This window comes from Panthera onca, chromosome A2 (assembly GCF_046562875.1).
Source record: "Panthera onca isolate mPanOnc1 chromosome A2, mPanOnc1 haplotype 2, whole genome shotgun sequence".
In the NCBI taxonomy this organism is placed as follows: Eukaryota; Metazoa; Chordata; class Mammalia; order Carnivora; family Felidae; genus Panthera; species Panthera onca.
The window spans coordinates 6,959,025-7,030,962 of record NC_138340.1 but is presented as its reverse complement, the minus strand read 5'-3'; the positions used below and the strand labels follow the sequence as shown (position 1 = coordinate 7,030,962).

The 71,938-nt window shown below is 42.4% G+C and overlaps 4 protein-coding genes across 4 annotated transcripts; 1 reads left to right on the top strand and 3 right to left on the bottom strand.

Moving 5' to 3' along the window:
• Nucleotides 1–3,332: 3,332 nt before the first annotated feature.
• LOC132678153 (olfactory receptor 7D2) lies at nt 3,333–4,575 on the bottom strand. Its single transcript, XM_060630143.1, has one exon. It carries the CDS (start codon nt 4,546–4,548, stop codon nt 3,610–3,612), a length of 939 nt encoding a protein of 312 aa, XP_060486126.1. The 5' UTR covers nt 4,549–4,575; the 3' UTR covers nt 3,333–3,609.
• A 19,153-nt stretch (nt 4,576–23,728) lies between these two features.
• On the top strand, nt 23,729–25,221 carry LOC132678150 (olfactory receptor 7D4-like). Its single transcript, XM_060630141.3, has one exon. It carries the CDS (start codon nt 23,729–23,731, stop codon nt 24,755–24,757), a length of 1,029 nt encoding a protein of 342 aa, XP_060486124.1. The 3' UTR covers nt 24,758–25,221.
• Nucleotides 25,222–39,594: 14,373 nt separating this feature from the next.
• Nucleotides 39,595–55,066, bottom strand: ZNF317 (zinc finger protein 317). The gene is made up of 7 exons (XM_060630140.3): nt 54,871–55,066; nt 44,962–45,081; nt 44,113–44,249; nt 43,561–43,687; nt 43,013–43,108; nt 41,459–41,541; nt 39,595–41,023 (listed from the first exon to the last, which is right to left on the bottom strand). Exons 2-7 carry the CDS (start codon nt 44,990–44,992, stop codon nt 39,704–39,706), a joined length of 1,794 nt encoding a protein of 597 aa, XP_060486123.1. The 5' UTR covers nt 44,993–45,081; nt 54,871–55,066; the 3' UTR covers nt 39,595–39,703.
• An 8,632-nt stretch (nt 55,067–63,698) lies between these two features.
• Nucleotides 63,699–64,637, bottom strand: LOC132678154 (olfactory receptor 7G3-like). Its single transcript, XM_060630144.3, has one exon. The coding sequence runs from the start codon at nt 64,635–64,637 to the stop codon at nt 63,699–63,701; it is 939 nt and encodes a 312-aa protein (XP_060486127.3).
• Between the last annotated feature and the right edge of the window lie 7,301 nt (nt 64,638–71,938).

The following is a 71,938-nucleotide window of genomic DNA, read 5'->3' as shown; positions in this document are numbered from 1 at the left end:
CTCTTGGCCATTACTGTCCTTGTTCCTGGAGTTACTGCTAGCAAAAACTCTCTATGCACATGTTAGACACTCCTCTTTCCAAAAGCATTTACTAAGTCCAAATGGATCACCCAGACTATAGTGGGAAACAAGAACATGGTTGTACTGATGGATGGTACACTCCAAAAATAGGGTTTATTATGGAATCCAAGCCAACCTGGAGTCAGCAGGACAACAATATTATTCTTATTGTCCTGGTCAGTGAGTTGAAAGCAAAGGGGCAGACAAACAACATTTACCCTCTCAGGGACATCCAAGGTTGAAATCTTAAAACTCCTAATTAAATAAATGTTCCTTTTCTTTTTTTTCTTCTCTTTTTCTTTTCCCTTCCTTCCTTCCTTCCTCCCTCCCTCTCTCTCTCTCTCTCTCTCTTTCTTTCTTTCTTTCTTTCTTTCTTTCTTTCTTGATTTTATTTTTAAACTATCTCTAGACCCAATGTGGGGCAGGAACACATAACTCCAAGACCAAGAGTCTCACACTCCAGCAACTGAGCCAGCCAGGCTCCCCTTATTAATTTATTTCTAAACAGTTTAGCTAGTTGGGAGAGAGAATGATAATATAATGGAAAATGTGCTTGACAATTCTATTCCAATGTGGAGAATTTGAAGGTGATCATGTTTTTCTTCACAGTGGAAACTCTTGTCTTCTTAGGTAAGATCTCAGAGTTCAGGATTCCTTCTAAAAAATATCTCATTGGAGTCTGAGCTACATGTTCCTTGCCAATCAGAATACTTAAATAGCAATTGTAAAAGGCCTGCTAAGTGTCTGGTGGCTCCCTAAGTCAAAGACGTGGCCTATCAGTATGAATATAAAAACATGTAACAGTATCAATAAAGCTTACTAACAAAGCCAACAGTAAACACCATAGTCTTTATAATTATTAGCTCCTTTAATATGTACAGCACCCCTGACGTCTGTTATTGTTATTTTAGAGATGACTGACAGAAGTACAGAGAAGCTGACCAGCCTGATGTAGATGGCATGGGCTGGGATTAGACCAGATACTTGACCTCAGAATAGGGGGAAAACTGTGGTTTGAGAATTTTAGAAAGTGCCTTTATAAGTCAGTGGGAAAGGAAAGACTAGTATAAACTGTTAGAACAAATTTGTTTTTCATAGGGAAAGAAGAGATCTCTATATCCTACCGAACAGAAATACATCATAGGTGGAGTAAATTTTAAATTTTTAAAATGAAAATATATATTTGAGGGGTGCCTGGGTGGTTTGGTCAGTTGAGCATCTGACTCTTGATTTCAGTTCAGATCATGATCACGAGGTTCATGGGATTGAGCCCCCTGTTGGGCTCCATGCTGACAGCATGGAGACAGCTTGGGATTCTCTCTCTCCCTCTCTCTCTCTGTGTCCCTCCTCTGTTCATACTCTCTCACAAAACAAATAAACATTTTTAAAAAGAAAACACATATTTGAACTATTATAAAGAACTGTTGAAAAATATATTTGTTACAATACATAGACAAAAATTTTAACAACATGATGCAAAATCACAACCCATATCATGCCATATCAGAGATATCACATATCAAACTGGAAGGAGATTATGAATTATGACACTAACAGAATGGAATTTTATGTTAAAAACCCTATTCTAATTACCATTTTTAAATGTGTATTCATCTGAGAGAGAGAGAAAGAGAGAGTGCACACAAGTGTAGGAGGCGGGGTGGGGGGGCAGAGGATCCAAAGAGGGTTCTGCGCTGACAGCCAAGAGCCCAATGTGGGGCTTGAACTCAATGACTGCAAGATCATGACCTGAGTCGAAGTCGGTCACTTAATCAACTGAGCCATTTAGGTGCCCCTCAAATTACTATTTTGGGAACTAGACTCAATATTCTTAAGTGGTCCAGTTAGACAATGTGATACCTCCACAGTCCTACCAGTGGACAGTGCTAGTCTTATTTTAAGATATACAGGATTTCTACTTCAGAGGAACTTATCTCCCATTGAAAGAGCATTTCTGGCACAATAATAAATGAATTCTCCTCTTTCAACGATGCAGGCCATGTATAGATTAACATATGTTTCTGTATGTGTATATACGTGTGTGTGTGTGTATAAGTATTAATGTAAAATTGAATTAAAGCTCTCAAAAGAAAGTGGAAAGATTGCAAAGGAATGAAAAAGGAGATCTCAGACTTACTCTTAGCATAACAGTAAAAATCATCAGAGTAGGTAAACTCTCAAATTTGGATTTCCAGCCTTGGGATACATAATAGTCAGAGTAGGTTAGGCTATGCTGATGTTGACACAGCAACAGTGTATGTAATAGAACTAAAATGTTACTGATTTAATCAAACAAAAGCTTATTTCCTGTTCATGAAAAGTATCTACCAACTTGGGCAACAATCCAGGGGAGTCCTCTGCCTATTGGCCAGCTTTCTAGACTCTTTGGATGATCACTTCACTCCACAACAGCCATATCAAGGGAAGAGGGAGTGCAAAGAATAATGTGCCAGCTCTTATTTTGTTTTAACGGAGAAGGGACACATCACACTTCCACTCACATTTTATTAGACACATGAAAACATATTACCAGCTTTAATTTCAAGGGAGAAAGAAAATGCTATTCTCTTAGATATCCAAAAGGAGAGAATAACCAGAAATATTGTCCACCAAGCAATAAAATCCACCATTCAGATGTACACATTGAAATCCATGTGAAAAGCTGTGCAGCCTGTTAGGTAAGAATATGGGTTCAGGGTCTGAGTTCTGGATTTGAATCCTGGTTTTGCCACTTTGTCCCTCTGTTGCTTTGGGCTCTTTAGAGTCTCAAATTTCCTTACCTCTAAAATGGAGACAGTGGGGTGCCTGGGTGGCTCAGTCAGTTGAGCATCCGACTTCAGCTCAGGTCCTGATCTCGCCATTCATGAGTTTGAGCCCCAGGCTGGGTTCAGTGCTGACAGCTCAGAGCCTGGAGCCTACTTCAGATTCTGTGTCTCCCTCTCTCTCTGCCCCTGACCTACTCGCATTCTGTCTTCATCTCTCTCAAAAATAAACACTAAAAAAAAATTTTTTTTAATGGAGACAGTAATCATTTCCATTGAGGAAGATACTTAAGAAAATAGAGAGCAGCTAACATAGGTTTACCATATAATAAGCACTAAAACATTGACTTTATTTTATTATGTTTTAAAATCATATTTTATCCAGTTTAAAAAAACTTCAAAACACTGTTGGTAATACATGCACATGAACAACACAAACCCACAATAAAACACATAGAAATAAGTTAATATGAACAACTGCACTCTCCATCAACATTTCAGACAACAAGGCTGAAGTTAACGCTCCAAATCCAGGTTAGAACTCACCAGTGAGGAAGTAAGAAAGAAAGTGGAGGACATAACTTTGGGACAACAGATGGGGCGGAAATATCATCACATAAATTATGAGGAAATTGGTTGTTTAAAAATTTGTAAAAACTAGGAGAGAGAAGTCATTGATCCTTCAGGATTGGGTGAAAGGTGTGTAAGATTCAAGAGTAAACTCCAGAATCAAAGTTTTTGCTCTTAGGATCCATAAAATTTCATAGTCTTGGGGCCAGCAGATCCATCACAGACAAGAAGCCACTCTACTGAGAAGCCTTCCCAGCGCCCCCTTCACATCCTTGTTCCTCAGGCTGTAGATGAAGGGGTTCAGCATAGGAGTGACCACAGTGTACATCACCGAGGCCACTGAGACTTTCTTGGGGGAGTGAGTCACTGCAGAAGTGAAGTAAACTCCAACACCTGTCCCATAAAATAAAGAAACCACTGAGAGGTGAGACCCACAGGTGGAAAATGCTTTTTGCCTTCCCCCAGCTGAAGACATCTTCCTTATGGATGAAGCAATTCGTGAGTAGGAGAAAAGGATCCCGACAAGGGGGAAAACGCCTAGCACACCAGTCATAAAGTATATCAATGTGCGGTTCAGGAAGGTGTCAGAGCAGGCCAACTTGAGAATCTGTGTCAGTTCACAGAAGAAATGTGGAATTTTGAGATCTCCACAGAATCTCAGATGCATCATCAGAAAGATATGAAGAAGGGAGGTCATGACACCAATAAACCAGGTAACAAAAACCAGCAGGCCACAGAGGGGTGGGTTCATGATGACCATGTAGTGCAGGGGGTGGCAGATGGCCACAAACCGGTCATAGGCCATCACAGTCAGGAGGAGAGTGTCCAGGATAGGAAAAAACATGGAAAAATAGACCTGAGTGAGGCAGTCCATATAAGAGATGGCTTTGTTCTCTGTGTGGATGCTCACCAGCATCCTGGGCACGATGGTGGAGCTGAAACTGATGTCGACCAAGGACAAGTTGGAGAGGAAGAAGTACATGGGTGTGTGGAGGTGGGGGTCAGAGCAGATGGCCAGGATGATGAGCAGGTTCCCGAGCACAGTGATCAGAAACATGGACAGGAACAGCCCAGATATGAAGGGCTGCAGTTCTGGATCCTCAGAGAACCCAAGGAGGATGAACTCTAAAATTCCTGTTTGGTTTCCTGCTTCCATGTACCTGATATATCTATGAAGGAAGACACAAGAGCAACGTCGATTAGTAGGAAACCAGCACCCTCCATGTAATGAAAATGTTGACCATGGCTTTCGCTCAAGTCATTTATGAAGTCAGTCATTCTGTCTAAATGGGTCTCCATTCACTTATAAGTGAAACCCAAAAACATGGAGTTTCTTATGGCAACCACCCTTCTTAAGCGACATAAGTCAGTCAGAGAAAGACAAATACCATATGATTTCACTCATATGTGGAATTTAAGAAACAAAACAAATGAGCAAAGGGAAAAAAAAGAGAGAGAGAGACAAACCAAGAAACAGACTCTTAACTATAGAGAACAAACTGAGGGTTGCCAGAAGGGAGGTGAGGGGCGGGAATGGGTGAACTAGATGATGGGGATTAAGGCACCCACTTGTGATGAGCACCAGGTATTGTATGTAAGTGTTAAATTAGTAAATTCTTTAACTGAAACTAATATTACACTGTATGTTAACTAACTGGAATTTAAATAAAAACCTTTAAAAAAAGCCTTTAAAAATCCATATTATGTGTGTCAACTATATTAAAAAAAAAATCCATTTTATAACACAACCAAAATGGAATCCTACAGAATAGGGTCTAGAATTCCCAATCACCTATCTTGAGCATCCATTCTTTTTTTTTAAATTTTTAAAATGTTTATCTATTTTTGAGAGACAGAGAGAGATAGAACGTGAGTGGAGGAGTGGCAGAGAGAGAGGGAGACACAGAATCCAAAGCAGGCTCCAGGCTCTGAGCTGTCAGCACAGAGCCCGACGTGGGGCTCGAACTCAGGAACGGTGAGATCATGACCTGAGCTGAAGTCAGACACTCAACCGACTGAGCCACCCAGGCTCCTCAAACATCCAATCTATTTTATTTTTTAAAATGATTTCTTTTTAAATATTTTATTACTTTTTAAGTAATCTCTATACCTAACGTGAGGCTCAAATTTGCAACCCTGAGATCAAGACTCATGTGCTCTGCCAGCTGAGCCAGCCAGGCGCCCCATAAGCATCCATTTTATAATAGTCCTGTCATATGGTCACGGAGCTTCAAAATAGGACACAGCAACATCACATACCTCCTGGTAGGAGGTACCAGAAAGGACCCAACGTTACTTCTGTGGGATTCCTCCCAAAGATGTAGGACTTCAATCTAAAGACTAGGAAGCATCAGACAAACCCAAATTGAGAGACATTCTACACAGTTTCTGACCTGTGCCCTTCAAAAATGCCAGTGTCATCAAATACAAAGAGAGTCTAGGAACAGTTCCTGATTAAAGGAAGTTTAAGAGACATGTCAACCTGGGTGCCTGGGTGGCTCAGTAGGTTAAGCATCTGACTCTTGATTTCTGCTCAGGTCATGATCTCATGGTTTGTGAGTTCAAACCCCAAGTTGGGCTCCAGTGTGGGGCCTGCTTGGGATTCTCTCTCTCTCCCTCTCTCTCTGTCCCTCTCCTCTCTCGAAATAAATAAATAAACTTAAAAAGAAAGGGAGCGACATGACAACCGAATGAAATGCATGATCTTGGATTTTCTTTTGCTACAGATGACATTCTTAGGATAACCATCAAAAGTTGTAACTGTCAACATTCTGTAAATTTGAGAGTAGCATTAGATTAATGCAACTATCTTGATTTTGATCATTGTGCCATGGCTATGTGAAGAAAATATCTTTGATTTTAGGAAATAACCAAAGAGCTGGTGGTAAAGAGGTACCACACTTGTAGTGCACCTTACTCACAAATGGCTCTGAAGACACACGCACACACGAAGACAAAGGCAGAGAGAAAAGTGGACGAAGTAAAAAGTAAAGATAGCAAAATTTAACTTTGGGGGATCTGGTAAAGGATATATATAGGAGCTATTTATATTGTTCTGTCGACTTTTCTGTAAATCTGAAAGGAGGTCACAATTAAAAGTTAAAAAGTAGCATTTTCACACAATGCCGAGTGGGAAAAAAAAAAGGAAGAGAATCCATCCATAAGGTGCTGTCAGGAAAGAGTCAGACTTCTAACACTACACTTCACCCTCCCCTAGAAACCTCAGTCAGAGGGATCAGTCTGAAGTGGTCCTGAGTGAATTGTATTCTGGGTCTCAGGCGGAAGCAAACACAAATCTTCTCTGGAAGGTGCTTTCATCTGAGGATGTCTGCCTCTGTGCCCACAAGGGAGGCTGGTCTGAGATTTTCTTTCTTTTCCAGGCATGCCTGCATATGCTGGTTCCTTCCGAATTCCCAGTTTTATTAAGTACCACACTGGCCTTTCACTCCTGAAGAACCAACACTTTTGCCTTCTTGGGAATTCTAAAAATGCTGCGATTCTTCCCCCAGCCATGTAAGTACATGTAAGCCTGTGTAAGTACTGCCCTCTCTGCTGGGGCATTTGTCTTCCTGTGATCATTCCTATCCTTATTTCTCGGATGAATCATCACTTCCTCAGAGGAGCCTTCCCTGAACCCTCCCTGACCACCAGGCATAGTCCCCTATTCCACGCCTTTATAGCTTCCTGCATTTTTCTTCACTGCACAGATCATAGCTATAAATATTTGCATTTACTTATGGAACTATTTGATTAATATCTGTCCCTCTCACCACCGAATTTTAAATCACACAAGTTCAGATCACATGTTATAAAATTTGCTTTTCCTCATATCCCCAGTGCTTTGTACTCAAAGAGTATGGAGGTAGGATAAAAGTTGAAACAAAAAATGGTCATATGTAATACAAACAAGAAATCTATAGGCTAATCTCACACTGACTATAGAAGCAACAAACTGAAAAAGGAGTAAGACGAAGCATGAATTAGATAACTCAGAAAATAATTATAACTTCAAAACGAATCAAAATACATTTAGTAAAATCTAACCGTTACTGATGGGAAGGGAACAAAGTAAAATTTTAGTCACATGGCATAGAAGAATACTGCCGAAAGGTGAAAAAGAATAGCTATGTTAATTTTTTTTTAATTTATTTTGAGAGAGAGAGAGAGAGAGAGGGAGAGAGAGAGAGAATCACAAGAGATTTCCAAGTAGGCTCCTTGCTGTCAGTACAGCAACAGGGCTCCATCTCACAAACCATGAGATCATGACTTGAGCCGAAATCAAGAGCCACCCAGGAACCCCAAGAATAGCTGTTAAAGCAAGTGTTAATCCAAGATCCATTATTAAACCCCAAATAAGGAAACAAAAAAAAGGGGGAAATGAAATTATGCCTCCTGTTATAATGATTTAACATTGTTTAAATGTTCAAAAGAAATAATTCAATAATTTAATAATTATTCAATAATTCAATAATTCAAAAGAAATGCCATAAGACAGAAGAGTGAATAAAATATAATATTAGGAAATCAAAAGCAAATGTGGTTACTATCAGCTGCCGATGTGATTGTCTGCTTAGAACACCAAAGAAAGTCAACTTAAACACAATTAGAATTAATCAGTGTCATTAGCTTCTTATGTACCTGTAAACCATCATTAAGAAAAATAAGAGACAGATCTATTCACAGTCACAATGACGACACAGATAACACCTGGCCCAGAGTGGGCATTCAGTACCTACTCCATGAATCACAGAGTGTATACAACCTGGGAGAAACCCCATGATGGTGGTGGGGTGGAAAAGGAGATACCTTGCTGGAGTGGAGATTCTCCAATTACTGCATGCATTAGAATCACCTGGAGGGCTTACTAAAGCAGATTTCTGGGTCTCCCCCCAGAGTTTCTGTCAGCAGGTCTTGGGCAGGGCCTGGGAATATGCATTTCTAACAAGCTCCCAGAAGATACCACTGCTGTTCCAGGAACCCACTTTGAGAACTACTGCACTAGAGGAGAACAAGGAAGGTGCAAGCAGGTGCGTTAGAAACTGTTAAGAGTCCATTTGAGGGAGTGTCAACGCCAGTGACACTGAGAAAGTCACTAGTTTCCAGAATGAGGGCACCTTAGAGCTGGAGGTGATAGAAATAGCAGCAATGGAATCTAAAAAGACATAAATAATCAGAGATAAATTCCAGAAGGTAAAAATAAAAAGGGCCATGAGTCATCATCAACCCTGTTACCTCCTTCCCCTGTCCCATTTTTATCCTCCTTTCATACCTAGTACTCACTAGGACAGTGTGACTCAATTGGCTGGCATTGCATAAAGCAATACTTGTGCAACGTCTTTCTCCTCTGTTGGATGCTGAAGATAGACTCTACCAGAGAATGACGGGGAGATGGAACCTGTCACCAAATCATGTCTGTGAGAGAGGCAAGGTGTGGTCTCCTCCTGGTCAGGCGTCACTGCAGAGTGGGTGAGGGTGCTAGGGAAGTATTTATGGTTTCTCAAGTCCCTGGGGGATGATTTCTCATCACTCCTCATTAAATAAATTGTTCCTCTGATGTTCTGTTCTTCCACTCATTCCGCTCCCTTGGGGTAGGGAGAAAATGGCACAACGGAACCATGTGTGCTAATTCTGTTTCCAGGAAGGCAGTTTTGGAGCCAGATGGATCTCTCTGCCTCCATGGGCCTCCTCTTTCTTGGAGGATGTTTCATCACTATGGCTTTGGCTTTGAGGCAAAGCGTTCCCCCTCAGGAATGTGTCCCTGCTGCAAAGACCCATTCCCCCATAGCCACAGCACTTAGGGTCTCAAAGTAACACAGAAGGAAAGAGAGATGCATCTGTCTCAGTGAATCCCTTGTGACCACGTTGTGACTGTGTAGGCTACACGGTGTTGAACATGCTGTGTAGATAAACAAAGTCCTGTTTCAAGAGAGGGAGAGCGAACCGTGTAAAATGATGATACTAGGTCGAGTAATAAAGGCTGCACAATGTCCTTTGGACTTATTGACATGGAAATACAATAGAAAGTGATTTGGTGGGGTGGTGGAGATGAGTCTGCTTGTACTGGGGCTAGGGCAGTGAGAAAACTGACCTCTTGAGTGCAGAATGCTCCGTCAGGAATTGTAATTGCAAGTGAAATGTATCACTTTTAATTAGTTGGGTAAATTAAAACTGGAGTGGTGAAATCAAAGTCCGAAGTGTTATTAACACAACTTTAGTAAGCAAAAGCAATTGCCTGTCCCCAAGTATTAAAATCATAGCTTGCTACCATACACACACACACACACACACACACACACACACACATATATATATATATATATATATATATATATATATATATATATAATTTAACAAACGTGTAATCTCAGTGGTATAATCCAACAGCTGTTGGAACCATAAGTACAAGACTTCAAATACCATATAGGAAATATCTTCATCCCTTTTAGTAAATAGTCTTAGAGAGCAGTAACTTCACTATGGCAAGATTCAAAAAAACCTATGCCAGGAATTCATATATATTTTTTTAACATTTATTTATTTTTGAGACAGAGAGAGACAGAGCATGAACGGGGGAGGGGCAGAGAGAGAGGGAGACACAGAATCGGAAGCAGGCTCCAGGCTCTGAGCCATCAGCCCAGAGCCCGACGCGGGGCTCGAACTCATGGACCGTGAGATAGTGACCTGAGCTGAAGTCGGACGCTCAACCAACTGAGCCACCCAGGCGCCCCAGGAATTCATATTTTTAAAGCTATGAATTGAACACATTCCTTAATAAATTTAGAAATTCTTTGAGACAAAGTGTATCAAAACATTAATTGGACAGGGTCTCTTCTACTGCAAGTCTCAGTTAAAGAAAGATATTTGCAGTTTTTCAGATTTTGAAGAAATTTTCTCTGATACTCTAAGAAAGGTCTTTAGTCTGTGGGCAATTGTTTAGTGCCTTAGTTGAACCTTTCACGGTAAAAATATCCTTTTTGTCTTTTCCTGATAATTTCCTAGCAAAACTTTGATAACTGAAAAAATATGTTTTTTTCTGTTTTATTTGTCTAAAAGTCTTTCTCCTTATTTTGTGTGTAAGATTCTGAGCTATATATATAGCTGACCAAAGCTACAAGCTCAGATGGGGGGGAGGGGCGGGGAATGGCTTTAAAACTTCTGTTGGTTGTACACCCATGTTCATGGCAGCACTATTTGCATAGCCAAGAGGTGAAAGCCACCCAAGGGTCCATAGACCGATGAATGTGTATACATACAAGGAATATTACTCAGCCTAAAACAGGAAGGAAATCCTGACACATACTACAACATGGATGAACCTTGAAGACATTGTGCTGAGTGAAACAGACCACTCGAGAAAGGACAGATATTGTCAGCTTACACGAAGTAAGCTTACACTAAGTCCCCAGGGTAGTCATATTCAGAGAGACAGAAAGCAGATGGTGGGAGCCAGGGTTGGGACAGGGGTTGGGGGAGTTAGTGTTTAATGGAGACCGAGCTTTGGTTGGAGAAGATGAGAAAGTTCTGGAGGTGGATGGGGGGGATGGTTGCACAACAATGTCAATGTACTTAACGTCACTGAGCGGCACTAAAAGTGGTTAAAATGGTATCTTTTATGTCACATACATAATATATGTATATATTATATTTTACCACAATACCAACAAAACAAGTTAAAATAAGAACTTCTGCTAGACATTGGTCACCTGATTTCAGGTGACAAAATTAATCAACGTTTTGACCTTTGACAGGAAACTCATCGGATTCATTAATTATTTCCTAAGAACGTCTCTTAACTTTGTCCACCGTGTTGTTTCTGAAAAGTTTTTACAAAACACATCTTTTTTCATTTTGCTCCATCGCAGCAAATTGTAACTGCCATCCGTGCGGACACACCTTCTTCAGGCTCTGTTTCTTTACATTGTGCTCATTGTATACCTTCCTGCGTCTCCACTCAGCTCTGCACCATACTTCATTTGGAATTCAAAACACGTTCATACTTACTTTCTAAACTAGAAACAAGAATTGTACTGTAAGGGAAAGGAAATATTTCAATTTAATTCCCAATTACAATCTACATGGTATCCCTGTAACTTGTGCTTTAAATCTTATGAAGACATTATCATGTTACATTGGTGCATTAAGAAAATCACTCAAACTGAATGAATCTGTTGTAGTAATGAGATGGTCTGCAACATACACACAGGACGATACACTCAGTTATAAAAATGTTGAAATGTAACATCAACAAGGAAATAAAGGTTTGTGTATAAACAACGGATTTTTTTAACTTGTGGTAAAATACACATAAAATCTGCCATGTTAACCACTTAAAAAATTTTTAATGTTTATTTTTGAGAGAGAGAGAGAGAGAGGGAGAGAGAGCAGGGGAGGGGCAGAGAGAGAGGCAGAGAGAGAGAGACTGAACCCATGAAATGTGAGATCATGACCTGAGCTGAAGTCGCACACTTAACCGACTGAGCCACCCGGGCACCCCTCACACTATATTTAAATAAAAATGATTTACGTTTTTAAAAATGAAATTTCTCTGGCAATAGGACTTAACTGCTTCCTGATCTATAGGGTTTAGATGCCACCTGATTACTAATTCCCCAGTGCTCTTGAGGCACATGCCATACATGTTCTTCTCTGCTGGAGGTCCTTGTGGCAACCTCAGGGGCTTGATTCTTATCAAATGTTTAACCACTTTCAGTTTTGCATTCCCTGAAGGGATAGTGTTACGAACTTGAGGAGTATGTGCTTTTTCTAACCCAAGCACCTTTATTATATCTTTTTCCCAATATGGACATCTTTTTGTACTTTTTAGTCTGGTAACAATATGCAGTTTATGATGGTGCTAATGATTCCCACCATATTTTTCATGATCTGCAGGTGAAAGCTGAAACACTTTTCTTTTATTGTAGTTTATTTATTTTTTATATTAAACATAATTTAATTGTCAAATTGTTTTCCATACAACACCCAGTGCTCATCCCAACAGGTGCCCTCCTCAATGCCCATCACCCACTTTCCTCTCTCCCCCACCCCCCAAGTTCCTCCACATCTTTTCATTGCTTGATAGTTGATTTCTTTTTAGTGCTGAATGATAATCCACTGTCTGGACGCACCACACGTTATTTATCCATTCACCCATTGAAGGACATCTTGGTTGCTTCCAACTTTTGGCAATTATGAATAAAGAAACCACAAACATCCACGTGCAGGCTTTTGTGTGCATATAAGTTTTCCAGTCCTTTGGGTAAATTCCAAGGAGTGTAACTGCTGGATCATGTAAGAATACATTTAGTTTTGTAAGAAACCACCAAACTCTCTTCCAGAGCGGCTTACCATTTTGCATCCCCACCAGCAATGAATGAGAGGTCCCTTGTTCCATATCCTTGTCAGCATTTGGTGTGGTCAGTGTTCTGGATTTTCACCATTCTAATAGGTATGCAGTGATATGTCACTGTCATTTTAATTTGCATTTTCTTGATAACACATCATGTGGAGCATCTTTTCATATGCTCATATCTTCTTTGGTGAGATTTCTGTTCAGGTCTTTGGCCAAATTTTAAACCAGATTGTTCTCTTATTGTTGAGTTTTAAGAGTTCCTTGCATATTTGGGATGGCAGTCCTTTGTCAGTTGTGTTTTTTGCAATTTCCCCCTCCCCAGTCTGTGGCTTATTTTCTGATTCTCTCAGGATTCTCTTTCTCAGGGCAGAAGTTTTTAATCTCAATAAAATTCAACTTATCAATTATTTCTTTGATGAATTGTATCTTTGGTGTTGTATCTAAAAAGTCATTGTAGGGGTGCCTGACTGGTACCTGGTCCCAGTAGAGCATGCAACTCTTGATCTCAGGCTCCATGCTCAGTGCAGAGCCTGACTGGGGGCTCCAGTCTCACGACTGAGCGATCACAACCTGAGCCAAAATCAAGAGTCAGATGCTCAACTGACTGAGCCATCGAGGCACCCTACCTGTGGATATTGTAAAATATACTGCCACTGGCAGGGTGCCTGGCTGGCTCAGTCGGTTGAGCGCCAGACTTCAGCTCAGGTCGTGATCTCACAGTTTGTGGGTTCGAACCCCGCGTCGGGCTCTGGGCTGACAGCCCAGAGCCTGGAGCCTGCTTCAGATTCTGTGTCTCCCTCTCTCTCTGTGCCCCTTCGTGGCTCACACTCTGTCTTGTCTCTCTCTGTCTCTCTCTCAAAAATAAATAAACATTAGAAAAAAATTTAAAAATACATTTACTGCCACCAGCTTCAGCCTAGAACCAATTTAATCAGAATTTCTACATATGAAGTGTTTGAAGGTCCTAATATCCAGAGTTGAGAAACTGCCTGAGATAGTGCTTGGCACTTAGAAATTTTTCATTAATATTACCTATTATGACTCTCATTAGTATCTACTACCTATATTAAAAGTATTAACACTCAGGCTTATTAGCTTCAGGACTCATAGAGATTTAAATTATTACCAGTAAAGGGCTCCTGGGTGGCTCAGTCGGTTGAGCGTCCAACTTCGACTCAGGTCATGATCTCACGGTTCGTGGGTTCGAGCCCCGCGTCGGGCTCCGTGCTGACAGCTCGGAGCCTGGAGCCTGCCTCGGATTCTGTATCTCCCTCTCTCTCTGCCCCTCCCCTGGTCATGCTCTCTCTCTCTCTCTCTGCCAAAAATAAACATAAAACAAATTTAAATTATTACCAGTAAAATTTGAGTTTTCTTGGTATTCTTGCATGATACTATTCCTCTGTGGATCTTACTCCCAATAGCTACCATGCCAAGAGTTTGGTGGGTGTATTTTCCTGTCAATGTCTCCATAATGTCAGCATTTATTTATGTATCCATAAACAGGTTTCACAAAATCTTACCTAAAAAGCACCTAATGTTCACCTAAATAGTATATTACACATATTTCCCCGTAATCTTATTCATTTACCACAACCCTGTGTTTTACGTGTCTTTGTAAACTCCATTCATCTACTTCAAACACTTTAACTGACATATGGCATTACCTGAGGGAGAGAGATCATTTTATCAGTTTCTTATTACGACAATCCAATGGAAATCAGTGTTTTTGCTCCATACTGTACAAGTGTGAATATCTGTGTGGTATGTTAGTGGAGAGCAGTTGTCTGGCTTCTAAAATTGACGCATGTTCATTTTTACTACTTTTTAAAAATGTTTATTTATTTTGAGAGAAAGAGAGAGAGAAAGAGTGAGAGCATGAACGAGCAGGGGAAGGATAGAGAGAGAGAGGGAGAGAGAATCCCAAGCAGGCTCTGCACTCTTACCACAGGGAGGCTTGATCTCATGAACAGTGAGATCGTGACCTGAGCCGAAAACGAGCCAGACACTTAACTGACTGAGCCACCCAGGTGCCCCTGTTCATTTTTATTATTAATTGTCTACATGTGTTGTCCTGTTACAAAATCAGTTGCTATCCACTGGTGCAGCCACTCTGGAGAACAGTATGGAGGTTCCTCAAGAAACTAAAAATAGAACTACCCTTCAATCCATCAATTGCACTACTAGGTATTTACCCAAAGGATACAAAAAATACAGATTCGAAGGTGTACATGCACCTGAATGTTTATAGCAGCATTATCAACAATAGCCGTATCATGGAAAGAACCCAAATGTCCATTGACTAATGAATCAATAAAGAAGATGTGGTATACGTATACAATGGAATATTATTTATCCATGAAAAGAATGAAATCTTGCCATTTGCAACCACATGGGTAGAGCCAGAGTGTATTATACTACCTGAAATGAGTCAGTCAGAGAAAGAAAAATACCATATGATTTCACTCCTATGTGGAATTTAAGAAACAAAATACATGAAAATAAGCAAAGGGAAGGAAAAATAAGATAAAAACAGAGAGGAAGGCAAACCATAAGAGATTCCTTTTTTTTTTTTAATTTTTTTTAATGTTTATTTATTTTTGAGACAGAGAGAGACAGAGCATGAACGGGGGAGGGGCAGAGAGAGAGGGAGACACAGAATCTGAAACAGGCTCCAGGCTCTGAGCCATCAGCCCAGAGCCCGACGCGGGGCTCGAACTCACGGACCGCGAGATCATGACCTGAGCCGAAGTCGGCCGCTTAACCGACTGAGCCACCCAAGTGCCCCAAGAGGTTCTTAAATACAGAGAACATACTGAAGGTTGCTGGAGGGAAGGTGGGGTGGGGATGCGCTGAATGGGTGATGGGCATTAAAGAGGGCATTTGTTGGGATGAGTCCTGGGTGACACATGTAAGTGATGAATCACTAGGTTCTACTCCTGAAACCAATACTACACTGTATGTTAACTAACTTGAATTAAAGCAAAATAAAATTTATGGGGCACTTGAATAGCTCAGTTGGTTGAGTGTCTCACTTCAGCTCAGGTCATGATCTCATGGCTCATGGATTAGAGCCCTGCAATGGGCTCTGTGCTGACAGCTCAGAGCCTGGAACCTGCTTCAGATTCTGTGTCTCCCTCTCTCTCTATGCACCCGCCAATCATGCTTTGTCTGTCTCTCTCTCAAAAAAAAAAAAAATAACAAAATAACAAAGTAAAATTTTAAAAAGATGTGGTATATATAATGGAATATTACTCAGCCATCAAAAATAATGAAATATTGCCATATGCAATGATGTGGATGGAGCTAGAATGTATTATGCTAAGTGGAATAAGTCATTAGAGAAAGACAAATACCATATGCTTTCACTCAGATGTGGAATTTCAGAAACAAAACAGATGAACATATGGGAAGTGGGGGAGGAAGAGAAGAGAGGGAAACAAACCATAAGAGATTCTTAACGATAGAGAACAAACTATGGGTGATGGAGGGAGGTGGGGGATGGGCTAGATGGGTGATGGGTACCAAGGAGGGCACTTGTGATGAGGACTGGGCTCCTGAAACCAGTATTGCACTGTGTGGTAATTAAAATTTAAATTAAAAAATAGTTGCCGTCAACCACATCTTATTATTATCGAGGTATGCCATCAAAATTATCCTTAAAATCTGTGTAGGAAGAATGATTCTGTTGCTTACAAGGAGAGGTTCGAACTAAGGATGCGTCCTGGCAATTAAAAAAATTTTTTTAATGTTTTTATTTATTTTTGAGACAGAGACAGAGCATGAGCAGGGGAGGGGCAGAGATAGAGGGAGACACAGAATCCGAAGCAGGCTCCAGGCTCCGAGCTGTCAGCACAGAGCCCGACGCGGGGCTCAAACTCACGGAGTGTGAGATCATGACCTGAGCAGAAGCTGGACCCTTAACCGATGAGCCACCCAGGCGCCCCTGGCAATTTTTAAAGTAAGTGTTTTAATTGAAATATAACAGAAAAGGTAAACAAATCATATGTATATTCAGCTCAATAAAATGTTATGAAGTGGACATACTTGTGTAACCACCAACCAGATTAAGCTATAGAACATAACCAGCACCTCAGAAGTATCTTACATTACTCCTGAAAGATCACTGCTATTCTGACCTCCATCACCGAAATTTGATTTGTCCATTTTGGGACTTTATATAAATGAGATCATACTGGAAAAAACATTTAAAAGGATGATCCCATGATAGCCCCACATGAAAATTTCCATATCTCAGAATGCTTACTGGGCTGTAAAAGGCACTATACTACTTGTAGAAAATCCTATAATCTGAAATGTTAGTGCCATACTGGCCCCTGTGTTATGGACTGGCTCATGTCCATAAATAGCAGGTGAGCTCACTGACTCCAGAGAGAAGGAATCATTGGTTCTGCCTTTGCCCATCTGGGATGAAGCAAGTTTGAACGGATCACTCATTTAGCTCTGGTGGGGCAGGACAGAGCCCTGGGATGGGAATGAGGAGATGAACGTTTGAGTCTGAATCTTTCACCCCCTATATGCAGAGTGTGTGTAAATCTCTCAACCTCTCTCTGCTCATGTTTCTTTTTGGGAAAGAAGAACATAGCACCCATCTATCTCTAGGAAGCGTGTGGTACTAAAGGATGTTTGAAATTTAATAAATATTTGATCACTGTGTTTTGTTTTGTTTTGTTTTAAGAGAGAGAGAGAGAGAGAGAACGAACAGGGGAGGGGCAGAAGGATCAAGAATCCCAAGTAACCTCCACGCCCAGCATGAAGTCTGACTGGGGCTTGATCCCATGCCCTTGAGATCGTGACCTGAGCTGAAATCAAAAGTTGGTTGCAGGGCACCTGGGTGGCTCAGTCAGTTAAGTGTCCGACTTCGGCTCAGGTCATGATCTCACGGTTCACGAGTTCGAGCCCCGTGTTGGACTCTGTGCTGACAGCTCGGAGCCTGGAGCCTGCTTCAGATTCTGTGTCTCCCTCTCTCTCTGCCCCTCCCCCCCCCTTTCTCAAAAATAAATAAACATTTAAAAAAAAAAGTTGGTCGCTTAGCCAACTGAACCACCCCGGCACCCCTGGTCACTGTTTTTTACTAAAGAATATGAATTTTTATTCGATTGGCAAGTTTTTGATGAATACAATCCCAATCTTCTATCTAAGGACACTGGAGCATGGAATGAGTTGATATCCTGAAATCCTGAATTTTCTACATAGCAGCCAGAGAAAACTTAAAAAGCAAAAAAGAGTATCACATCACATCGTGTTGGCTATAAAGCCTTCCAGTGCTTTCCCATTTCTCTTATGTTAAAACCCTAACTCCTGACACGGGCCTTGATTTTTGACCACACAATCTCACACCATTTTCCACATTGGTCACTATTCTTTCACAACACAGACCTGTGACTCAATTATGGCAAATGAGTTCATGCCTCAGGATCTTTGCACATGTTCTTTCCTCTCCCACGAGTGCCAGATATGCTTTTCTCCCCCGAATCTTTTGCATGGTTGGCACTTCTCATCATTTGAATCTTAGCTCCAAATGTCACTTCCTCTGAGAAGCCCCCAGGCATCCTCCAGCACATAACCCTGTTTTATTTTAATTTTTTTTTCAACGTTTTTTATTTATTTTTTTGGGACAGAGAGAGACAGAGCATGAACGGGGGAGGGGCAGAGAGAGAGGGAGACACAGAATCGGAAACAGGCTCCAGGCTCTGAGCCATCAGCCCAGAGCCTGACGCGGGGCTCGAACTCACGGACCGCGAGATCGTGACCTGGCTGAAGTCGGACGCTTAACCGACTGCACCACCCACGCGCCCAACCCTGTTTTATTTTAATCAGATGAGTCATTATCTATTAAACTGTTAATTTGTGGGGCCCCTGGATGGCTCAGTCGGTTGTCTGATTCTTGGTTTTTGCTCAGATCATGATCTCAAGGTGCATGGGTTCAAGCTCCGCGTCAAGCTCTACAGTGACAGCATGGAGCCTGCTTTCGATTTTCTCTCTCTCCCGCTCTCTCTCTTTGCCCCTCCCTGCTTACTCTCTGTCTCTCAAAAAAAAAAAAAAAAAAAAGCAGTTAATTTGTTAATTTGTTTATCCTTTGTCTCCATGCATAACGTCATCTACAACTAGAAGGCAATTCCATAAGGACAGGGTCCTTGTCTTGTTTACTGCTCTATCACGTATGTGATCAATATCTATTGAAGGTGCTCAAAAAATATTTTTATGCTGAATTCCAAATGAACAAGAGGGCATCTGCAAGGCTGACTGCAAAGTAGGTCACAGGGTTCTGTGAAGGTCCTGACACACCAGTCATCCAGACACTCCTGACCTCAGGCTCGCTCTCTCAAGACACAATGGGGGTCATGTGCCCATTTAGGTCTGAGTGTGGTCAAGATCATTGCGCTGTCACTCTGGTGGCCTTTGGAAAGCTGGCCCCCCTCGCACCCTCTCTCCCCCTTCTCTCCACTGCTTTGATTTTTCTTCCAGAAAGTAGTCTGTAGGCATCCCTGGGAACCTTGGAGAACCTTGCTCTGGACAAGAAAGACTCGACCAAAGATGTTTCTTGATCCTTAGATTTGTACAGAACCAGAGATGGAGTGAGATGTTCCCTTAGGAAGAGAAAGACCCAGTGGGGACTGAGGACTGTGGCTGAAGGACGTGTATGCTAGGTGGGGTGGCATGGATCCTCTATGTGGCTCCAACTCTGCTCCCTGTGGGTAGACACAGCAGAAAAGATCACCTCTCTGACCCTTGAGAGGGGGTGGAGAGTCTCCAGAAACAGACAATCAAAACAGCCATTTATTTAATGAGAAGTGAGGGAATTCAGTCCCAAATGATTTCACCTCAGACTCACCACTCCCATACCAGAAGGAAAGGCCCTTGGGCCACGCCAGGTATCATTGTGGCCCTGAGTCCCCATGCTCAGCTCTTTGTCCCTACTTCTCTGTCTGTATTTGTCTTCCATTGGGAGAAGCTAATATAATAGAGCCCAAACCTTTAGCAATTCCATTGTGATGCCCCAGCACTGGCTCAGAAACTGCTGTGGTGAAGAGGTAAGAAGGGGGTCAGGCAAACCTTTTTGCCTGCATGCTTTCTTGGCACATACATAGGGATGCAGAGGGAGGAAATGCCCACCCAAATTGAGTAGACGTCCCTGGCTCTAGACAGGTGTCTCCAAGCCACACTGCACTGTATGTTCTTACCTTATCTCTAGCTCTGCTCTCCTTTCACTGCCTCTTGTTTCTGGGTCTCCCCCTCCATACTCCCTCTTCACCCACTTGAACATTTTAATCCCTTTTGTTTTCTAGAGGGAACTTCCCACATCTACACAGCATCTCCCTTGTGCCTAACACTGAGCTAGGTACTGAACAGAAGGAGTTAACTAAAATGTGTCACTCCCCTGGGAGGATGAGAGCCTTGGGAACAAACCCAGGAATGCAATGTGACAGCTTGCCCCATGTGTGGTCCAGTTTCTACAAGGTGCAGAGGAAGTGCAAAGAGAGAGTGGTCAGCACTGCTTGGGGGCTGTCAATGAAGACTTCAGGACAGAGAGTGGAAGGAGGGATAGGACTTTCCCAGGTGAATAGGGAGAAAGGGGACTCCAGTGGGAGGTAAAAGCAAAGGTCCAGAGCTACTAAACTGCTCTGGATGTACCCAGCGTTGTAAGAAACGTGGAGTATCTAATGGCAAAGCATTGTTTTCCGATAGATAAAAATGTGACTCTCATACAAATATATAGTGAGTATATGTCAAAGACTTAATTATTAATGAGGGAGTCAGGAGAGTAAAGCTAGTTTGCTGAGCATTTGGGGAACAGGGATTTATATAGATAGGGAAGGAATAATGACATTAATTTTCCAAGTTGGAAGCAAAAATACAGGAAAATAAAACCATAGCTTTTGGGGTTATCTTCTCTATCAGATGGAGATATCCCACAGGGCAATGAACAATAAACTTTGGGGTGATCTTCTTAGCTGAATGGAAACATTTGCATCTCTAGTGAACAAAAATCATGTGTCTTTTATTAATCAGTGTTAGCACTGATGTCACAGAGTCTAGGTCTCAAGCCAAAGAAGGAATATTCCCCCAGAAGATGGGACAATTAAGTTGACCTCTTAGGCAATACTTCATGTAATGTTAAAGGAAACACAGCTATCCTTTTGAGTAATTTAAAAGCTTTGGGTAATTTCCTCCTCAATACAAAAAGGATGGATCAGAAGACAGGAGGGGGTTGGTGGAATGGGTGAGAAAGCCAGAGCAAGAACACAGGGGCCAAACCATGGAGGGCAGTGGGGTTTGGAACCTTCCCCTGGAGGACTGCTGAGCCACTGAATGACTTTTAAAGATGTGGACAATGATGACTGCATCCTGACTCCCCTGCATAACAGGCTAGCAGGGTGCCAATGTATGTGAAGCCCAAATGAGAAGCTATGAGGACCTGAACTAAAGCCCCATTGGCGAGTGAAGGCATCCAGTGAAAGTTCTTGCTGCCATTTTGATATCAAAGACAGAGTCTCCCTAAATACCAACTTTCATGTACAAGGCTTACAGCACAGCCGTCCTCACCCATTCCTGACTCCCCATGTCCCATGCGTGGTGGGCCTCCCATGCTCTCGTTGATAGTTCCTTTTATCTGTCTTCCTGTGATCCATTGGAGTCCCGAAGCAATCAAATCAACCTTTGTCATCTAGGCTGACTATGCTCCTCTCATATCTGAAAAATCTGCCCTAAATCAGATCTTTCATTCTGTGTGCCACACACACACCACCACTGACAACATACTCAGAATCAAAGCAAGTATCTCCCATTCTTTGCTGGGGTCATCAGCTTGTCTGCCTCCCATCAGAGGCCTGCAGGCAGTGAATAAATTATATTTATAAATTATAAATTATAAATTTCCCTCCTTTCAGACTTTAATTTGCCTTTTCTTAAAAAAAATTTTTAATGGTTATTTATTTTTGACAGAGAGAGACAGAGCATGAGCAGGGGAGGGGCAGAGAGAGAGGGAGACACAGAATCCAAAGCAGGCTCCAGGCTCTGAGCTGTCAGCACAGAGCCCGACGTGGGGCTTGAACTCACAGACCGCGAGATCATGACCTGAGCCGAAGTCAGATGCTCAACCGACTGAGCCACCCAGGCGCCCCTAATTTGCCTTTAAATGTTGTTGGGTATTATTGATAAACACATAATTATTGCATGTACTTTATGTTCTAAAAGTTTTTTTTTAAGTTTATTTATTTTGAGAGAGAGGGTGTTGGGGGGGGGGGGGATGCAGAGAGAGGGGCAGAGAAAGGAGAGAGAGAATCCCAAGCAGGCTACGCACCGTCAGCACAGAGCCCGATGTGAGATCATGAACTGTGCCAAAGTCAAGAGCCGGATGCTTAACCGACTGAACCACCAGGTGCCCCTGTATGTACTTTAAACAATTGATCCAATTCTTTGTAAATTCATTGTTCTTCTGTTTAGGAATTTTGCATGCTTTTTCTTAAATGTATATAAAATTGAAGACAGCTGCCCCTGAGTTTAGAAATTACCTCCTGTTGCAGAGACATAATATGCAAACAGAAACCAGGCTTACTTCTTTTTTTTTTAACAGAGTGCAAAAAAAAGGGCTCTCATTCTCTTTATGTTCAGTTGAAAAGCCTTCAAGATAGATGGTTCTTGGTTAAAGGATTTTATGGTAGAGAAATTATACCTTACCAAATTTGTAGTACCCTACAAATTTCTTCTGTCACTCATCCAACCAATAGAGACAGAGCAGCAGGTACTGTGCTAAGTGTTTGGAGTATGAAATAAAAATGAAATAGAAGATGCAGAGTCGTCCTAACCTAAAGAAATAGAAAGAACTACAATACAAACATACAGGGTATAATTAGAATGTATGGTCTGATTTAGTCCTTGGGACTGAAGCATATTATGGTAACTTGATCATTATCATTGTGACAGAGGGACAGATTGGGACAGCAATGGAGACATTACTATAATTGTTGAAGAATTATCTATAAAAGTCTTTGCACAGCATCCTTCTCTGAGTCAGACTTCAGATGAGAATGTTCCGTTCCCAGATACTGGTAAGATACCGAACAGATACTGGTAAATGGCATGAGAGCAAAAAATATCATTAAATTCTGCAATTCCTCATGATTTCCCTCTTCTCTCCGTTTCCCTGGACTTGAAGACACCACAGCTAACAGGGCAGAAAGGAGATGCCCATGAGGCTGATGGTCCTTTCACAGGAACTACACAACAGAGGTAGAACAACCGAGTTGGGGATGATGCAGAGGAGACCTGCCCCCCCACCCTGCATGGTGTGGGACATTCATTTTAATGATGTGATCCTGGGGGCACCTTGATCTCAGGGTTGTGAGTTCGAGCCCCACATTGGGTGTAGAGATTACTTAAAAATAACTAAAAAATAAGTAAATAAAGAGATGGTCCCAGTAGCAGTGGTAGAAGCAGGGAAGGGAGGGTATTTACTGAGGAGACTTTGTTCAACGAAAGAAATCATGACTCTTAGGTAAGATAAGACTACATGAATGAACGAGTTTTTTTTTTTTTTTTTTTTTTTTTTATTTTTTAATATATGAAATTTACTGTCAAATTGGTTTCCATACAACACCCAGTGCTCATCCCAAAAAGTGCCCTCCTCAATACCCATCACCCACCCTGCCCTCCCTCCCACCCCCCATCAACCCTCAGTTTGTTCTCAGTTTTTAACAGTCTCTAATGCTTTGGCTCTCTCCCACTCTAACCTCTTTTTTTTTTTTTTTTTTTTTTCCTTCCCCTCCCCCATGGGTTTCTGTTATGTTTCTCAGGATCCACATAAGAGTGAAACCATATGGTATCTGTCTTTCTCTGTATGGCTTATTTCACTTAGCATCACACTCTCCAGTTCCATCCATGTTGCTACAAAAGGCCATATTTCATTTTTTCTCATTGCCACGTAGTATTCCATTGTGTATATAAACCACAATTTCTTTATCCATGAATGAACGAGTTTATTGCGTATGGCACAATCTTGTTTTGTCACTGTCTTAACGTTACTCTTGCCTCTTCCCAGGCAATTTCCATAAATCATATGGAAGCAGGGAACCAAACAGCTATTTCAAAATTCATCCTTCTGGGGCTTTCAGAAGATATAAACCTGCAGCCCCTCCTTTTCGGGCTGTTTCTCTATATGTACCTGGTCTGTGTTTTAGGGAACCTACTCATCGTTCTGGCCATCAGCTCTGACCCCCACCTCCACACCCCCATGTACTTCTTCCTCACCAACCTGTCCCTCACTGATATCTGTTTCACCTCCACCACTGTCCTCAAGATGTTAGTGAACATCCAGACACGGAGCAACGCCATCACGTATGAAGGCTGCCTTACCCAAATGTGTTTTTTCATGATTTTTGCTGGATTAGATAATTTGCTACTGACCGTGATGGCCTATGATCGGTTTGTGGCCGTCTGTCACCCCCTGCACTACCTGGTCATCATGAACCCTAGCCTCTGTGGTCTCCTGCTTCTGCTTTCTTGGTTAATCTGCCTGATGTATTCTTTGTTGCAAAGTCTGATGGTTTTGAGGGTGGCCTTCTGCAAAGAGACAGAAATCCCCCACTTCTTCTGTGAACTTGCTCAGATCCTCAAGCTTGCCTGTTCTGACACCCTTGTCAATGACATCCTACTGTATTTTGTAACCGGCCTGTTGGGTGTTATTCCCCTGACTGGGATCCTTTTCTCTTATTCTAGAATTATCTCCTGCATAATGGGCATTTCTTCTGCTGTGGGGAAGTACAAAGCCTTTTCCACCTGTGGGTCCCACCTCTTGGTGGTCTCCTTGTTCTATGGTGCAGGCCTTGGGGTCTACCTCACTTCTGGAACAGCCCATCCGTCCAGAAAGGGTTCAATAGCCTCAGTGATGTACACAGTGGTCACCCCCACGCTGAACCCCTTCATCTACAGCCTGAGGAACAGGGACTTGAAAGGGGCTCTGAGGAGACTTTTCAGGAGAGGAGCTTACTTCCAGTGATAACCAAAGTTAAAGACGGACAACAGAGATCAACAGTGCTGATAACTGGTGTCCTTGAATATGTAATCTGAAGAAAGGACATAAATACTATTAATGGTTTACTAGAAGAAAAACACTCCTGAACACAGATGTGAAGTAGCACACCAAAAGTCTTGTCATACACCCAAGAAAAAGAATGGTCAACCAATAACTACACTTCTCATGAAAGCACACTATTTCAAGGACACAGACTCCTGTAAGCATCAAGGTTTGAAGGCAAGGAGTGCACTGGGAAGATGGGGGAGAGGAGTGACAAGTGTTTCACATTACTGACTCATGTTTGCCCTTCTCAGTTATGTTCTAGCTTCTAGCACCACGAATGCTGGACCATGGCTTCCCTGGTCTCAGTGTGGAAACCACTATCTATCATATGGATCTCCCTCACCCCATTAAATTTTACTTACTGAATCTTGCTTGGGTGGTGCCCGTTGACCTATACTGAGGATGTTAATAAGAATCTTCTTCAAGAAACTCATTGTAGTGTCTATTTTAAGTGAAAGAAAGCCCTGGTCTACTTGCGGTCTTCCTTGCCTGGTGCACATTTTGCCAAATCTTCACACATCTGGCTCCCTCTCATAGTCAGGCTTCAAATCAAAACTCACAGCTCTTCAGAGACCTACCTTGACATCCTACCAAGTCCAGTTTTCATAGCACTTGCCATATTTTGAGGCACAGCAGAGCACAGTGGCTAAGAGGGCTCTGGGTTCAAATCTGCCATTATTCACTAATGGCATGCTCTTACACAAGTTACTTCTCTGTGTCTCTATGCCCTCATCTGTAATAATGACAATACATTTCCTGAAGAGTTCTGGTGGGGATTAAATGTTACACCTAAGAGTGCTCAGAGCAGTGTCTGGCATAAGGACTCAGTGTTAGCCACCATGATCCATGAGGGCCACCAGCATCTGTGTTGTCCCAGAAAAGGTGCAGAGACTGGGAACAGCCAGCCATTCCTTTGACCCTATTAACTACAGTAGCTTGCACTGCCATGGAGTGAGGAGGATGGCACAGAGGAGGGATTCATTACCAGCAGAACAGAGTTGGAAAACCTGACCAGAGAGGGTTGAACAGGATATGAGTCTAGATGGAGCTGAGTGCATCTCCAGAGCTGACTCAGGGCATCAAGGAAGCCACATAGGAGAGGCGCTCTGTTCAAAGCTTAGCCCTCTGGACAGCCCCAGGAACACCACATGCTGGAGGTCAGATCTGTACAGACCAGGAAATGGCCCCAGAGACCCCCCACAACAGGGAACCAAGAGGACAAAGCATCCTTTATACCGGTTGAGCTGGATTGGGTAGAATGGATAGATTCTCTTGAACTGAAAGCAAAAAAAATATTTTAGGTTGACTTGAGGACTACTGTACCCTCTTGATTATCACTACATTTGGACTTAGGCAGATTCCAATGTTTGAATCCTAACTTTACCATTTACTAGGATATTTACTCTGTCTCTAAGCAGCCTCACATTCTTCATTTGTAAATAACTGTTGGGGTGACTATAGACAGCTAGTGTTAAGCGTCTTATATAGAGATTCTCATAAAGTAGTGGGTATTATATGTATGAACACAGCATTAATGTGTCCCCATCTTGTGCCCCTTCTACTGGGTAGGATCCTGCACCCTGGAAGGCTCTGCCTAGCTGCATTCTTCCCCAGCAAGTGTCTGAGGGTGTGACACAAAGTGCCCCTCAAAAATAAAATGACTTTGTATTCAGTGCAGTAAGGTCCTAGCGTCCAACTACTCCATGAAACTCCTTCCCTGGAGACCTCGGCAGAATTAGATGAAGCCAAGACGATAGGACCATCCTAATGAGCCTTGAACAGTATCTGATTGCCCTTCACCTTCCCCTTAGTGCCTAGTATAGAAATTATTTTTCTATCACTGGGTTTTTCAACCTGGGTACTGTTGACATTTAGGACCAGATAATTCTTGCTGGTATTTCTGTCCTATGCATTATAGGATGTTTAGCTGCACCTGTGGCCTCTGCATACTAGGTACTAGTGGTGTCCGCCTTCACCCTGGTCATAAAAATAAAAAATGACTCCAGACGTTGCCAGATGTCCCCTAGATGCAAAATCACTCCCGGATGAGAACCACCTGGTCTGCCATGACACAAAGGACTCAAGGAAAGGAAAATGCAGGAAATATGAAGTGAGGGGCCACAACCCTAGTTTTCCTAAGGCCCAGAATGGAATGGACCCAAGATACTGGCCTCCAGCCAAGGGTCTTTGCGTGGAAGAGGCCACAAGTCAGGAATGGAAGCACCAGTGCACATTTGCTGAAAAACAGATACTTTAATGATCTCAAAACTCCAGAAGAATGTTGGCTGTTCTTATTATCTGCTTTTATTTCCAGTGCCTACCATGTGGAACATCCTAATAGATACTTGCTAAGTTGACTGTTTTGTGTTTACCGTATGCCAGGCCATTCCTCCAAGCACTTAGATGTATTAACTCAGTTCATTTTCACAACCACCTTAAGGAGGCAGATGCTCCTATTTTCTCCACTTTGCAAAATGGCTAACAGCAGCACAGAAATCACTGACCTATAACTACTATCTGAAAATGTCCTCTGATGATCTGAGGTGAGACATTCCTAGCATTGTGTCCAAGTGGACTGCTTTAGGAAATGGTATGTATCTCTCCTCCTACTGACCTCCCTTCTTGGAGGAGCTCTGTCCTCTTTAGGTCTGAGGCAGGCCTATAAGGTGCAATTTATCCCACCAGCTGAAGGACTAAGAGATTCTTTTGTACAAAGTTGGCTGAGTCTCTATGGCCTTGTCTCGTGGGTGTGGACCCCCACCCTCTCGTCCCATCTACTGGCCAAACCCAACTCCATCAAGGACTATTGCCTAACTTCAGCGTGAAGCCCATTGCAAACCACTGGAGATGCACCCAGGGAAAAAAAAAACAAAAACACAGGATCAAAGGCCACTGTCATCCAACTGAGTCATTCTTCTCTACTGAAAAGGGACTTCTATCAACCAACCAGATAGGTTGCCATCCATAGACAACTCTTATAATTTCCAATGCCCAAAAAAGAGAGCTATGATAAAGGCTCTAATGTCTCTAAAAACACAAGTGAATGGTAGGCCTCAGGTAGAACCTGGCTGGAAAGTGCTTTCACCTGCCTACATCAAGACTTGAAGGTACAGAAGCATGGAGCCAGTGACTAGAGCTGGTAGAGTTTACTCTGTCCCAGGAGTACACAGGAGCCAGGGAATTAGCCAGATTTATGGTTTTTGAGGCCCTTCAGATAGGAGCTACTTATTACCAAGGTCTTAGCAGCTTTACAAAAAATTTCAATCTCATACAAGAATGTGCTTTGGTCTCCTGTGATCAGCATCTCACTGGGAAACCGAGTTTTTTTTTTCCATTCCTGCACACTCATTTCCATGCCTGCACGCCATGTGCTGTTTCCACACATAAGGCACTCCAAACAAGTTGCCTGCTCAGATCTCTGCATCTTCCACCAGAGGGCATTAGAACCTCCACCCTGAGCTACTCTCCAGAGGCATGGCTCACACTGGCACCCTATCTTGCAGGTTTATGATGCCTTTCAATGTTGGTGAGATACCAGTTGGACAACAAATGATTGGAAGTTAGGTTTTGATTCACAAAAGGAAAACAAAGTTGGAATAAACCACTCAGAGAAGTGTGATGCATCACCACTCAAAATGCTTAGCCAGAGGCTGGAAGGCCTCACTAGTATAAAGGAAAATTTAATTTTAAAAAAATTTTTTTTTTCCAACGTTTTTTATTTATTTTTGGGACAGAGAGAGACAGAGCATGAACGGGGGAGGGGCAGAGAGAGAGAGGGAGACACAGAATCGGAAACAGGCTCCAGGCTCCGAGCCATCAGCCCAGAGCCTGACGCGGGGCTCGAACTCACAGACCGCGAGATCGTGACCTGGCTGAAGTCGGACACTTAACCGACTGCGCCACCCAGGCGCCCCAAGGAAAATTTAATTTTAAAAGCCTGTCTTTGGGGCGCCTGGGTGGCGCAGTCGGTTAAGCGTCCGACTTCAGCCAGGTCACGATCTCGCGGTCCGTGAGTTCGAGCCCCGCGTCAGGCTCTGGGCTGATGGCTCGGAGCCTGGAGCCTGTTTCCGATTCTGTGTCTCCCTCTCTCTCTCTGCCCCTCCCCCGTTCATGCTCTGTCTCTCTCTGTCCCAAAAATAAAAATTTAAAAAAAAAAAAAAAAAAAAAAAAAAAAAAGCCTGTCTTTTCCACAATGCAAGAACTCTGACCTTAATGTGACAAAACAGAAGAAACTCAAAATAACTGCTGGAAGAAGCCAGACAGAAGAGTATGTATGGTACCATTTCATTTACAGAAAGCTCCAGAAAATGCAAACTGACCTGTACTGACAAAAAGCCTACCAGTAATTGCCTGGGAAAGGCCCTGGAGGGTTCACAAAGGAATCTTTTGGGAGTTTACCGTCTTGAATGTGGTAATGATTTCACTGGTGGACACGTTGGCCCAAACCTACCAAATTGTTTAAGCATGTGCAGTTACTATCTGTCAATTCTATCGATCTAAAACTATTTTCTCCCATTTGGAGTCTTCCAATAGAAACAGTGGCCCTATGGTGATTCCAGAAATGGCCACCATTTCTTCCCTTTCCTGTACCCAACAACCCTTCTATGTGACTCTGATTACCCTTCCACTCTGGGCTCAGCCATGTGATTGCACTGGTCAACTGGGTGCCGGCAAAGGTGACATCAACATGGACTTGAAGAACATGCTCTGCCGGTGCAGGTACTAGTCTTGTCTGGACTGTTGGGGGCTGACGTCTTGAGTGAAGGTACTGGGCCAGCCTACTGGCAGCCCCGGGTAGACACGAGGGAGCCTGGCCAAGCATAGCCCAGACTGTCAACCAACAATAAGCCAAACGGTGGTGGTTTCAAACCACTGTGTTTTGGGTAGTTTATTATGCAGCAAATATAAATAGCCCCCTTCGTTACATTCTACTAAATAAACTGCAAATCTCATCAAACGTCAGTGAATTTCCATCAACTTCCAATTAATACTTGAGACTGACACATAAAAATGTTGATGCAGATGCTGTGTATTATATAATCTATCCCATGTCACCCCTCCTGCTTTATCTACTACTTGAAAGATTTGGTTACCTGTCAGAGAATGTGATTTTCTTTCTGTGCCTTTGCACTCAGGATTGGCATGCTTAACTCACTCATGATCTGGAACACTATACATAAAAGCTGTCTACATTTCTACACTTAGCACCCATTATCTCTCTGTGGCTTTCTTGGATTGTCAATATCGCCTCCTCGGAACCTCCTGAATGGACTAATTGGCCACACTAGCGATCTTGTTTGTTTACATGCCTCTCTTCCTAGCCCTTTAGTCCCTTAAAGGCAGTACTGTGTCTTATGGTCTCTCCTCTCAAAGTCTAATTCAGCGTAAGGCCCTTAACTGATACTCGATGGCTCCCTAGAGGGTAACCTGAGTGATTGTAGTTACCCAAACATTACATAAGATAGAGCTGGTTCCTGCCGGAAAGGCCCCGACAACCGAAAGCTACCATGAGACCTGAAGACCGGGTAGGAGTGGGATTACAAGGCCCCTCCAGAGAGATTGTGTAACCTGAGAATGGCAGGGAAATCCAACAAAACGCAAGAGTTCCGGTCCACCTGGGTGTAGGTGGGAATTCGGTTTGCTTCTGCTCTTGTAATTGATGTGATGGAGGGACTGCACAGAGAGTAGCTGCACTGGGTTCCCAAGGCTCCCAATTAAAGAAACGGTCCCATTGTAATAAATGCAGGGAAAGTGCTCTCCTCCTCCTGGGCCTGGCCTCTAGGGTACACGCATTTTTCTCACCCAAACTTGGCAAAAGCCAGCATGCGATTGCTCTTCACTAATGAGCCTAGGAAAACTTTCACCGAGGCCTGCGGCACACTGGGCTCCTTGGCTCACAGGTGTGCGAGTGCCACCACCACTCAATGACCTGCATGGAAGCCCTGCAGGTGCACAGGAAGGATACAGGAAGGCAAACAGAGACAGAAACCCGTGACCACACAGCCCTCTTGTCAGGCACCACCAGCCAAACTGACCCACTAGCGTGTAAGCACTTGAACAACGGTGTTTCTAGCAGGTAAACAGACTCCTCAGGTGAATGACAAGCTTACAGTGGTGTGGGGACGACGGCAGTTAATCTATGTAAAGTATTCCCATCTGCTGTCTTCTCGAATGAGGTAATGAAACTGGTTTTTAGAAAATCATGACAGGGGCACCTGGGTGGCTCAGTCGGTTAAGCATCCAACTATGGCTCAGGTCATGACCTTGTGGTTCATGAGGTCAAGCCCCGCCACATCAGGCTCTGCGACAGCTCAGAGCCTGGAGCCTGCTTTGGATTCTGTGTCTCCCTCTCTCTCTGCCCCTCCCCCTCTCGACTCTCTCTCTCAAAAATAAAACATGAAAAAAATTAAAAAAAAAAAAAAAAAGAAAATGATGACAAATATAAGTCAAAACAATTGTCAGAGATACATGGTTCCAACTTGCCTTTAAGAAGCAAACTTATTTGGGGCGCCTGGGTGGCTCAGCTGGTTAAGCAACCGACTTTGGCTTAGGTCATGATCTCATGGTTCGTGAGTTCGAGCCTCACATGGGGCTGGTGCCTGCTTCAGATTCTATGGCCCCCTCTCTGCCCCTCCGCCACTCACATTCTGTCTCTCTCTCTGTCTCAAAAATAAAATAAAACAATTTTTTTTAAAAAGCAGCCTATTTATTTACTGAGATTCTCAAAAAGCAATTGGGTAGGTTTTAAAAAAAAATCACATTTTATCCTGAATTCAGAAAAGAAGCAATGGGCTGAAGACAAACATAAAGGAACTCATGTTGCTTAAACTGAAGAAAGATAGGATTTTCTTGGGCTCCTGTACGGAGACTACAGTTAGAAGACTTACTAGTCTCAGCCCCTATTTAAGGATTCTCTAGAAGAACCCAAAGAAGTAGGGGAGACAAAAATAAGGACACCAAAGGAAACTCTGGCCTCTGACACAATACCTACAGGAACCACTAACCACAGGCTAACCTCTAGCCAGAGAAACGAAAACACACTGAGGGTCTCTTACTACTGATCCCTTCAATTAACGCATCCTGTCAAACTTAAAAAAAAAAAATGCAAGCCATGTTAAAAGGCAAGTAGAAACAATCTATAAATGAGAAAGCAAGCATCAGAACCTGACTCATTTGTGCCAGAGATTTTGGAATTGTCAGACCAGAAATCTAAAATAACTATGGCTAATATTCTAAGTGTTCTTTCTTTCTCTTTCCTTCCCCCCTCCCCTCCCCTCCCCTCTCCTTTCTTTTTTATAAGGAGGCTTCATGCCCAGCATGGAGCCCAACCCAGGGCTCTAACTCACAACCGTGAGATCAAGACCTGAGCCAAGACCAAGAGTCAGATACTTAACAGACTGAGCCACCCAGGCGCCCAATGCGCTAAGTGTTCTAATGGAAAAAGCAAACGTGCAAGAAGAAATGGGTAAGCTGAGAAATGAAAACTCTAAGAATCAAAAGGAAATGCCAGAAATCAAAAGCATGGCAACAGAAATGAAGACTGTCCTTGATGGGTGCAGGAGACTGGATCTGGCTGAAAAAAAAGACTCTGTGAACTTGAAGATACCTCAATAGAAACTTCTAAAACTGAAATGCAAAGAGGAAAAGAAAAGAATTAAGACAAACATAATACCCAAGAACTGTGGGACAATTTACAAAAGGCGTAACATATGTGTTATGGAATACCAAGGTGGGGGAGTGGGGGAGAATGAGAGAATGAAAACCCAGAATATTTTAAATAACAGATGAGAATTTTCCAAAATTAATGACAGACACCAAACCACAGATCCAGAAAACTAAGATATCATCAAGCAGGATTAATGCCCCACCCCCAGTCTACATCTAGGCCTGTTATATTCAAGTTGTAGAAATTCAGCATGCAATAAACCTAGAATTTATGAACAAAAATGAAAACGATTCTTGTACCTGGAAATTTAAAAACCTCTTTCTAACTCCTGAATGAAAGGGGAAATCCAGACTGAAATGACAAAACTTCAAAGAAATAATGATGACCAAAAATACATTTTAGAATCTATGAAATGTACTTTAAAGCAGTAATCAGAGGAAAACCCACTGGACAAAATATTTGTCAATAAAAGAGTAAGAATAAATTAATTGCCAAAGGAAAAAAAAAAAACTGGAAAAAGAAAAATAAGCCAAAACAAAGCATAAGGCAAGAGTGGAGAGAAAAGCAGAATAATGCGGAAATTATAAAAATAGCAGCTCTAATTAGTCAAAATTTCATTTTTAAACAAACAAACAAAACAAACCAGTAGCTCACTTGATCCAAGAAAAGAGAAAGCAAATATATAAAAAGAGTTGATGACCACGGAATCAAAAAACATTTTAAAAATCATAAGACTACTTGCTGATCTCCATGCTAATGAAATGGACAATTTCCTAGGAACATACAGATTACCAACTCTGATTCCATTCAGGTTAGAAAGCTCGAGAAAGACCAATTTCTATGAAAGAAAGATAATTCTTAAAGAAGTACGCCACTAATAAGAACTTGACTCAGATGGTTTTACAAGGAATTCTACCAAATCTTTCCTAACCACACAGTCCTAATGCCATATAAATTATTCTGGTGCACTGAGAAGGAAAAATTCCCAATTCTTTATGAAGCAAGTATAATACCAACACCTAATCATACACAGTACAAAACAAACAAACACAAAAAAACACTATAGACCAATTATCACACATGAATAGCACTAAAAAAATTCTAAACAAAATACTAGCAAAAAGGATCCAGCACCACATTAAGAAAATACACCATGACCAAGTGAAATTCACTCCAGGAATGCAAGATTTGTTGAATATTGAGATATTTATTAATATCATATAATTTATTAATAAATCAGAAGAATCATGACCCTCTTCATAGATGTTCAAAAAAACTAGCAAATGTTAACACCCATTCATGATAAAACATTCAAGAATATAGGACACCTTCTCAGTATGATAAAATAAATATAATACCTTAGTTCTAAAAGACATCATCTTAATTAATGGGAAAACAAGAGGGGCATCTCTTCTAGAACAGAGCCAGGATGCCCACGATATATCATTGTATTAGAGGTTATTAGCCAATGCAATTAGACAAGCAAAAACAATCAGAGGCCTAAGAACTGGTAAATAAGATATCTCAATTTGCAGGTAATATGGCAGTATACCTGGAAAACCCCAGAAAAGAATAAAGCTAACTCAAGAAATAATTCAGTGAAGTAACAAGTTACAAAATTAGCAGCTTTCATGTACAGAAACTGTGAACAGAAAACGTAATGGTAGGGAAAAGTCTCATTTATAATAAATGACTAAATACTTAGACAAAACTTAACAAGCAGAAAACTTGTACACGGAAAACTTTTAAACATTATTTAATGTTTAAAACTTTTAAACATTAAACACGAAAATAGACCTGAACAAATGGAAAGTCATTCTCTGTTCTTGAATGACTTTACATTATAGAAATGTCAGTTCTCCTCAAGTTAACTTATAAACTCAAGGCAATGACAATAAAAATACCCAAAAGCTAATTTTATGGAGTTGGACAAAATAATAGGAAAGTGCATATAAAAAGCAAAAAGGGGTGCCCAGCTGGCTCAGTCAGTAGAGCATATGACTCTTGATTTCGAGATTGTAAGTTCGAGACCCTAGTTGGGTATAGAGATTACTTATAAAAAAAAAAAAATCTTAAAAAAACCCCAAACAAGCAAGAAAACGTAGGAAAACACTGAAAAAGAAAAACCGTGAGGGGGAACTAGACATTCCAGACATTAAGACTTATTATAAAGCTTCTTATAATTTAAATACTGTGGCATGGTACATGAACAAATAAATCAGCAGAATAAAGTCCAGAATTAGACATCTGGAATTCAAGATATGACAAAGGTGGGATGCCCAGGTAGTTCAGTTGGTTGTGTCCAACTCTTGATGTCGGCTCAGGTCTTGATCTCACAGTCATGAGATCAAGCCCTGCATTGGGCTCCATGCTGGGCATGAAGCCTGCTTAAGATTCTCTCTCTCTCCCCGGGCACCTGGGTGGCTCAGTCAGTTGAGTATCCAACTTCAGCCCAGGTCATGGTCTCATGGTTCCAGGGTTCAAGTCTCATGTCAGGCTTTGTGCTGACAGTACAGAGCCTGCTTTGGATTCTCTATCTGCCCTCCTCCACTTGCACTGTCTCTCCCTCAAAAACAAACATGAAAAAAAGATCCTTAGAAAAAAAAAGATTCCCTCTTCCTCTACCCCTCCAAAAAATATGTGTGTGCGCGCGCGCGCGCACATGTGTGTACACACACATGACAAAGGTAACATCTCAAATTCCTAGGGCAAACACATACTTTTTTTTAATGTTTACTTATTTGAGAGAGGGCAAGCATGAGAGGGGGAGGGGCAGAGATAAAGGGAGAGAGAATCAGAAGCCGACTATGCACAGTGTCAGCAAGGAACCTGATGTGGGGCTCAATCCCATGAATTTCAAGATCATTACCTGCGCTGAAATCAAGAGTCCACTGCTTAACTGACTGGTCACTCAGGCATCTTATTCATTTATTGTGAGAGAGTGCACGAGCAGGGGAAAGGGGGTGGGGGGGGAGACAGAGAGAAAGCGAGTGAGCGAGCATGAGCAGGGAAAAGACAGAGAGAGAATCCCAAGCAGGCTCCACACTCAGCAGAGACTGATACAAAGCTCAAACTCACCAACCATGAGATCATGACTTGAGCTAAAATCAAGAGTCAGATGCTTAACTAACTAAGCCACCCAGGTGCCCCAAGATATACTTTTTATGTAAATAATGCTGGGTTAATATGGAAAAAATAAAACTTAATCTAACCTCACACAACACACACAAAAATCAATCTCACATGACTGCAGATCTAAAGGTATATATATTAAAGGAAAAAACAACTTGCAGAAGAAATTATAGAATGTCATCCTGCCTTCTGGGTAGGCAAATATTTCTTACACAGGTACAGAAGAGTGCTGTCCATAAAGATTCAAGGACATTAAAATTAACTCATCTCATGAAAATACACCTATTAGAACACTGGAGACATGCACCAGAGTGGGAGAAGGTATGTACAAAACTCATCCAGAGTTTTGTGGAATATATACGTGGAATATATAAATCACAGGAAGAAAAAGGCAGGCAACTTCAGCATCGTATCCAATGTCATAAAATAGCTTGTTGCAAAACAAAGTTGCACAACCACTTTGGAAAATTGGCATCATGTACAAAGAATAAACATATGCACCCCACTCGACCCATAAATTTCAGTCCAGGGCATAGACCCAAGAGAAATACATGCACCTGTGCACCATCAGAAACGTTAAAGTGTGTCCATAGCAGCATCATTCACAAGAGCCCCAAACTGAAACGTGGAATGTAAACCGACACAAAGTACTTAAATAACTGTGGAATATGCAAACAGAACACACACAAAAATGCACTTAGAGATACTCTAAATAATAAGGGTCAATTTAACAGAAATACTGGGCAAAATCAGATAGACACAAAAGAACACACCCTGTTCGGTTCCATTTGTAGAGTTTGAAAACAAAGAACCCAAGCCATGCCGTCAGTCAGAACACCGGTTACCTGTGGAGAGTAGGGACGGGTTTGCCACCTGCATATGCAAGAAAGGGTATCAGCTACCCTGGTCGTGTTTTTTCTTGTCTGGTGATTACATGGATTTGCTCGGTGTAATAACGTAGCTGTACATGTGTGGGTTAAGAACTTCTGTGCGCTTCAGTAGACCTTGTTTCAAGTGTTACCACATGCACACATCCCGGTCCTTACACAACCACTGCAGAAATGACTTTGGTGCTCATACCGGTAAGCTGAACACGCACAGACCTCACAACCCAGCAATTCACACTCCTGGAATAACTCACCGACGCTCCAGAAAGCGCGGACCCAACTTCTTAAAGCAGCATTGTTCACAACTGGGAAGAACGGGAATCACAAACTGTACACCAGCAACAGAAAAGGTACGCTGCAGGGGGATACAAAAGGCCACTATCTGGAAATGAAAATTGCCACTACGTTCATCAGTGGGATCCTCGAGCCTCCCCCGCTACTACTCAGCTGGCCACCACTGTATCTACCCTGAATTCTGCAAGAGCTTTCTAATGGCCCTGTTTGTGCCCTTGTCCTTCCTTAACCTGTCAACCCAGAAGCCAGCGATTCAGAAACTAGTTGCCAACCCCTCTGTTCAAAACCCTCCACTGACTTCCCACAACACGGGAGAATACAAGGCAAAGTCCTTCCAGGAAATCCACAGGGTGCCCCCGTGACTGGCACCCTGACCCAGCTCTAGCCTCATCGTCTTGGGACTCCCAGGCTTGCTCCACTGGCCCCTGTGCTACTGCATGTGTCCCAAGCAGTTGTTGTTTTTTTTTTCATGGCCTTTGAACTGCCAAGGGTGCTCCACCCCAGATTACAACATGGTGCTGTCAGTTTACATCTCTGCTCAAATGCCCCCTAAGGTGAAGGATTTCCACCCAACAGCTCTGAACCCCCACATTCTGTCTCATCATCACCATGCTTAGCTTTTCCTCCACTGCGTTAACCACCTTGCAGTATACAATGTATCTACAGACTCATTTGTTTACGGGGTGCCTTACCCTAAGCGGAAAGAAAGCACCGTGAAGGCAAAAATCCCAATTTGCTGCTACAGATGTGGGGCACAGACAGAACAGGGCTCGACACAGAAGCACTACTACCTGTTTGTGGGTTGAACTCAGACAAGCAACCTAATCTTGCTTGCCTTAGATTCTCCTTATGCAAAAGGGAGATCATGATGGTATCTGCTTCTTGGGGCTTCAGTAAAGACTGAGACACTTCAAATCAAGAAAATAAATACTTAAGCGTATCGGAGACTTGAAACACAATTTTAAAACATGGATTAAAGATGTAAAAAAAAAAAAAAAACAACCCATATTCAACAATTAAAAGTATAAGCAGATTATGTCCACACACAGCAGCTATAAAACCTTACCAATGACTCGATGCATGTATTACAGATCGCATCCACTTGGGAGTAACAGAACCCTCCCCCCACCAATAAAAAATTATTAAATTCATAAACAATGAAATATCCAAAGCAGCTTAAGCCAATAACCAGTTTTATTTTTTTCTCATGTAATAGGAAGTCTGGAAATAATATATCCACGGCTAGTGTAGACAAAGAAGTGACTGGAGGGGCCAGGATCATTGTGCCTTTTCTGCAGGATCATCTTTAGCCTGTGGCTTGCAGCCTCATGGTCAAAAGACGTATCTTTGAACACTAGGTACTTGGTCTCCTTGCAAGGTGAGAAGTAGGGAAAAGAGCAAAAACAAAATCTGTAGAAGAATGCAGGTAAGAAAAATCCCTTTTCAAGAGCTCTCTTGTCAACAGCCCATACAGTGACATCTGCTTATCGGTCAATGGCCAGGTTGTGACATAAAGACTGTAATAGTTGTGGAAAACTCATTAAGAGACTTCTAAAACTAGGGTATCTTAGTAATCTGACAAAACTTGGATTTTCTTGATGTGAAAGATGAGACACCGGGAGAGCAACGAGAAGTGTATGTCACTCCTGCAGGGACAGGAGGCCCAGAACATTCCAGAGGATCCATCTGATGAAGACATCATGCCCTGATAGCAACGCATCTGACTTAGACACTCGTAACAAACAGGTACTAAAAATACCCACATGTTACATAGCATTTAACACAATGCCAAACAGTCCACTGGTCAAGGGAGTTATCCAAAAGGAAATGAACACATATCAAGGATGGAATTATAATAATACTATATACAAACCTGTAATGAAGCCCAAGTGTTAGAGGAGCATGATCTTAAGAATAAAGACTACAAATTAATGAGTGAGGGTCTGTTTTCATGATGAAAGACTGACGAATGCAATTTCATGATTCACTAGAAAATTCCATCAGGGTATGAATTCTCATGAGCACAAGTGAGGGGGCTGCGGCTAAAATCATCTCCACACGCGGGCCGTCCGCGGTGTGGGTTCTCACGTTTCCTGAAAGAATTCCATTGGCTAGGCTTTTTGAAGTTTTAAACAGAAATGTCTCCTAGTGTGAGTACGTTTCATAAAAACTGAGCAATTGTTGTAGGCCATGGTTTCTCAACCTCAGTAATACTGACATTTGGGGCCACATAATTCTCTCCTGCAGGGGCTCCCGGGCATTATATGCCAGTAGCACCCCACCCCCCGCCCAGTTTTCACAATAAAAAATGTCTCCAGATAAGCAAAATCACCACCAGGTTAGAACTGTTCCTGTAGACCAAGGGCTGGCTGGGTTTTTCTGTAAAGGGCCAGAAAGTAGGTGTTTTAGGCTCTGTGAGTCACATGTGGTGTTTGCCACATGTTTTTCTTCTTTAAAAATGTTATCAACTATTCTTAGTTTGCAAGCCATACAAAAATAGACAGTCGGCCAGTTTGCTGACCTCTCTTATAGACTTTCCCACATTCCTATTTTATAGGTTTTTCTCTTTAGTATGATTTTGTTCATCAAGAATACGGTGTGAGACCAGTAAGTCCCTGGTGTGCTCGCTCGTATGCCCAGAAGGTGCTGGTGGTGCTAAGGTCATTCTGACATAAAATACCAAGCTACGGTCTCTCTCCCTAAGTTCTCATTTTTTATTTTTAAGAGCTGAATGCGCACCTGACTCCTGCATACCACAGGTATAGTTTTGTCCCCTAGCATGAGTTCTCGAGAATGCCCACAGTGATGAGGAAAAACAAGTCTTTCCCAGCCATGACACCAACTGGGCCCCGTCTGAGCTCTCGTGTTTCCCTGAAGGCAGACACATCACTGGAGCCTTTTCCACACAGAAGACACGAAGAGCTTCTCTCCCCGGTGAGTTTTCACATGACTGCGAAGCGATGAGTGGTCGCTGAAGGCCTTCCCGCAGGCCAGGCACTCGTAGGGCTTCTCCCCGGTGTGTATCCTCCTGTGCACGTTCAGGTTTGAGCCTATGCTGAAGGCTTTCCCACAGTGATCGCACTCGTACGGCTTCTCTCCTGTGTGACTTCTCATGTGTGTCTTGAGGGTGGACTGGTTTCTGAAGGCTTTCCCACACTGCCTGCACTCAACACGTTTCTTTACGAGATGAGTACTCATGTGCCTCCTCCGGGACAAGTAATCCCCAAACACTTTCCCGCACACGGCACACTCATAGCGTCTCTCCTGAGTGTGTATTTTCCTGTGTGTGGTCAGGTTTGAGCTCGCACTGAAGGCTTTCCCACACAGATCACACCCATACGGCTTCTCTCCGGTGTGGGAATTCATGTGCGTCTTCAGGATGGACTGGTTTCTGAACGCCTTCCCACACTGTCTACATTCGATGGGTTTCTTCACAATATGAATTCTCATGTGCTTCCTCCGTGACAGGAGATCGCCGAAGGATTTCCCACATTCTTTACACTCGTACGTTTTCTCCACCATGTGGTTCTTCTTGTGCAAGTTGAAGTTCGACTTCCATCGGAAGGCTTTCCCACACTGTGTGCATTCGTAGGGTTTCTCTCCAGTGTGATTTCGGACGTGCTCTTTGAGGTGTGAGGGATGCTGGAAGGCTTTCCCACAGTCGTGACATTCATACGGTCGCTCTCCAGTGTGTGTCCGTTTGTGTGCAATGAGGTGGCAGCTCCTGCCGTACGCCTTCCCACACTCATCACACTTGTAAGGTCTCTCCCCGGTGTGAACTCTCATGTGTATCTTCAGGGAGGAGAGGGTTCGGAAGGCGTTTCCACACTGACTGCAGTCAAAGGGCTTCTCCGTGAGGTGAGTTCGTGCATGACTCCGAAGGGCGGAGGGGTCATTGAAGGCTTTCCCGCAGGCGCTGCACTCGTAGGGCTTCTCCCCAGTGTGGATCCTCCTGTGCCGCGTGAGGGAAGCACTCGTCGTGAAGGCTTTTTGGCACTGGTGGCATTCGTGCATTTTTCTCCCGTTGTAAATGCTCACGTGTTGGGTTAGAGGTGACCTGTTCTTAAAGGCCGCCCCACAGTCCCGCCGGTGATAGGGCCTCTTGCCAGGGTGCCTTCCCATTTGCTGGGTAAGGTGGGTGCCCATGCTGAAGACTTCAAACAGGTGAGTGTACTCGGCGGGTTTCTCCCCAAGACGTGTTCTTTCCTGATGATTGAGAGAGGAGTGACTAGGGCGTTTCCCACAGCTCCCCACGCCCCTAAGAGCCATCCAGTCCTCCCCATGTACACTCACAGGAGTAGAAACAGGCCCTATGACCAATGACGCTGTGACTGGAGTGCAACAGTACTGTTCACGTCCCACTTGGGGTCTAGCAAATGAAACGGTGGAGGCTACGCCCTGAGGCCCCACATGAGTAACGTTCACAAAGCTTTTACTGTTTACTGTTTAAACCTGAATTGAACCCCAATGCTCATTATCTGAGGCTAGGTTTAGGGTTTTCCCCCAAAGCTGTGGGAAACAGTGTCTGAAACAGGTGCCTCTCAGGGAATACCACTCACTGGTTCCTGAGCTGCTTTTCTAACAGGCTGCCCCAGCCTTCTCCCGTCCGGAAAACCAGGGATCATCCCAAGAAAACCTTACCACTGTCACACCACGGGGTGTTTCCTTGCCAAAAATGTCTTCCATGAGAATGGACCATTTGCTTTTAGATGGAGTCTCCCAATCTGCAACAAATTGGAAAAATATTAACCTGAAGAAAGAAATGTTGGCTGGAGAAAGAAAACAGTGAGATGACAGCTGATGAAAACGGGATTTCTTTGCAAAACTAACCTTAAAGAAGGAAAAGCGATGTTGAAAGGAAGAACATACATGGGGATAAAAATGCCTGTGCAATGTGGCTCTGTGAGATACCTGGTGATGGCGGAGGAGACACTTAACTAGATTCACTAAGGAATAACTCTTCAAAGAGTAACACGGATAACAACAGAAGGGTACAATCAGGGGTGCAGAGTATGAAAGAATGGGACAAAGCTCACGTGGACAGGTCAAATTTACACACGAAGCCCAGCAATTCTGCTTCTGGGGATTTACCCAAAGAAAGCAAAAACACTACCTTGAAAAGATATCCACACCCCCATGTTCACAACAACACTATTTACAATAGCCGAGGTATGGAATCAATCTAAGTGTCCTTTGACAGATGAATAAATAAAATGTGGTGTATACACACAGTAGATTATTATTCAGCCGTAAAAGAATAAAAAGAAGGAACTCTTCCTACTCAACCACACAGATGGGTCTTGAGGGCATAATGCTAAGATAAGACAGAGACAGACTGCATGATCTCACTTCTGTGTAGAATCTAAAAAAACAAAACAAAACAAAACAACTACCACCCCCCAAAACAAAACACAAGAACTGAGCTCGTGGATACAGAGAACACTGTGATGGTTGTCAGAGGTGGTGGGTGGGCAAAATAGGTGTGAAGGGGGTCAAAAGGTACAAACTTCCAGTTGGGAAACAAGTAAGTCCTGGGCTGTAGGGTACAGCATGGTGACTATAATTAATAAGTCTGTATTATACTGAAAATTGCTAAGAGGGGAGTGGGGTGGCTTAGCTGGTTAAATGTCTGACTCTTGATTTCGGCTCAGGTCATGGTCTCATGGTTCACGGAATCGAGTCCCACGTCGGGCTCTGCGCTGAGGGTGCAGAGTCCGCTTGGGATTCTCTCTCCCTCACGCTTTCTCCACCCCTCCCCAACTCGTTCTCTCAAAATAAATTTAACAAAAAAGTTGTTAGGACAGTAAATCTTAAAAGTTCTCATCACAAGAAAAAAATTGTTCTGTACCTGTGTGGTGACGGATGTTAATCAGATTTACTGTGGTGATCCCTTTGCAATACATACAAAAATTGAGTCACTATGTTGTACACCTGAAACTAACAGTTAGTATCTCAGTGGAAAGTAAGTAAACCAATAAGTGAATAAGTCAGTCAGCAGATAGATAAAAGGAAGAGAAAAGGAAGAAACACAGACGTACATACATAAGAGAGGACAGTGAGACCAAAGGACTTGTGCGAAAATGGAGACGGGGCATTCTCAGATTTCCCTGGCTGACATTTCCTCATGGACCTCCCTGCCCGGCATCACTGAGTAAATCAGGTGCCCAGAAGCACCCATGTCTGCCTGGTGCTTACCGGGAGATGTGGCTCGGTGAAGTCCCCTCTCCTCTGTCCTCAGCTCCTCTTCTTGTTCCAAGTGGGAGATAAGGCTGGGTTTGCCCACCTGATACCCTACTCACGGGGAAAGACACATGTTGGGGGAGGATCGTGCAGAGGACAACCCCTTCCGTTAGGCTGGGGTCAATGTTTTGATCTTCAGTGCTCTGAAGGTGGACAAGTCTGACTTAGGAGCAGCGAAATGGTGGTGCCCAATTTCTAAGAAACACAGTGAAAGGCTTTCATAAAACACAAAGCCACAAACACCGACACGCTTTGCCCTTCAAAAGAATGAAGATTGCTCAACTCAGAAACCTATGCCCAGGCTCAGACACACTTGCTGACCTCCACGGTCAATGCAATGGGCAGGTCTCGGCAACCGCTGGGGGTCACCATGGGGGGCGGGGGGGGGGGTATCAGGACGGCTTGTTCACGTTGTGTTCCAAATCCCCACAGTCCCTGGGTCACAGCAAGTACTTAAAACAAAAACATCTGCCACACGAACAGAGAAATGAGTCCAGCCTTACCCACTGAAGCAAGGTTGCTATAGTTCTCCAACATCACATCTTTGTACAGTTTTCTCTGTGAAGAATCCAGCAAGGGCCATTCCTTTTCAGTAAAGTCCACAGCAACGTCCTGGAAAGTCACTGACTCCTGAATCACCACACATATTTGGGGTCAGTAAGAAACCGTCCCGTCTGTGTCCACAGAGATGGACTGAGGCTGGGCATGAGAGACTCTGAACACAGGACTTCCAGATGTGGTTCTGGGGACTCTTCACTAGGAGGTGATCTCATCGCATCACATGAAACACTGCTGACCTGGGACCAAATCTCTCCACTTCTAGCCTGGCCTGAGCATTCTGAGTTGTATTATGAGAGAAACACCTGCTACGTTAGTCATTTCCCCTTACGTCCCTGATACCAGGACGGCCTTGCACCTGTCTCTGGCTTTTTCTCCTGTGCCCTGATCAGGCAGTGATCAGCCTGGGTGAGGCTCTAAAAGAACTCTAACAGGTGGCACTGGGGGCATCCTAGGGAAGTGCCTCTCCCACCCCCAGGGGCCCAGAGATCTTCTACCTGAGAACCCACACTGGTTGGCGCAGGAGGCTCCAGGCCACTGCAAGCAAACAGGTCCACATCCTGGGGACAGGAATGGTCTCTGGAGGGATGAATCTCTGACTCCTGGATATAGGCAGGGTCCTGGATGGACGCAGCTGGAGAGGAGTGGATCCATGAGGATTAAAGCCTGCCCGACACTCACAGATCAGGAAGCTGCCCGTGCAACTGGAAGTATGCTAGGTGTGGTGTGCAGTGCCTATCCTCGTCTGTCTCACACACACCATGTCTTGTAACAGGCCAGAGGGGCCCTGCCCCACTCAGGGACAGGGGAAAGGACGGCAGGCTGACATACCCATAAAAAAGCAATACACGCTCTCAACCAATGAGTGAAGAAATTAAAGCTCTAGCAGGGAGAGCGTTTACTTGGCTCAGATTTTTCACAGTAATACGGCATAAATAACAAATATAACTAAAAAAAAAACCAAAACGGGTGTCTGACAGGCTCAGTCAGTGGAGCACACAACTCTTGATATCAGGGCTATGAGTCTGAGCTTCATGCTGGGAGTAGAGATCACTTACAGATAAAATATTTAATAATAATGAGAACAGTAATGATAAATAGGTAACAGGGTTACCCACGACCTGTCTTTCCTTACACACCAACCACACACAATCCCTACTTCACCCAAACCCACAAGTCAGACAGTCACGTGGGGGGCTCCCACGACTCTGCCCCCACCCCTTGTCAGTTCCTCCACCCTTCCTGGCAGACCTCCCCCTAGCCATGCACACCCCTGATCTCCGGGAAGTCCAGGGGCCACGTACACACGACTTCTGAGGGCGCTCATTACCACCCCAGGAACTTACCACACGTGGGAGACAGACCAGGAGCTGCCATCCTGTGAGAACGACAGTCAATCTGCCAGAATAGGGCACTGGCAGCAGGAGGCTTCCCTCTCGCCGTCACGGGACTCTTCGAGCAGGCATCTGTAGTAAATGAGAAAAAGACCAGTAGGACAAAGACTTCCCACCTCTCCGCTCACAGGACAATTCTGACTTTGGTTTTCCACCATCTCTTCTTTGGAGCAGCAAGTTCTGTCTGATCTTGGGCCTTTACCTTACTCAGGTGAGTCCTCTGGGCCAATGTGGAGAAGGTCCCTAATGTGCCTAATAAGATTCAGATCCACTCTCCCGTGTGATCTGTTGCCAAGCACAACTCCATCAGACTCCTTTACTTGTCAAACACTTGGGCTCCAGACTTGTCTTCCTTTCAACTTCAAGGCTTACCATGGTTTAGGATGGTTCTAGTAGCCGTGGGGTCGGTCCACCTATAGCCACGCGTTCCAACCTCCAGTGCCTTTTGGCCACTCACTCCACACCCACACACACACCCTGGCCACAGCCCAGGCCGTGTCATCACTGGAATCAGCTTCACCTCGCAGGCAATGATTCCAAAATCTCTCTGAACAAAAACCTCTTCTCCAACACTCTTCTCACACGACCTCTCTCACTTGAGAGAGGATTCCAGGCCACCCATGCTGCTTCCATCTTGCTCTCTAACAGCAAATTCCTCCTCTCACCACCCCGCCTACCCAGCGGGAAGTCATCATCAATATCCGTCACTTCTATGACTCTCTGCCCATATAATTCCTACCAGCCAAAGGACCAACCTTGGATGATTCATTCCAACCATTCACCTCCTCTCTGAAGGTAATTGGCAAGACCAGTCTGCACACAACTGGTAACCTCCCAAACTCAGCTGCAAAAGGAGTATTTATATTCAAGAAAAGCCTACCAGGCAACCTGACCTTCCAGTCGCCTAAAAACTGTGTAGAAATCTTGCCAGTTTTTCCCAAATCAAAAACTGTCTCATCATTACGCTTTCAACAAGTAATCTTATTTTCATTTCACAGTAATCCCCCCCAAAAAAAAAAAAAAAATGAGTTTACAGACCAAATCTAAAATGTGAACCAAAATGCAAAAGATCTAGAGGAGCAGGAACAATGTTAAGAAAGAAAAACAAACGTAGAGGATTTGTACTAACTTTATCACAGTAATGGATGGAATAAGTAACAGACAAACAGGTCATTAGAACAGAACAGAGTTAGAAACAAACCTACATATGTACAAACGATTTTCATTAAGAGAACAAAGCAATTCAGTAGGGAAAGCAGTCTTTTTAACAAATGGTACTGAGTGGTTAAGCGTCCCACTTCGGCTCAGGTCATGATCTCATGATTCATGAGTTTGAGCCCTATATCAGGCTCTGTCCTGACAGCTCAGAGACTGGATAGAGCCTGCTTCAGATCCTCTGTCCCCTCTCATTCTACCCCTCCTCAGCTCACATGTGTGCTCTCTCTCAAAAATAAACAAACATTAGGGGCGCCTGGGTGGCTCAGTCGGCTAAGCGTCCGACTTTGGCTCAGGTCATGATCTCCCAGTTCGTGAGTTCAAGCCCCGCGTCGGGCTCTGGGCTGACAGCTCAGAGCCTGGAGCCTGCTTTAAATTCTATGTCTCCCTCTCTCTCTGCTCCTCCCCTGCTCATGCTCGGTCTCTCTATCCTTCAAAAATAAATAAAAACATTAAAAAAATAAATAAATAAAATAAAATAAAATAAAATAAAATAAACAAACATTAAACAAACAAATGGTACCAAGGGCACCTGGCTGGTTCCAGTTGGGAGACCATGTAGCTCTTGATCTCAGGGTCCTGAGTTTGAGCTCCACGCTGGGTGTAGACATTATTTAAAAAAAAAAAAAAAAAAAAGCCACTGAAAGAACTCAATGGGTAACAGGAACTTTACATTCTTTTATCACTGCATAAGCAACAACTTGAATTAAAAACCTTTCTGAGATGAAACAGAAACCACAACATAAAAACCATAGAAAATATTTTAACAACCTTAAGTTACACAACAGTATTTTAGTCTAGACACAGAATATTAATAAATCATTAAATTGGCCTTTACCAAAAATACAAATTTTCAAACAAAATCATGAAGAAAATTAATAGTCTAGCATAAAACACACAAAGATCAATGAAACAGAAATGAGATCCCAGAAATAAAGGCACACATACACAGTCAATTACTTTATGACAAGGAACCAAGGATATACAAGGAAAGGACAGTCTCTTTAATAAATAATGTTGGGACAACTGGATGGCCACATGCAAAAGAATGAAACTGGACCACTATGTTACATCATACACAAAAATGAACTCAAAATGATTAAAGACATGAATGTAAGACCCAAAACCACAAAGCTGAAACAAAACATAGGCAGTAAGCTCCCTGACACTGGTCTTGCCAATTCTGATTTGACACGGAAAACAAAGAAAACAAAAACAAAAATAAGTGCGCCTGCACCAAACTAAAAAGCTTCTGTACGGTAAAGGAAACCATCAACAAAATGAAAAGGCATGGTGCCTGGGTGGCTCAGTCGGTTAAGTGTCTGACTTCAGGTCAAGACCTTACGGTTTGTGAGTTCAAGCCCCATGTCAGGCTCTGTGCTGACAGCTCAGAGCCTGGGGCCTGCTTTGGATTCTGTGTCTCCCCCTCTCTCTGCCCCTCCCCTGCTAGTGCCCTGTCTCTCTCTCTCAAAAATGAATAAACATTAAAAAAAAATTTTTTTTAAAGGCAACCTAACAAAAAAATATTTGCAAATCATATATCTGATAAAGAGTTAATATCTGAAACACATAAAAGAATCTTACAAGTGGGGTGCCCAGATGGTTCAGTGGGTTAAACATCCAACTATTGATTTCAGCTCAGGTCATGATCTCATGGTTCATGAGATAGAGCCCTGCATTGGGCTCTGCACTGACACTGCAGAGCCTGTTTGGGATTCTCTCTCTCTCTCAAAATAAGTAAATAAACTTTAAAAAAAAAAATGAACTCTAGCCATTTGCTAGCATGGATTCACCTTGAGGGCATTGCGCAAAGTGAAATAAATCCTACAGAAAGAGCTAAATATCTATTTTTACTTCTATGTGGAATCTCAAAAAACAAAACAAAATAGGTCATGGATACAAAGAACAGACTGCCTGAATCAGAGGGTGGGTGAAATGGGTGAAAAGCATCAAAAGGTACAAAGTTCCAGTTATAAAATGAGTAAATCATGGAGATACAATGCACAGCATGGTGACTAGTTACTAATACTGTAGTATATATTTAAAAGTCGCTAGAGAAGGGTAACGATAAGGAATATAATCAAAGATATTGTAACACACTGTATGGTCACAGATGGTAGCTACACTTGTGAGCACAGAATAGGTTTTTGCACCCAAACTACTGTAACGTTGTGTTTGTTATACTTCGAGGGAAAAAAAAGAAAGTAGCTGAGAGAGTAGATCTGGAAAGTTTTCATCACAAGAAAAAAAAAATGTAACTCTGTATGGCAATGATGTTAACTAGAGACTCATTGTGGTGTTCAATTCACAATATACACAAATATCAAATCATTACACTGTACACCTAAAACTAACGTTTTGTCAATTATAACTCAATTCCAAAAAAAACAGTTGCACAATTATGTATAAAGCTGCTATAAACCGTAAACAAAATGAATAGTCAAGCCACAGATTGGGAAAAAATATTTGTAGTATGGGGTGTCTGGCTCTTGATTCCAGTTCAGGTCATGATCTTGTGGATCATGGGATCAAGCCCCTGCATTGGGCTCCGTGCTGACAGTGCACAGAGCCTGCTTGGGATTCTCACTCCCTCTCTCTCTGCCCCTCACCGCTGCTCGTGTGTGTGCATGCATGCACCCTCTCCCTCTCTCTCTCTCTCTCTCACAAGATACACTTAAAAAAATATAATTGTAGTACATACACTTAACAAAGAGCTCATACATTCAGATTACATAAAGAACTCCTATAAAACAAAATTAAAATGCAATTCAACAAAAAAAAGCTAAAGCACAAAATGTAATGACAAATATAACAAACTTGTCAAAAGGTATTCAACGTCATCAGTTATCAGATGAATGCAAACAAAACTAAAGATACAGCATTTTAACCCTCTAGAGTGGCCAAAATAAAAAAGACTGCCAACATCAAACGTTGGCAAGGATGGGTGGCTGAGGTTGAACTGGTTCAACTACTTTGGACAACATTTTGCCAGTTTCTTTACCATTTGACTCAGCCATTCCACTCATAGATATTTACCCAAGAGAAAATTTTTATTTATTTTTTTATTTAAAAAAAAATTTTTTTTTTATGTTTATTTTTGAGACAGAGAGAGACAGAGCATGAACGGGTGAGGGTCAGAGAGAGAGGGAGACACAGAATCGGAAGCAGGCTTCAGGCTCCGAGCTGTCAGCACAGAGCCCGAAGCGGGGCTCGAACTCACGGACCGTGAGATCATGACCTGAGCCGAAGTGGGACGCTTAACCGACTGAGCCACCCAGGCGCCCCAAGAGAAAAATTTTAAAACACGTTACAAAGACTCATACAAAATGTTCACAGCAATCTGGTTTCATAATAGCCCCAAACTGCAAACAATCTAAATATCCATCAACAACAGAACGGATAAACACACTGTGGTATGTGCAATGGAATATTACTGAACGAACACTAACTACTGAGACACACAACACAGTGGAAACTCCACGACGCTGACCAATACAAACTATACACAAAAAATGCTCTACGATTCCAGTCATAGGACATCCACGAGTAGGTGGACTTATTTAGGTTGTTAGCAAAACTTGTTTATTTCAGTCGATAGAAGTAAAAAAAAAAAAAAAACGGCTGCCTCGGTGGAAGAGCATGAGATGGAGAAACTGAAGAAGCAAGAGGAACTTTCTGGGGCAACTGAAATACTCTTCACATTTATTTTTAGCTAGTGGTTACACGATGTACACAACTGTCAAAAAATTCATCAAAGTGATCTAGTATCTATGCACTGTCTTCACGGTAAATTATACTTTACTTTTAAAAAGTTAACAGGAGTGTTTCTAACTTTCTGGTTTCTATAAAGTTCTAACAAAATTCCTCCCAAAACCGATCTGTGATACTCTCCTCCTCTCCTATTACAAACAAGGAGATGTCTGCTCTCTCTTCTAAGGCTAACCTCTTCAGGTAAATAAATATGGATATAAAATCAAAATGTACGGAGGAAAAAAAGTGAAATGAAAAAACATTCAAATCAAAGGAAGCTAGAGGAAAGGAAAAATAGAAAAAGGACAAATTCAACAGGCAAATATATTAACACACAAGATTTAATAGACTAAATACTTCAACTAAAATATAGATATTCTCAAAACAGGTTAAAAACAACCCAGTTAGGGGCGCCTGGGTGGCTCAGTCCATTAAGTGTCCAACTTCGGCTCAGCTTATGACCTTGCAGTTCGTGAGTTTGAGCCCCGCGTCAGACTCTGTGCTGAGAGCTCAGAGCCTGGAGTCTGCTTTGGATTCTGTGTCTCCCTCTCTCTCTGCCCCTCCCCTGCTCACACTCTTGTCTCTCTCTCTCTCTCTCTCAAAAATAAACAAACATCAAAAAAACTTTTAAACAAATAATCAAGCTATATGCTGTTTACAACAGACATCTAAAACAAAGATATAGCAAGAATGGAAATAAAAAGAAGATATACAAGACACACACTTTTCTTTTAAATCTGGTTTAAATACATTAGCATCCGACAGAAAGAACTAAGGTAAAAAGGTTCAGAGAAAACTGAGGTATTACGTAATGAAAAGAGGTATAATTCAAGAAAAAAACCCTATATATATGTATATATACATATGCGCACATATATGTGTTTTAACAGCCTCAAATACACACACACACACACACACACACACACACACACACACAGATAGAGGGACGCCTGGGTGGCTCAGGTGATTAAGCGTTCAACTCTTGATCTCAGATCAGGTCTTGATCTCAGGGTGGTGAATTCAAGTCCCGCACTGGGCTTCATGCTGGGCATGGAGCCTACTCAAAAAATAAAAATAAAAAATAAAAAAAGACTGAAGTCTAAGGAGCATGGATAAAGCCACCACCAGAGGTCTCACTAACACGGTTCAAGCAGATGATTCAGTAACTATACGCATACTGAACAAGACGAAACAGTATACCCTAGCTACTATAAACTCCAACCAAAACAGGTACAACGTGTCTCAGAAAATGGCATCTATCTCTGAAAACAATGCAATGAAGTTAGCAAACAGTGTCCAAAGGGTAACGAGAAAAATGTCACAGGAATGAGTATTAAAAAAGAAAAAAATTCTAAATAATTCACGTGTCAAAGAAGTCATAATACATAATATTTATAACTGAAGTATAATAAAATACACTGAAATTCTTTGGAACGCGACAGGTATCCAATGTTAGAAACTGGAAAGAAATACTGCAAAAAAGTAAAAGGAAGAAAATTATAAAGAGCAGAAAGTTATGAGATGAAAGACATATGATGAAGTCATTCAATCAAGGCAAAAGTTCTCTAAGAAAAACAAAACTCACAAAATTCTGGCAGGACTTATTTTATTTTTAAAAAAGGAAAATCTATGAATGAAAAACCAGATTATGTTACAGATGTAACAAACATTAAAAATATAATAAAAACATTAACGACTTTGACTATACAATTTAAACCTTAGAAGGAATGAGTAAATCCCTAAAGAAATTTTACTGACCATAAAGAAATAAAGAACTTGGATGCCCTATGACCTTTAAAGGAACTGAAACAAAGAAACAACTGCTCAAAAAATTTCCACAAAGAAAACCCCAGACCTAAATGGTTTTTTCCTGGTGCAGCTCCCTTTTGCAGAACAAGTGATTCTATTCTTAGGCAAAATATTCCAGAGTTTAGAAAAAATGGAATATTCCCACCCCATTTTATGAGACTGGCATAAACCTGAAACAGAAAAGGAAAATTACAAGCCAATTTTACTCAAACACGGATCCAAATCTCCAAACACACTAGCAAATGGAAGACAAAAATGATACAGTAGTGCCTACCTTTACAAGTAAGTTATTTACCAACGCAAATGTCATGAATCATTAGAAAACCAATTGATTTAATTTGCCACATTACCAGACAAGTAAGAAAATCACACTATTCACTCATGCATTCAATGCACAACAGTAGTACCACAAGTCAGGCACTGTTTAAGGTACTAGAAATATACAGATAAACAGATATCAAAGCAGATTCCAGAAAAAAAAAAAAATTCACTTGTTAAAAGCCTAAACCTTTCATTGAGAAAAAACTCTTAAACTAGGAAAAGAAGGGAGTTTCCTTTACTATCTTTAAAAAAAAAAAAAAAAAAAAGCTTCGACCAACATAAAAAGTCAATTATCTTCAAGGTTGGGGGGAAAAAATGGGACTACCTAGAGTTTGCTGCCCAAACTCCATTCAATGATACCAGAAGTCTCCAGCGAGTCCAGCAAAGTAAATAATAAAAAATGAATGATGCAAACGGAAAATAAAAGTAGTTACTATTTATTCTACAGAGGATAAAACTGTCTATGAAGAACATTCAAAACACTACACAAAAACCAACCCAAATTCAATACACCAAGCCCTTGGGAAAAAAAAAAAAAATTCCTAAGTACTAAAAACAAAGATCCTACAAATAAATCTAACAACAAAACTCTCCCTCTCTCTCTCTCTCTCACACACACACACTCCTTAAATCCTGTATTTATTAAAATTTTAACATTTATTCACTTCTGATAGAGACAGTGGGAGCAGGGGAGGGGCAGAGAGAGAGGGAGACACAGAGGCTGAAGCAGGGTCCAGGCTCTGAGCTGTCAGCACAGAGTTGGATGTGGGGCTTGAACTCATGAACCACGAGATCATGACCTGAGCTGGAGTTGGACACTCAACCAGCTGAGCCACCCAGCTGCCCCAACTCCTTAAATCCTTTGAAACTTCATTGAAAAGCATTGTAGAATATACAAGCAAACATTCTATATCAATAAATAGATATAATAAGATTAATTGTAAGATTCAATGAAATAATGCCAACATTATAAAAACTCACATACATATTCAACACAACTTGAAAATAAAAACTCCATGGGTGCCCGGGGGGCTCAGTCGGTTAAGTGTCACTCTTGGTTTCAGCTCAGGTCATGATCTCAGGGTTCATGAGGTCCAGTCCCGCTTCAAGCTCGTGCTGACAGCGCGGAGCCTGCTTGGGATTCTCTCTCTCCCTCTCTCTCTGCCCTTCCCATGCTCTCACTCTTCTTTCTCTCTAAACAAATAAACTTAAAAAAAAAAAAAGGAAAAAGAAAACGCAAGTATCGGGAACTCTAAACTGACCCTAAAATTTAAGCCATGAAGTGTCTGAAAATGAATGGGTAAGTGTATGCACTTCATCTACAAGGTACTTAAAAATCTCTAAATTAAAAAGTGTACTTGCAGAGGCGCCTGGGTAGCTCAGTCAGTTAAGCGGTAGACTTCCATTCAGGTCATGATCTCACGGTTTGTGAGTTCCAGCCCCAAATCAGCTTGGAGCCAGGAGCCTGCTTCGATTCTGTCTCCTTCTCTTTGCCCCTCCCCCGCTCACACAGTCTTTCTCAAAAATAAACATTAAAAAATTTAAAAAAAAAGTGTACTTGCATTAATGGAAAAAAGAACGTCTCTGAAAGCACTTGAGTGAGTCCATTCACAAATAATTACCAAATTAGGAAATGCATTTTTGGAAAAACATATAAACAGTAAAATCCTTAAAGGAATTTATGGGGAATGAAGGGGATGCAGGAATGACCACACAGGTTCGATGTTTCATAATCTCCTTCTTGGTCTGGTTTGTAGATTCGCTTTACCACTGTCCTTTTAAGAGTGTGTGTTTTCATATATAAATTTTTTTTTTTTTTGCAAAGAGTGTTTTCATACTTTTTTTGCATGTTTTATATTCCAATTAAAAAATATTTGAGGGGCGCCTGGGTGGCTTGGTCGGTTAAGCGTCTGACTTCGGCTCAGGTCATGATCTCATGGTTCGTGAGTTCAAGCCCCGCCTCAGGCTCTGTGCTGACAGCTCGGAGCCTGGAGCCTGGAGCCTGGAGCCTGTTTCCGATTCTGTGTCTCCCTCTCTCTCTCTGACCCTCCCCCGTTCATGCTCTCTCTCTGTCTCAAAAATAAATAAACGTTTAAAAAAAATAAAAAAAAAATATTTGAAAGGAAAAGGATAAATAGCAACCACAATAAGATAGTAAAAATCAATGCAAAATAGTAATCACAATAAATGTTAATGGACTAACTCTCAGGTTAAATAACAGAACGTTGAGGTGAACTTTTTTTTTGAAGTGAACTTTTAAATCCAGTTATAGGCTGTTTACACCAGTCAACTAAAATAACAGGGAAGTTCACGGAAAAGTTTTAAATATAAGATTTAACATTCAATACAAATGTTAATAGGAAGCCGGTGTGCCTCTATTAATATTGGACAAAACGGACCGCAAAAGAAAAGGAAGGTATTACCCTCCCGGTCTCCCGTTCCGGACAGACCCCACCAATAAAGTCCTGAATTCACCTGGGCGGGGCCTCTCCCTCTCCACCCCAAGGGGTCTTTTTTTTTTCTTTTTTTTTTTAAACCAGATCATCAGTGCCTCCCCTTGTCCTAAACACAGCGGTCCTAAATTTCAGTCCTCGCGTACCAGCATTTCATGTCGTTGATCACTGAGTCTAAAGCACACTCCTCACCGGGCTGCCTGGCTTTCCGGTCCCAGGTCTCTGTCCCCAATTACTCCTCCCTGCCCTATGGGCCTTTCGTGTCCTCGGGAAGACCGAGGGTAAAGGGTTAAGTGAGGAAATTGGGGCTTACAAGGCTGACGTTAGAATTGGGTGGAATGGAGGTCACGGAAGCTGCCGCTGAAAGGACGTCAAGTTCAAACAGCAGGTGCTGTCTGTAGCGGGGAAGTGGAGAGCCCCCAACAACCGGGAGAAAGCCGCGATGGACGCCTCCTCTACCCATGTGTATAGCCGCAATCGCCTCCCGAGAGCAATGGCTTCCGCTTCACTTCCGCCTTCTAACTCTCGCGGGACTTCAAAGGCGGCTTCTAACTCGGAAGCCTGGGGCAGAGAGGATTCTGGGAGATGTAGTTCTCGAGTTTAGACGGTTATGGCGGTGGTGCCCAACTGGAGTCTAACGATCCACATTTCCCAACTTCCAACTGTTCCAGTGTCCCAGAACCCAGTTCTCGGGTTTCTTTTCGTCTTATAATCATTCTTTTGGTGGTAGCAGCGAATCTCACCGTGTTAGAACTATTTATACACTCAAGGCTCAAATTTCCACCCACAGCCCCCCACCTCTACCCTGGATTCCAGATGGTATGAGACGTGCACTCTCCACTTAGATATTTTAAAATGCCACAAATCAAACTCCTGACTTCACCCTCTCAACCTCAAATAATAGCAACCCCATCTTCCCACTTGTCCACTGTAAACCTTGACAAAACCCTCAACCTTTTGATTTGTCCTGTCCACCAGGGAATGTTCCGTTCTACCTTGACCGTCACCCCAGAGCCTGATCACTTTGCCAAAAAAAAAAAAAAAAGGAAAAGTTTTCCTTGTTCCAGAATCAAGAGAGGTAGTGTCGGGACTTAGAAAAGTCCAGATTAGCATTTTGTGTTCCTCTTTTATAATACCTGAACTAGAAAGTTAGGAGACCCAGCTGCCAGTGAGGGTGTTTATCGAGGTAAGGTGAGCCCAGGAGGAGTGCAAGCAGTCCATGCCTGCCTCTTAGCATGAGTTCTAATCCCAACTCCACTAAGGCAGGCAACTGCAGTATGTTGCCTATAGTCTGTCCCTTCTGTGTAAATGAGCTGGCTTCTAAATTGTGAGACTCAAATGGGAAAAGTAAGTAATCTGATTATTGTTGTATAGGGTCAAGAAGGGCACAAAACAAGCCAAGCCCACTTTGCAGAGAGGCAAGCAAAGATGGTAAGACCTGGGGCAGAGGATCCTTGGGGTCAAGACTGGGGAAACTCCAGAGAGATTCCAGAGAGGGTAAAGGGTCACATCTTAGATATCTGGAGCCAGCACAGAAGAGGAAAAAAGGAAAAAGATTCAGTTAGGATTCAGGCAGGACCTGGAGTCATAAAAACAGAAAGTGGGTATTTAAAATCAGTAAACAATGCTGGATCAGGATCAATTTGTCTAATCAGTGCTGAATCCCAGTAAACTCACAAGAATTAATTGATGGAATGAATGAAAGGGGAAAATACCACTCACCTAACTCTTCAAAATTAAGAGTAGGAGGTTTCTGCAATATTTCTCAAACAGTGGGAAGTATTGTCAAGGAAAACAGCACCCGAAGGTTGGAAAAACTTCACGCACATTGTGTTTCTATAGAAAGATAGGACTATTGTAGGGAGATAAAATATGTTAATCTGGAGTGCAGGGGTTGTTCAGTTGGTTGAGTGACTGACTCTTGATTTTGGCTCAGGTCATGATCTCACGGTTCCTGAGTTTGAGCCCCACATCAGGCTCTGTGCTGGCAGCACTGGAGCCTGCTTTGGAGTCTCTCTCTCCCTCTCTCTCTTGAAATAAATAAACTTAAATATGTTAACCTTGGGGTGGTGGGAGGGGGGATGGACTAAATGGGTAAGGGGCATTAAGGAATCTACTCCTGAAATCGTTGTTTCACTATATGCTAACTAATTTGGATGTAAATTTTAAAAAATAAAAGATAAAATTAAAAAAATATGTTAACCTTAAAAAATGAAACTGTCAGTTATTTTAGCAGCAAAGAAGGAGGGGGTACTTATTTGGGAATAGCAGAGAATTGCAATCCTGGACAAATAAGCTAAGGAGTCCATAGAACTAAGGAGCGAATGCTCTTTGATAAAGGAAAGGAGGAAGTTGAGAAGGCTGTCACAAAAAATCCATGAGCGTAAACTGGTATTTTGAAGTATAGTGCATTTTCATTGACTGAGTGGTGATAGTGTCTCATTGGCTGGGCTGTTAACGGGACAGGAGAAAACCTTTTATCTTCTTCCTGGGTTAGTAAAGTGATATGAACTTGCTAGGTGCCTCTCTTCTTGTTTAGTCTGCAACTGACAACGAGGGATAGGGCTGAGAGCACCCCACTGACTCCCCACCTTCCAGATTCCATTCTAAATGAAGTTTCCTTTTATTAATTTTCACAATTGATGAGTTAATCCTGGTGAACACTCCCCCCACCCTGCCTGTGTAAATGGCTTTTAGTTATTCACACTGCCTAGTGAAGCTGGAAAGACATACTTAAAGTGGACTTTTATTTATTTTTAAAATTATTTGTTGAAGTATAGCAAACATTCAGAAAATCTGTGACTAAAATTTATTTATTTATTTATTTATTTATTTATTTATTTATTGAGAGCATGCATGCATGAGCAGGGGAGGGGGAGAGGGAGAGAGAGAATCTTAAGCAGGCTCCACACTCAGCATAGAGCCAGGACCCTGGGATCATGGCCTGAGCTGAAATCAAGAGTCAGGTGCTTAATGGGCTGAACCACCCAGGCACCCCTGTAAATAAATTTTAAAAGTGAACACACCTATGCACAAATCATAAAATCTACAAAGGGCACATGCCTATGCAATTGCTACCCAGGGTTTTTAAAAAGAAAATTACCAGAAATCCAGAACCTCTTTCATGGTTCTTGTCACTACAACCCCTTATCTTCCAAGAAAAACCCTATTATGAATTCTTGTGATATCTGATAGGACTCAGAATACAACTGCCCTAAAATATGGCACCTTACCATATTGAATACGTTAAGGTGAAAGAATTTGAGAAACAGCTGGCTCAGGAAGGACTCTCTGACCTTCCCCTGAATCACATCGTAAGATGTTCAAGTGATAGATGTCCTTTCTGTACCAGAGGAAAGGAGTATCTTTATCTCTGAAGATGAAGTGATGCAGAGAGGAGTCCGAATGAACAGGATCACTAAATTTCCCTCAGTGTACTACCCTGAAACCTATATCCATTTGTCCTATCCCATTTTCCCACTACTTTCTACTCTTCATCAAACTTTGCATAAAAATGCCTATCTTAACTTCTTTGTGCTTTCATTGCCTTATGAAGGCTCCCGTGTCAAGTAGAAAATCAAATTTACATGTTTTCTCTTGTTAATCTGCCTTTTGCTACAGAGCTCCATCCAAGAACCTAGAAAGGTAGAAGGGAAGATTTTTTCACCCTCTCCTACACATCGTGGAAGAGTTTTGCCTGTTTTTTGAACTTTATGTAAGTGGAGTTAAACCCCCAAACTCCTTTGGGTTTGATGCAGGAGTAAAAACCTGACCAATGCAAGAGAACAGCGCCACCTGGTGTATGAAACTAATGACTGCAGCGGGACCAGGACCAAATTTTCAGTAAAGATGGGTCCATTCTCATACTGTACACAAAAATCAAAATCATTGAGAGGCAAAACAAAAAATATGAAGAAAAATATGACTTCATCGCTTGGAATAGGCAGATATTTCTTTTTTTAAATTAATTTATTTATTTTTCCAGAGAGAGAGAGTGTGGAAGGGGCAGAGAGAGGGAGACAGAGAATCCCCAAACAGGCTGTCAGAACAGAGCCCCATGCAGGACGCGAACTCACCCACCGTGAGATCACGGCTCGCTTACCCGAGCCACTCAGGCACCCTGAGAAATATTTCTTAAATAGGAGGCAAAGGAAAGAAAGATTTGATAAACTGGAACACATTAAAATTAAGAACTGATTAAAAAGAATTAAGAACTGCTCATCAAAAGACATCACCGATAGTTAAAAAAACAACCCATGAAGTGGACGAAAAACATGTATCTACAAAAGAATTCATACTCAGGCTATATAAAGAACTTTTACAAATTAACAAGAAAAAGGCAACTCGACTTAACAATAGGCAAAAAAAAAAAAAAAAAAAAAAAAAAAAAAAAATCTGGACACATCACAAAACAGGATGTCCAAATGGCCAATAAACATAGGAAACGGTTCTTGACTTTGTTAGGGAAATGCTAATTAGATTACCACAATGAGATACCACTACTCACTCAACAGAATGGCTATACGAAGACTGAAAATATTAAGTGTTAGTGATGCTAGAGAAGAAGCAGAACTCCTGTTGCTGCAGGGAGGGCAATTTGGCATATTCACACTGGAAAACTAGTGGAATCTACTACAGCTGCACATAAGCATATCCTATAACCCAGAAATTCCACTCCTCAGCAAAAGACAAGTGCAGAAATATTCACGCAGCATTGTTATTAGTAACCAAAAATTGGAAACTATACAAGAGCCAATTAACAGTAGAATGAATAAATAAACTGTAACCATATTCACAAACCAAGAATGAACAAACTGCCACCATATGTAACATTCTAGATGAATATCACAAACATAATGAGTTAAGTAAGAAAGCCAGACACCTTACGCCTGGGTGGCTCAGTCTGTGGAATGTCCCTCTGACTCTTGATTTCAGCTCAGGTCATAATCTCGTGGTTCATGGAATCAAGCCCCGTGTCAGACTCTGCCAACAGTGTGGAGACTGCTTGAGATTCTCTCTCTCTCCCACTGTCTCTGCCCTTCCTTGCGTGTACTCTTTCTCTCAAAATAAATAAATAAACTTAAAAAAGAAAAAAAAGAAAGCCAGACACAAATGAGGACATAATGTACTCCACTGATACACAAAGTTCAAAACAGGCAAAGTAATCTGTTCTGTTAGACATCAGAGGGTCATTACCCAGGGGGCAGGGAGACATTGATTGCCAGGGAAACAGAGGGCTTCCTGGATACTGGTTGAGTTCTATTTCTTGATCTGAATGGATACTGACAACATGAGTGTGACTAGTTTGTGAAAACTCATCCAATTATATGTATAGTGTGATTCACTGAATGTATATTATTGTTCACTTTATAACCTAACTCAACCTCAGTCCCTAGGCTCTATGGTTTCCTCATCTCAGAAAGTGGCAACTCTTGGGGTGCCTGGGTGGCTCAGTTGGTTAAGCATCTGACTTTGGCTCAGATCATGATCTCGCGGGAGTTTGAGCCCCGCGTCGGACTCTGTGCTGACAGCTCAGAGCCTGGAGCCTGTTTCAGATTCTGTGTCTCCCTCTCTCTCTGATCCTCCCCGTTCATGCTCTGTCTCTCTCTGTCTCAAAAATAAATAGACATCAGGAAAAAAAAGTAGCAACTCTTAACAAACAATTCAAGCCAAAAAACCTTTGAGTCCTTCTTGACTCCTTTCTTTCTCTTACACCCCATACCTCAGCAAATATCAATGGTGTACTTAAAGTATATATCCAGAACCAGCCCAGTTCTCACCATCTACACTGTTATCTTTTTGGTCCACAGCTCTTTCAACTCTACCAAACTGTTGTAATGTCTTCTGTCTGGTCTCCCTGCCTCTGCCCTTATCCACATTGAACCCAGCCACCAGAGCAATCCTTTCGAAGCCTAAATTGGAACATATTAGTCCTCTGCTTAAATCTCTCTGATGGCTTCTTACTGATGTTGGGTATTTTCTATTTGCTACTCTAACCCATACTCTACCCTGGCCTGTTGCCCAGGAAGGTTGATCTATTTAGACTGCATCAAGAGATTTCTTTGCCCTCTGGCTTCCTATTGGGTTGGGCCAATGGGAAGCACTAGCAAGTTATCAGAGGAAAGAAGAGTGAGGTTTGGGTATGTATGCCCCATCTCCCCTCCTGTACGTCACTAAGGGCTGGCTGCACACCTCAGAACTCTACTCCTGTAATGCAGCCTTCTCTTCATACACTACTCCTTTGATTTCCCTAAACCCCACTCATACCTTTGTAAATATTGCCTTCTTGAGCTCTATTCAAGTTATTCTAAATTCAGTGTGTCATCTGAATGAACAAAGGGTACCAAAATGACCTCAAGAAAGAGGCTCTCATATAGGACTCTGAGGTTGGGTTGGTTACATATTTGAGGAGCTCATTGATGACCTCTTTGTGAGGGGTACGAGGCATGGATGACACACTGCAGAGAGTGATATCACGGTTACTCAAATTATCATTCATGGCAGCATTAGATGAAGCACAGTTGCAAGTTTTGGGAAATGAAGTGGTATGGCCCCCACTTCATTTGCTGTGGCAATACTCATTATGAAATTTGTGGAGTCTCCTGCTTTTTAAGACATTCCCAGAGAGAGACACAGGTGAAGGGAGAAATAAAAAGCTGTAGATATACAGTGGAGACCATGCATAGAAAGTTAGAAATCTTGGGGGGGAAATGGGAATTTCCTGGGTGTGTGTCTGGACTTGTCCTAGATAAACAGTGGGGTCACCAGTAAGTCTTATCTTAGTCACAATGGGGAAAGGAGGGTGTTTGCAGTAAGTAGTTTCTGGAACTCAAAAGGGTAGGAGGTGGGGGGATTACTAGTCCTGGTTTTGTGGCAGCACAGGTAAAGTTGAATATTTCATTCTCCTTTACACATTGATGTTGATATTTAACCACAGATATAAATGACTAGTTTATTCTAAGACATCTTACCTGTCTTCAATTATTTTTTTTCTTTTTCTTTCTCTTTTTCTTTTTCTTTTTCTTTTTCTTTTTCTTTCTCTTTTACTTTTCTTTTACTTTTCTCTTTCTTTTTTTTTTTTTTTTTTTTTTTGAGCAGTGGTTCTCAATGAAGGATTGGATGTCATAGCAGTTTGGTTTGGGTGCTACTGGCATCTAGTGGTGGTACCAAGCTAAACATCCACCAATGGGCGGGACACTCCCACAACACCGGTACATTGGGCTCCAAACCTAGTTACTGCTCAGGCAAAGAGCAGGGGGTTGAATACAAAAATTGCTACCTGTCTCTGCTTTGAGAACCAGGGCTTTACACGCTGGGCAACCATGTCTGAAAACCTAAACTTCTTCTGAGATGCAGAAATCAAATGGGCTCTGAGGATTTTGAAATGCATCTTGATTTCCCCTTGGAGTTACTGATCATTATTCATTTGTTAACTTGTATTCAAAACAGCAGCTCAAACCTGTAGGATTTTTATATGGAGTTTGTCAAATTTTAGTTATAAAAATTCAGAAAAAAGGGCTTCAGATTTTAGCTGAGATCCAGAAAAGGGCAGGAAGCAAAATTTTCTGTAATGGGCCATACAGTTAATATTGTAGGCTTTGTCGGTCTAAAGAAAATCTCACCTCCCCCTGTGCATTCTCCTTTAACCTCACACAACACTCAAAACTACTTCGGATACTTCTGGCCTCTAAGTCTGTGTGTGTGTGTGTGTGTGTGTGTGTGTGTGTGTGTGTGTTTCCCCCAGACTAAATGGTTCTCACATTTTCTAGCTACCAGCTTGGTGTCCTGCAATTCAAGTTAGTTCTGACACTATCTATCTGGAGTTAGTGTCAGATCCCACAGGTTAAGAGTTCAGTCTCACAAACCACCCCATCCCACTTCAGATACCAATTGCAGTCCAGATTGTCACCTATGCTTCCGGCTGACCAGCTGTAAGTCAGAGGTTCCCTTAGTCTCTTCCTCTGGTTCAATGAATTTGCTAGAGCAGCTCACAGAATTCAGGAAAACAGGTTACTTATTAGATTACTGCTTTTTAACAAAGAATATTAAAGGATAGTAACAAACAGCTAGATGAAGAGATACCTAGAGCAGCGTCTAGAAGTGTCCTGAACACAGGAGCTGGTGTCCTTGTGGAGTTTGGGGTGTTTCGCCCTCCTGGAACTTTTGATGTGTTCTTATTCACCAACTCAGAACCCTGTCTTTTTATTATTTTTTTTTTTATTTTTTAACATTTATTTATTTTTGAGACAGAGAGAGAGAGAGAGACAGAGCATGAACGGGGGAGGGGCAGAGAGAGAGGGAGACACAGAATCAGAAGCAGGCTCCAGGCTCCGAGCCATCAGCCCAGAGCCCGACGCGGGGCTCGAACTCACGGACTGCGAGATCGTGACCTGAGCTGAGGTCGGACGCTCAACCGACTGAGCCACTCAGGCGCCCCATAACCCTGTCTTTTTTTTAAATCATGGTTTCATTACATAGGTTTGATTGCTTGAATCATTGGTCATTGGTGATTGGGTCAGTCTCCAACACCTGGAGGTTGGGGTTTGGGGCTGAAATTTCCTTCTAATCACTGCTCCGTCTTACTGGCAACCTGCCCTGAAGCTATGAAGGAGCCACTTAGCCAAGAGTCATCTCATTAGCATACCAAGAACACTCTTATCACTTAGGAGATTCCAAGGAGTTCTGTGCCAGGAACCAGAGACAAAGACCAAATATTTTTCCATAGAGACAAAAGTTAGCCTTCTATTTATACAGATATTCTCCCCCTGGCACTCTCAGAGAGCACACAGAACAGAGCCCAGAAAGTACTTCTACTTAAAAAGATTGTTCCCTCCATAGAGCTAGCCTGGTACAGAAATTTAGCTTCAAGCCTAAGATAGCATTGAGTTAATAATCAGGTATGTAATATTAATTACTCTTCTCATTTTATAGGTGAATTGAACTCAGAGTTTAGTTAATAAATGACAGGTGCTAAAACACAGGACAGTAGACCTTAGTATAAAGCTATTTGACTTGACTTGAGAGCCAGGATTAACCACTTGACTAGAATTGAATTAGGGAGGAGTCAGGATTTCTAGCACACCCAGTACTTCATTTCCTTTCACTCATTCTAGAAGCCTACACACAAGTCAGATGACAGAATCATGAAAACGAAGACATTCCAGAGATGAGTTTCCTCAAGGCTCCCTTGATGTCCCTGTTCCTCAGGCTGTAGATAAAGGGGTTCATCATGGGAGTGACTACCGTGTACATCACTGAGGCCACTGCCCTCTTCCTGGCAGAGAGAGAAGATGCAGAACTAAGGTAGACTCCAACACAAGTCCCATAGAATAAGCAAACAACAGACAGGTGAGACCCACAGGTGGAAAAAGCTTTGAACTTTCCACCAGTTGATGGGATTCTCAAGATGGAGGAGATAATTCGGGTGTAAGAGAAAATTATCCCTGAGAGAGGACCAACACCCAACAGGCTAGTCACTAAATACACCAAGACGTTATTGATCAGGGTATCAGAACAGGCAAGTTCAAGGATTTGAGCAAGCTCACAGAAGAAATGGGGGATTTTCGAGTCTGTGCAGAAGGACAGGTGCACCAGCATCAGACTGTGGAGCAGGGCATCCATAATGCTAATGAACAAGGAGAGAAGAATCAGCAGGCCACAGAGGCGAGGGTTCATGATGACCCTGTAATACAGAGGGTGGCAGATGGCCACATAGCGGTCATAAGCCATCGTAGTTAGGAGTAAATTGTCCATACATATAAAAACCATGAAAAAGTATACTTGAATGAGACAGCCTCCATAAGTGATAGATTTGCTCTGTGTTTGGATGTTCACCAGCATTTTGGGGACTATAGTGGAGGTGAAGGAGATGTCGACAAAGGACAGGTTGGAGAGGAAGAAGTACATGGGGGTGTGGAGGTGGGAGTCAGAGCTGACGGCCAGGATAATGAGCAGGTTCCCGAGCACGCTGACCAGGTACATGGACAGGAACAGCCCAAACAGGAGGGGCTGCAGTTCTGGATCCTCTGAGAGACCCAGGAGGAGGAATTCTGATACTTCTGTCTGGTTTTCTGATTCCATGTTGTTGAGGTGCCTGCTGAGTTAGAGACAGGAGTTAGTTACGATGAAACAGACACACAGACGTCACTTGCTTGAGAGACATCTTTTATTTATGCTTTAAATTCTAGTAATATTTAAACAATTCTTCCCATCAGGTTCGTCTACGCCTTTTTCCCTTCACCAAGTAAATATTGAGTGACTTCTATGTATCATCCATTTTTCTAATGCTAACATTAAAAATGAAGGGGTGCCTGGGTGGCTCAGTCAGTTAAATGTCTGACTTCCACTCAGGTCATGATCTCATTCTCCTGAGCTCAAGTCCCAGGCTCTAGGCTGACAGCTCAGAGTCTGGAGCCTGCTTCAGATTCTGTCTCTGTGTCTCTCTGTCTCTCCCCAACTCACACTCTGTCTCTCTCTCTCTCTCCCTCTCTCTCAAATATAAATAACATTTAAAAGAAATTTTTTTAAGTAAAATCTAGGATTAGATTCTGTAGTTTCTTCAAACAGTATCAGACCTGGTTAGATGACTTAATTTTCTCAGAAAATCTTAACTGTGTAGTCAACCCTATACTGCTTGACTCTGTTCATAATTGCAAATCTCAAGTAATCCTGGAAATTATAATCTGACATTCTCTATTGCCTTTGTGTGAGAAGTAACACTATTAACCCATTCCTTTAAATGTTCTCTATTTTACAATCACATCAAATCATTCTTTAAAAATTTTTTTAAGTTTATTTATTTTGAGAGAGAGAGAAAGGGGGAGGGTCAGAGAGTGAGAGAGAGAGAATCCCAAGCAGGCTCCAAACTGCCAACGCAGAGACTGACATGGGGCTTGAAGCCACAAACTGTGAGATCGTGACCTGAGCTGAAATCAAGAGTCAGATGCTTAACCAACCAAGCCACCCAGGTGCCCCAATGTCAAATCATTCTATTGGGACCTATCTTTTTCGAAGGAATTTCTTTTGCTGGACTTGTGACTTGTCATTTATCATCAGCCTACAATGGATGAGAGACATTATAAGAAAAGGTTGAATGATGGGGCGCCTGGGTGGCTCAGTCGGTTAAGCGGCCGACTTCGGCTCAGGTCATGATCTCGCGGTCCGTGAGTTCGAGCCCCGCGTCGGGCTCTGGGCTGACAGCTCAGAGCCTGGAGCCTGTTTCAGATTCTGTGTCTCCCTCTCTCTCTGACCCTCCCGCATTCATGCTCTGTCTCTCTCTGTCTCAAAAATAAATAAACATTAAAAAAAAAAAAAAAAAAAAAAGAAAAGGTTGAATGAGTCTTGTTATTGTGTCTGCTTAAGAAATGTCATATCCATAGGGGAAATTCCTATCTGTTCTTTAAAACAAGAATACCAAATGCTTTTTATGAACAACTGGTTATTTTCTCTCATAATTACATTCTTTCCCTTCCTTTCCCTTCCCTTCCCTTCCCTTCCCTTCCCTTCCCTTCCCTTCCCTTCCCTTCCCTTCTGGCTTCTAGAAAGCTTAGAGCTGGGTATATGGGCCATGTCTAGAAACTCAGAGTTATTTTTATAGCATATTTATTTTTTTATTTTTAATATTTTATTTTGTAAGTAATCTCTAAACCCAGTGTGGGGCTCAAACTCACAGCCCCAAGATCAAGAGTTTCATGCTCCACCAAGTGAGCCAGCCAAGTGCCCCTGTAGCATATTTCTTTTGACTAATTTTTTCTTGGTAGCCAGCCACCTTCTAGGATATGTCCAAATGGCAGTGGTTTTGTAATGATCCCCCACCTTCCAAGTACCCTTGAGTGCATTTGATTTTGTGCATCTTTACAGAGCAATCTTCCCATAGGTGCCAGCAAAGGGCCAGCACATCCTTGTGGGATACTTCAATGGCTCTCTACCCATTAAACAGCCAAGTCCTCAGTGGCATTCAATTTCCTCCATGATCTGGCCCCTGTAATAATTACATATGGGATGATGTAGTCTCAGCAATTGCCACCTCATAAAAATAACATTCCAGGGGAGCCTGGGTGACTCAGTCGGTTAAGTGTCTGACTTGATTTTGGCTCAGGTCATGATCTCACAGTTCATGGGATGGAGCCCTGCATCAGGCTCAGCACTGACAGTGCAAAGCCTGCTTGGAATTCTCTCTCCTTCTTTCTCTGCCCCTCCCCTGCATTCTTGAGTCCTCTCTATCTGAAGGAAAAAAAAAAAAAAAAGAGTGAATAATTCTAGGAGCTGGTGTGCAAATACATTATTGATAAAAATGTATCATTTTCTGCTTTAATCAAAACCAAACCATCTCAGGATGTGAATTTGGAAGGATACATATTCATAATAGAAGTGAAGGGAGGGTGGAATGCATGGAGTCTTGAGAGAACAAAGGAGGTGACTGAGCATTTTTTCCTCTGCCCTCACACTGGCCTAAGTGGGGGGAGAGAATTGTTGAACCAGCCAATGCTAACATCAAGGCCACTTGACAGAATTGCAATCCACAGGATGGTTAATGGAGCAAGGGTAGGAGGACATTAGTCATGAAAGGGAGAAGTAGAGCAAAGGTCAAGGGACATTTCTGTCCTTCAAATGAATAGGATGCTCTATGCAGTAAACAAGACAGAAGGGGCACCTGGGTGGCTCGGTCAGTTGAGCATCCAACTTCAACTCAGGTCATGATCTCATGGTTTGTGAGTTTGAGCCCCGTGTGGGTCTTTCTGCTGTCAGCACTGACCCTGCTTCACATCCTCTGTTCCCCCCTTTCTCTGCCCCTCCCTCTCTCTCTCTCTCAAAGATAAATACACTTTAAAAAGAAAAGAAAAGGTCTCAGTGCTACAGACATACTCTAGAAATATTGGCTGTTCTTATTGCTGTTATTATTTTTATTAATAACAGTATAGTTGTTGTACTAGCCTTTATACTTGATCTTAGCCAAAAGACCAAGAAACAGTGTGGTAGTCTTCATGAAAGAGAAAATATTCAGCTTGGTTTAGGATGTTCCCTTTCCCTTGCTTTCCTGATACACAGGAATAGTCACTATTGCAGAAATACGAATGGAGGTTATACATTTGGAATTTTTTTAATTTTTTAATTAAAAAATTTTTTTATTGTTTGTTATTTCTGAGAGGGAGAGAGAGAGAGACTGAGAGTAAGCAGGGAAGAGGCAGAGAGAGAGGGAGACACAGACTCGGAAGCAGGCTCCAGGCTCTGAGCTGTCAGCACAGAGCCCGACATGGGGCTCGAACCCACAAGCTGTGAGATCATGACCTGAGCTGAAGTCGGACGCTTAACCGACTGAGACACCCAGGCGTCCCCATGGTGAGCATTTTTTAATGTATATAATTGGCAAATCACTTTGTCATACACCTGAAACCAATATAATATTGTATGTCAACAATTGTATGTTTCATCTTTAAAAAAACCCCACAGATGTCTGTGTTCTACCCAAGAATTTCCCGTTGAGTAGGTCCAGTATTTGCATTTCTAACATGTCCCCAGGTGATGCTGATATAGCGGTGTGGAGGGAACCACACTTTGAAAACCATTGCTGTAGAAGTTTCTAAAGTATGGTGTAGAATGAGCCCGGCTGGATTCAAATCCTGTATAAAGCCAATGAAGGAGGGGCGCCTGGGTGGCTCAGTCGGTTAAGCCTCCGACTTCGGCTCAGGTCACGATCTCGCGGTATGTGAGTTCCAGCCCCGCGTCCAGCTCTGTGCTGACCGCTCAGAGCCTGGAGCCCGTTTCAGATTCTGTGTCTCCCTCTCTCTGTGACCCTCCCCCGTTCATGCTCTGTCTCTCTCTGTCTCAAAAATAAATAAACGTTAAAAAAAAAATAAAAAAAAAAGCCAATGAAGGAAATCCATGAACACGCTTGAGCTTTTGTTTGTTATCTGGGTAATGGAAATGAGAATGTAATATCTACATTCCAGGAATGCATATGAAAAGGAAAAATAAAACACACAGCAGAGTGTGTACTCACTGTTCATATTACTGATATCAGCATCACTGGAATTTGAGAAGATCCTGACACGATTCTTCCTTTTGAGTGGCATGTGTTGGAGGGTGTAGGGGGAAAGGACAGGAAGAATGAGGAAGTGGGAAGGAGAGAGAGAATAGCCATAGAGCAACATCGGTGAGTTGCAAGGAAGACCAACTTGAAATTTCTACTAGGACCCTTGGTTACATTTAGGGGCAAGTTGACTGGGGAGACTGGTCTCCTTTCCTTAAATCTCAGTACCTCCTTCAAAGGATTGGATTTAGCATTAACAATGTGACCCTAGAGCAGACAGTTTCCCTTCTGTCATACCTGGGAAATAAAGTGGTGCATTGGAGCAGCCTGGAATCCTTAGAGAACTTTAGAAAGTTTCAATTCCTTTCAGTAGGGCATCAGTCGCTGCAAACTTTGGGTGAGGAAAAGGTGTCCACAGAGGCAGCGGCAATTGTGAATCCAGTGCCAGGGGGCTTGGGAATATGCCAAGTAGTTAATAAAAATCCGGAGTTCCTTTAGACAACTATTCTCAGTCTTGACCGTGGATCAGACTCACCTGAAGGGTTTCTTAAAACACTGGTTGCTGGATGCCACCCCAGAGTTTCAGCATGTCTAAGTGAGGACTGAGAAAGTGCATTTTAGGGACACCCAGGTTCAGTTAGTTGAACGTCCCAATGTCTGCTCAGGTCATGATCTCGCTGTTCATGAATTCGATCCGTGTATCAGGCTCAGGGCTATCAGCATGGAGTCCACTTCGGATCCTCTTTTCCTCTCTCTCTCTGCCCTTCCCCTGCTCATGCTCTCGATCTCAAAAATAAATAAACATTAAAGAAAAAAAAGCTTTTTAAATAGAGTGTATTTCCAAGAACTCTCCAGGTGATACTTCAGGTAAAAATGGCTGCATCATTTTCAGGTCCCAAGGCAAAACGAAAACGGGGGACCCTTAGCTCATAAATTTCAGAAGGTGACAGCAAAGCATTAAAGCAAGAGTGGGGTTCTCTGTGACTGCCCAGGCTGTGCACACATGAACCCAGCTCTGGCTGCTGGGCTGGAGACAACATTTTGAGAACCACTACATTAGACTTCCTACTTAATTAACCTAGGATTAACTCTACATGGGAATAATAATAATAATAATAGCAATAGTAAATTGTCCCTTTTCTCCAGAACTTACAAGGGATTTCTGTATCTCCAGGATGACCCCACAGAAGACCACAGGTGATGATGGAAGGTGTGGATGTGGAAGACAAATTGACTTTTGAGAATTTCAAGCAGACAGTTATGTGTAGAGTTTCTGGACAAGACACATTTTCCAAGAAGTGACACGGTGTCTTCCTTCCTGGTCTGGTAGGTGTGAGATTGTGTGGATAGGGGAGAGGCGGTCTATTTACAGTTTTTTCTGTCCCTAGAGGTTTTGTCTCCAAAGCTCATTAGCCGATCTTCATTCCAATCCGATTCCTACTTGCCGCGAAGGGAGGAAACTACTGGCTTGTTAATTACCTGACTGGGACAAAAGGAATTTGTCCTTTCCCTCTCCTGCCTCTTTTGTCCCAGAGTTAAAGCTCACAGTCCAGGTCTGATGAAGATGCCCACAGCAGACACCGTCACCATTCACCACGCACCACTCGCTTTTCCAGGAGGCAGTTTGCCAAAACTCAGCCATTTCTGATTGTCTTCATGGTTGTTGCCAATCAATTCTTTTTTTTTTAATTTTTAAAATTTTTTTATTTTTGAGGGGGGGAGGGGCAGAGAGACAGGGAAACACAGAATCTGAAGCAGGCTCCAGTCTGAGCTGTCGGCACAGAGCCCGACGCGACGCTTGAACCTGCAAACCGTGAGATCATGACCTGAGCCGAAGTTGGTCACTTAACTGACTGAGCCACCCAGATGCCCCACCAGGTGCCCCAATTAAGCAATTATTAATTGGCATAAGTTTAACGCATCACAATCCTTTTTTTTTTAAGTTTATTTCTTTATTTTGAGAGAGAGAGAGTGGGGGAAAGGCAGAGAGAGAGGAAGAGAGAATCCCAAGTAGGCTCTGCATGATCAGTGCAAAGGGCTTGAGCTTCTGGAACTGTGAATTCATGCCCTGTGCTGAAACCAAGAGTCAGAGGCTTAACCAACTGAGCCACCCAGGCGCCCTGGTAAATTTTTTTTTTAAGGGGCACTTCAAAGTTAGTAAGGAAAGATTTTCTTAAGGAGGACTCTTGCAACGGGAAGATCTGCAAAGAATATGCAGAACAGGGGAGGGGTGGGTGAACAAAGCTTTCATATGCAGAGGCCGGTGGCTTGGGAAAGGGACAGGGTGTGTCTTGAAACTCAGCAGACTGCGTTAAATACGTTAGATACGGCACTAACAGGAAAGACGAGGCTGGAATGTTCACTTGGAGGCATGTCGGGGAGGGGTGGGGAATCTGGGCCTGACTTGGAGCAAACAAGTTATAGGGGGGAATTTCTCATAAAATTTAAGGTCCAGCCTTCTCAGTCGATTTATCCTAAATTATGTCAAGCTCAGAGTTTGATCAGTTTCATCAAGGTCTCAGCTGGAACATTAGCTCCTCAAAGGGTGCCTGTGTTGTGTCAACTACAGGTCAATTAAAAAAAAAAAAAAAAAGCCTACAATCGCTAGTTAGGCAGGAAAAAAAAAGTTCCTGTGCTCACCAGCATCAATCACTCACTATCCCTTTACGATTTACTTCTCTTGTCCTCTGTGCAGCTTTCTTACTTGATTTTTCTGCATAATTATTAGTTGTTTCTTCCACATTCCTGACATTTAGAATAGTGTATGGTATACAGTAGGCACTCAATAAATATTTATTCAGTGAATGAGCGCTTGATAAAATACCCTGCAAAGAGGTGCAAAGACTTAGACTCTCATAGGCAGCGAATCACTCTATTGAAATTTCTGAGTCATATCTTTCTGGATATTTAGGAAGTACCAAGTAAGCAGGAATTAGGTTAATCAGGGCGTATTCTTTGTTTTACCAATAAAGGCACCAATAAAGTGCCCTGTGAAAGTGTAGTCAAGGAGAATAGGGCGTGTCTTTTAATCCTTTAGTCCTTTCAGTTGCATTACCAGATAAAAGTCAGTGACCTTGTGAGTTTCTTCAGCCAGAAAGCACGCCGTAGGGTAGAAGTACGTGAACATCAGCCTGGCTCAAGCCCTTACCTTGATAACCTATGGATTTCTGTGTCTTGGTGAGTAATGGAACTTGCGGCAGGGGTTCCCCACTACCCTTCACTTTGTAAGGGAATTTTTAATTTGCAGAACGTTTGCTCTTGACTGAGGGCATCAGGGTGAACTTTGAGGTTGGGGTATCTTGTGAGATGGAATTTTCCAATTATTTATGTTGGGTAGGTTTTGTCCACAGGA

Bases quoted from the DNA above. Each gene is read 5' to 3' on its own strand.
- LOC132678153 (XM_060630143.1), bottom strand. From the start codon at position 4,548: ATGGAAGCAGGAAACCAAACAGGAATTTTAGAGTTCATCCTCCTTGGG.
- LOC132678150 (XM_060630141.3), top strand. From the start codon at position 23,729: ATGAACGAGTTTATTGCGTATGGCACAATCTTGTTTTGTCACTGTCTT.
- ZNF317 (XM_060630140.3), bottom strand. From the start codon at position 44,992: ATGGCAGCTCCTGGTCTGTCTCCCACGTGTG. The intron at 43,109-43,560 runs GTAAGGCTGGAC...CCCCGTGAGTAG, and splicing joins TAGCAACCTTGCTTCAGTGG to GGTATCAGGTGGGCAAACCC. The intron at 41,024-41,458 runs GTAAGGTTTTCT...CTCAATCATCAG, and splicing joins CACCCCGTGGTGTGACAGTG to GAAAGAACACGTCTTGGGGA.
- LOC132678154 (XM_060630144.3), bottom strand. From the start codon at position 64,637: ATGGAATCAGAAAACCAGACAGAAGTATCAGAATTCCTCCTCCTGGGT.